The 72,089-nt window shown below is 38.2% G+C and overlaps 2 protein-coding genes across 3 annotated transcripts in view; both read right to left on the bottom strand.

Moving 5' to 3' along the window:
• LOC113800170 (alcohol dehydrogenase class-3) overlaps window positions 1-8,056 on the bottom strand; it is a 16,726-nt gene extending 8,670 nt beyond the window's left edge. The window contains exons 1-4 of the mRNA XM_027350895.2: window positions 8,025-8,056; window positions 6,058-6,298; window positions 4,505-4,606; window positions 4,037-4,178 (exon numbers count right to left, since the gene is read on the bottom strand). Coding sequence (XP_027206696.1) covers window positions 4,037-4,178; window positions 4,505-4,606; window positions 6,058-6,075 — 262 coding nt within the window. The 5' untranslated portion in view covers window positions 6,076-6,298; window positions 8,025-8,056. The remainder of the gene's footprint in view (window positions 1-4,036; window positions 4,179-4,504; window positions 4,607-6,057; window positions 6,299-8,024) is intronic.
• A 31,881-nt stretch (window positions 8,057-39,937) lies between these two features.
• Window positions 39,938-51,656, bottom strand: LOC113800168 (uncharacterized). 2 transcript variants are annotated; one of them, XM_070114494.1, is made up of 3 exons: window positions 45,319-51,656; window positions 44,997-45,215; window positions 39,938-44,837 (listed from the first exon to the last, which is right to left on the bottom strand). In XM_070114494.1, exons 1-3 carry the CDS (start codon window positions 45,325-45,327, stop codon window positions 44,823-44,825), a joined length of 243 nt encoding a protein of 80 aa, XP_069970595.1. In that variant the 5' UTR covers window positions 45,328-51,656; the 3' UTR covers window positions 39,938-44,822. The 2 variants fall into 2 exon arrangements, with proteins under 2 accessions (XP_069970595.1, XP_069970594.1); XM_070114493.1 differs by having other exon boundaries at window positions 44,993-45,215; window positions 45,319-51,636.
• Between the last annotated feature and the right edge of the window lie 20,433 nt (window positions 51,657-72,089).

The following is a 72,089-nucleotide window of genomic DNA, read 5'->3' as shown; positions in this document are numbered from 1 at the left end:
AACACATGAGGCAATGGTCAGTGCACTGAACCAGCATTTTGCACCAAAGGTAAAAAGGCTTTATGAGAGATTTAAATCTGCAAATTGTAAGCCATGGCATGATGAGAAGATAGACTCTTGAGTGACGAGGTTAAGGCAATCAGCTACCTTGTGTGAATTTTCTGACTTAGAAGACAGAATCAATCATATTAATTCTCACGCCATACCGCAAATTTAGAGAAAATTTATTAAAAGCAGGTAATTTAACTCTAGATAAACTGATGAAAATAGCAAGGATAAGAGAAGCCTCAGTCACAGGTAGATTCCTATGAAACAAAAGAATTTGTGAGTAAAGTACAGGAATGAAAGGCTAGAAGGTTACCTGCTTCTGTCCAAAGGAACAGATCAAGTGAGTCACCTCCCAGACACATGCCAAGTACAGCAGATCAGAAATATCCTAGTTCACAGGACTGCCGTAGGTATGGTAGGGAAAACCATAGTGCTAAGGATACTGATAAATGTCCTACTATGGGTAAGAAATGTAATAAAAAAATGGAACCATTTTGCTCAAGTTTGTACAAACAAGCCCAATCAAAGGTCAAGGAATGTCATATATAAAACTGAGGCCACACAAGAGATTATAATGCAGACAAAGATTAGATTTTGTCAACAAGTATATAGATAGTAGAAAAAAAGAAAATACATAGATGTTCTAATAAATGGTAAGCCAGTAGTAATGCAGCCAGATAAAGGGGCAGTTGTTACTATACTGCCTGAGAATATAGCTAAGACAATTTCCAGGTATTTAGATGCAGCCAACAGATAAAGGACTGAAGACACATGGTTTTCATGGGTTGACAGTAAAGGGTATTGAATTGAATAGGCCAAAGGTGTTTGAGAAAGTACCAAAGGTAAACATGAGAAATCTATCATCCATAAATGAGAATACATTTTCTCAGAGGGTGTAGGTACAGTTGCAAACAGGACAGCCTTATTGGTATTGAAATCAGAGGCAGCTCCAAAGTTCATGTCCCCAGGAAAATTCCATATGCATTGAAGCCAGCTGTGGAACAAGAAATTCTCAGATTGGAGGCTGAAGGAACCTGGGAAAGGGTTAATTATTCAAATTGGGGTACACCTTTAGTGCCAATAGCCAAGAGAGATGGTAGTGTAAGACTTTGTGGAGATTATAAAGTAACTGTAAATCCACAATCGCAGGTTGCACAACATCCTCTACCAAATATTCAAGATATGTTAGCTGCTATAGGTGATTACAGAGTATTTTCAAAGATTTGCTTAAGTCTGCATTTTTACAACTAATGTTGGATGATAAATCACAAGAGATTTATACTCAGAGCACTCATTTAGGGTTGTTCAGGCCAAAAAGACTGCCTTTTGGAATAGCATCCAGTCCAGCTATATGGCAGCAAACCATGGACAAACTATTTCATGCTTTACCAGGAGTATTTTGTTTTGTAAATGACATTTTGAAAGCAGGAAAAGCCAAAAAACATCTAGAAAGATTACTAGCTGTTTTAGATAAAATCAGGGAAAATGGAACGAACACAAAAGTAAATGTAATTTCTTTGTAAAATCCCTTGAGTATTTAGGCTTCAGAATTGATGGTGAGGGCTTCCATAAAACTGATGACATAGTTAGGGCAGTTAACTGTGCAAAAGTACCAGAGAATTTAAATGAATCAGTCATTCTTAGGGTTAGTTACATTTTATGGTAAGTTTGTAATGAATCTAGCCACTATTGCTAGCCCATTGTATAATTTGACCACAAAAGTAGTTCCATGGAACTGGTCAGTAAAATGTCAGGAAGCTTTTGACAGGCTGAAGGCTGAAATAACTGATGAAAAATTTCTAGTACATTACAACAAGGATTTGCCTGTAAAATTAGTGTGTGATGCATCGCAAGTAGGGTTAGGTGCAGTATTGGCACACATTATGGAGGATGGTACTGAAAGACCCCTTGCTCTTGCATCGAGATCATTGAATAAGGCAGAATAAAAATAATCTCAGATAGAAAAAGAGGGATTAGCATTGGTATATGGTGTAAAGAAGTTCCACATGTACCAGTATGGTAGAAAGACCTTTACATTAGTAACAGATCACAATCCACTATTGGTTATTTTTTGACCAAAGAAGAGTCTGCCGGAGTTAGTAGCAGCTCGTCTACACAGATGGTCAATAACCCTAGCTGCCTTTATGATATAGAATATAGGTCAATATCCAAGATGGGGAATGCAGATGCTCTATCTAGACTGCCAGTAGATCAGGCTTCGAGGGAGGTAACATCGAGCATTTTGTTAGTAGACGCATGCGAGCTGCCGATTACATCAAAACCAATTGCAAGTCAAACTAAGAGTGATCCTATATTATCAAAGGTTTTACAGTGTTTGACATTAAAGGATAAGGATGTACTGTCTGATCAACAATAGAAATCATTTACAGAGGTGGTTTGAACTGTCGGTTGTACAGGATTATGTAATGAGATAAACCAGAGTAGTAATTTCAGACCACTTGAAGGGTAGGGTTCTTACAGAGTTTCATGCCCATCACCAAGGTATTGTACGCATGAAGGCAATTGCTCGTACTTCTGTGTGGTGGCCTGGTATTGACAATAACATCACGATGTATGTAAGAAATTGTGAGGGCTGTGTATTTCAGCAGAACAACCCAACTCCATGTAAGACACACCCTTGGGAGACACCTAGTACTCCATGGGAGATTATACATTGACTTTGCAGGTCCTTTTCAAGGTCACACTTTCTTGATTGTAGTTGACTTATTTAGTAAGTGGCCTGAAGTTATACCAATGACTTCTACAAGTGCATATAGAGTCCACTACGATTTTGTGTGTGTGTATATGTAAATATGTATGTATGTATGTATGTATGTATGTATGTATGTATGTATGTATGTGTGTGTATATATACATCTTTCTAATGTTATTATTACTTTTACAATTTTGTTTAAGCTTGTATAATATGAAAACTATAAAAATAAGTAATGGGATGAAGGATGTAATCATCCTGAGGGCTGCTGCGAGGCTAGAGGAATTGCCTTGTTCAGCAGTTCCTCTATATAAAAGATGAGCGAGGAAATGGCACCTCCTCCTCACTGTTCAGAATCCCGTGAAGACCATGCCATGTAAAACATTCATTAATAATTAAACCGGTGGAAAGTAAACAGTATTTTACTATCCACTTGTATTCTTACAATCTTCAAATAACATAAGTAATTTCAGAAATATAAACTACAGTATCATAAACTAAAGCGATATATATAGAACAGAGAACTAAAGGTATAAATTTTGGACCAATAACCGAGATTATTAATCATACATAATTGTATACACTGTATGAAAGCAGCAGCGTTATAATATACAGAAATTACAAAATAATCCAACCTTGGGATCCACGAGCAAACACCTTCCTTCCAACGGTGTGATCGGTGTCAAGGTTTCAAAATTTATACTCAAATGTTAGCCCATCACCATCAAAGGTTCATAAAACTAGCCCCTAACCAGTCTCATCAACATCAACAATAGCCCACCATCATACCCATTAACATCAACAGTTCATGACACCAGCTAACCAACAGTCCCATGAACATCAAAGGTTCACGACCCTAGCCATCTCCTGTGCTGGGATTCTAATCTTTTTTTTTTGCAGCAGTTCTAGCCACCTGACAAAGGATAATGTAAAAGATGATGCCAAGAAAAAGTCTGTACGCAGGAGAATCATCCCCAAGGAAAAAGTTAACAAATGACCAGTTACTAGAGGAAGTAGAGAAGAGAAAGATATTCAGAAGAAAACAAAAGGCGGTTGCTCTAGAAAGAAGAAAGTGCCTGAAGAAGATAAACATGATGAGGATGAAGATGCAGGCCTCTTATTCTCAGGAGTATCAGACAGTGAAAGTGAAATAGAGAAGAAAAGGCGAGATAAGAAATTGTATAAAGATGAAAACAAAGGAATTGGGATGGGGGGGTTAATAAATGGATGAACTAGAAAGAAGACCAACAGCAGCATAAGCAACCAGTAACACACCTTCCTTGACGGATGTGACTCCCTCCCCAACACTCTCCACGATGCCTCCTCCTTCGTGCCCAAGGATGACAGGGAAGATTCCTTCAGGATCATGGCCGTCCAGGGTGTAGGCATCTGTGTGACACACGCCAGTCGCCAGGATCTGTAAAATCAAAGGTTATTATATACTCGTGATGCCTAGCTTTGCAAAACGACAAAATCTGCATCTTGGGTGACACTGTTAATCTTCCATTTACTATATTCCATTTACCGTGGCTTAGTGCATCCGTAACAAAGATTAATTAAGTTAGTCTAACAAACTATTACATTTTTTACTTTTAAAAATTTCTTATTATCTTAGTATGCACATTTTAACTCTCTGCAACAATAAACATGAGAATTAGACACCACATCCCAAGACTCTTTAAAAAGGCGATAAAATTCCAGCTTGAAGGAAAATTACTATAGAATAAACTATCAAATTCTTACCTTAATCCTGACTTCTCCCTTCTGTGGAGGAGCGACCTCGACCTCCTCAATGCTCAGCGGCTTCAGCTTCTCCCAGGCAATTGCAGCCTTGCATTTGATCACCTGCACAAGCGGGAAGATTTAAATCAACTGCCAGGAAACATTTAGGAGGTATGAAAAGCAACTGCTAATTGTGATACCGAGAACAACAAACCTTCCACAACTGAAATTCCAAAACCAAGATATCGTGTAAAAGGTGGTATGGATGAGAATGAATTTTTCTGCATCTTTGAAATTCTACCGGCTGACGCGCCAGAATCAAAAAGCTCTACTGGAACCCATCCCACTATTCGGCAAATCTATGGGAATTCAAACGTTCCACCCCCTCGTCATTTAGCAGTAACTATAAGGCCGGTGCATCTTAAACTATACGCTATCCCCTGCTATTTTTTCCGCTCTACAAGATGGCGGTGTCCATTTCCCTCTATCTACGCGTGTCCGTGTCTGTAACCTCTACCTGTTTTACTCTGCAAGGTAAACAAGCTGATGGACTTAGAATTTGAAAGGCAAGCGCACATTATATTTTCCTTATTTAGCAGTGACTGTAAGGCCTCTGCATCATATACTATATCCTATCCCACTATTTCTTCCACTCTATAAGATGGTGGTGTCCATTTCGCTCCATCTACGCGCGTCAGTCTCTTCAACCTCTACCTTTATTTATTCCCTATATAGGTTTTCTTCTATCCATAGCCACAAGTCCAACACAAATTTGACACCTTAACATGACATCATATCTTGTGCGAAAAAAGAGTACTTCTAATCATCATTAGTCAGGAAAAACTATAAGCTCTACCATGCTAAATATTTGCTGGTCTTTACCAGAGCATCAACAGGTGCCTTACTGGCTGTCATTGGTAGCCACACCCAACATTTATAATATATACTAAAGGGCTTCTTACATCAAAAATGCAACCACATTTTAAACCAACTTTCTAGTTACAACAAATAAGCCCTAAATAATCAAAGTAGAGAATATGACGAAAAGATATATTACACATTCAAACTATCATTTGTTCCTTCATCTTATAAATTTCTACAATTACACAGCTGTCAATTTAAAATCATGCATTCATTCAAGACAAACCAGCTGCTAACAATCTAACTCGCAATCAAGACTTCCCAAACCATCATAAAAATTCACACTGTGGTATGTCACACGCAAGCAGAGAAACGTCCTTGAACTTGCATTAAAGATTTTGCAACACAAATGACATCTTTCTTAGAGCCTTTCAGACGAAATAACGATAACTAAACGACTATTTCTCCTTAATTCTAAGCTATTTGAAAAAAAAGGAAAACATCCATGCACAAAACAAACATCAATAAAACAAAATCGTCTTTCAAACACAGCCGGCACATGGCCCTCACAAAAAAATAATAAAAAACACCAATAAGTCTCGTGTCTCTTCCCCAAATCACATCCAACTACACAAACAATCCTTCCCCCAACCTTCCACGTGCTCAAATAACTCTCCAGATCATTCAAAACTCAAAAAAACGGAAAATCATACCTGTCCTTGAGTAGCCATCGCGGGACGTGTGTTCTCTGTGCCTGACGACGGGCGAGTGCGGCGTGGCGGCGCTCGACCTCCCGTTCATGCGCTGTTGCCGGGTGCCGTGTGCAGTCAACTGCCTTTTTTTCTTCTATTTTTTTCTTGGGGAGGGGATGTTGGGTTGGTGTGCTTTGGTTGCAGTTGTTGAGTTATTGTGCTTTGTTGGCTGGGTTGCTGGATGCTGTGTTCAGGCTGTCAGCTGTTTTTTTCTCGGGAGGGAGGGGGGAGTTGTGCTTTGGTTATAGTTGATGAGATATTCTGCTTTAGTTGCTGTGCTTTGGTTGTTATTTTGCTCCAGATGCAATCGTTGGGTTAGTCTCATTGGTCATTGGGTTATTCTGAATTGGTTGTAACTGTAGGAGGGTTTGGGTTGTAATAATAGGCGGTGGGTTACGTTTGTGGGTGGATTTTGGTTGTAATTGTAGGTGGTGGACTACAGTTGTGGTTTGGGTGGTTGTGGGTGATGGATTACGGTTGTATATGCAAGTGGATCATTCCGGTTGTTTTAAATGGAATGTGGCTGTGGTTGTTGGTGTTATTCTAAATGCGTTTATGAGAGTAAGAGACATAAGAAAAGGAGATCCGTGCTTAAATATCAACTATAAACATACAGGTAGACAAAAATGTACTGTACTGTATGCATACAAACAATGATACACCTTGGGCAACACGTAAGTAAATTGCTAATCTGGCTGATATTAGCAAGGACATAGTCATATTTGGACACGAAGACAAGAAATTGATTGTCAACATTCTCAAGGTCACAAATCCTTAATCCTAGGAGCAGTATATCGTAACTCACAGTAGGTTGGGACAGGGCTGCATTTCTACGGAAATTCGTCTGTTAAACGGAAACAAAAGACGACCGATAGATGGTGATGTCACTACGGATTTTTTCCGGCCTTAAAAAAAAAAATTGTGATGCAAATGAAAAAAAAGCAATGATGAAATATTTTCCCTTGTTCAAATAAATCAAACAAAAATTCCATAAACCATTTTGAAATGAACTGATAACATGTGGCAGACCGAACGTCACCACGGCGGAAATTTCATCCGATGACGATTCAGCTGGGAATCACCAAAGGCAGAGACATCCATAGAGTGACTTCAAACCTTCAGCCCTACAATACACACTATAAATAGTACTTTTTTGATAAATCAAGTTTTCAGGTTCAATGTCCCTATTTATTTGGTAATGCATTTTCTATAAAGAGATGCGGGTGCATTTTATGTTGTTGAATAATGTTACATTATTGTCTTAAAATGTATTTGTTATGTTTTGTTTTATGCAGTGCAATGAACAAGAAAGTAACGCAGGCAATCCTGTAATCATCAGTCACTGACCCTAGGCGACTGTAACTACAATCTAATATTCATCCATTTATGATAGTGTATGGTTCAAATGTATTATTTATCTCCGTTTTCTATATCATCTAATGTTCAGAAAACGACAGAAATGCCGCTAGGGATAAGCGGGGCCGGATACTCAAAACAGTCTAATGTTGTATCTCACATTGGAGCCGTTACTCGAAAGAAAAATAGCCGCCATGTTATGACGTCACACATTATAAAGTATCATGTAAAATACAACAGCTCGGAAGCTCTTGTAGAAGTATCAACCCGGATATAGTAACTTTTTATTTCTCGGTTAGATAGTGGGCATTATCTTATATAGCCTTTATTTAACCACACAGTGCCTTTTTATATGTTCAACACACCGGAAATTAATGATATTCAGTATTGACTTGCCTTGTCTGCTGTGATTTGAATATATCATAAGTTAAATGCCAACACGGTTGACAGACGACAAACACAACTTGGAGTTTACGACTGATGTTGAGGTTGGTCTCGTCACGGGACTCGATTGTACCAAGGCACTAAAGTTTACATGGGGCGTCTTCTGTTGCGTCCTTAACTCTTAATACCGTATTTAGTTTAATCCTAATCCACCGTGTCCGTACCAAAGACTATATAAGAAAGATAGGAAAACACGTATTATACCGATTAAAAAAATGTGAGGTCCAAAACTTCACACAGCGCCATCTATTGTTCAGATATGTAACTAAAAAAGGAGGAAGATTATAGGGGGGACTATAAAGTTATATAGTCTATTATTATTATTATTATTATTATTATTATTATTATTATTATTATTATTAGTTTTAAAGGTATAGTTTCAGTTGAAGTTTTGCAATGTTTTAAATGATAGACTTGAAATACATCTATTAAAGAATTACTTTTTATATATATTTATAAATTTACATGAAATTCTATGATTATACTATTCTTTAGTTTATTTATTTTCTTATTAGAGGTTTCTTTACATGCATCAAAATAATGTTTCGCACTGTTTTTTTTTTTTTTTTTTTTTTTAGAATATGGCAATAAAGCATTTATTAATAATCATCTCTTGTGTATGCATATTTCCATATCATAAAATTATTCCATTATTTAAATACTATATAATCATATTCCAGAAAATATCTTTGCTGTTAATACAATGAATATAAACTTAAATTCAACAAATTCTACAATTTATTAATTAAACAAATCTGTTAAATAAACTCCACAATCAAGGATATACAAAGACATTTATGTAAAACATTTCTTTATTTTATTTCAAGACAACATCAAGGAAAGTATTAATAAAAGCAGGCCTACAGTTAAAACAACAGGAAACAGAAAGTATGCAAAAGCAAACAAACCTAAAAAAAAAAAAAAAAAAGCAAGCAATCCCTTTCCTACCGTTTTTGAGCGTGACGTTTCATAATAGTAAACAAACAAACGATACATCGCGTACATAACGCCATCTGTTGTTCAGATATTACACTATCCGCCAACCGCTGGGGCTCACAGGCTTTTGCCATGCTTTCCTATCGAAGACGACACTCTCCGCTGCCAGACGGCGCGACAGTAATGTTCAGTAAAAACTGTCGTACTCACTATTCTATCACCACCGTTATCATGTAAACATGTCGGAGAACGGAAAAATGTCGCACGTGAAATTCGCTCTTTTGGGAGATTTCATTTTTTTTTCTTTCTTTTTGTAAAGTCATGCTTTTGGTAATCATATTTAATAAACTATTTTAGACATCTCTTAGGTTTCAAAATGTCTGTTATATTTATTGTGTATTTCATGAAATTGAGACTCTTACTAACGTTTTCATAATGCTAATTATCTTACGCCTTTTTTTTTTTTTTTTTTTTTTTAAATCTTTGCACTGCTTTGCCTCCTAATTGTTTAAAGTGTTCTGTAAATGATAATATAAACTTCTCAGATGCTTCTGAAAACTACCTTTTCCTTCCCTTCATCCCAGGCGTACCTACATGATTGAAGACAAGGCATTGAAAACTTATTCATATTATTAATCAATTCTTTATGCCTCCCAATGTTCCCAAAATTGAAAACTAAGACTAGCATCATATCAATGTAAGAAAGGTCGTACCTCTATTTTCTGTACAAATTTTTCAAGATTATGTTTCAAATATGATTTGTTTGGAGTCTTAAGTTAATGGACTGTCTCTTTAAATTTCCATCAATTCTTGTGATGTTTCTTGTCTGTGATATAGTGATGGTTCTGTCCTCTGCTGTTGATGTGAAGATCCTGGCCTCGTATTTCCGGGCGTGTGGGAATAGGTTTTGCAAATCTAAAGGGTGGGAGATGAGGTATGTTGTTTTTTTATTGCTGAAAAATCTGTGGTATTTTGAAACATTTCTGTGAAATGTTGCTCTTCACACATAACTGTTGCATGTTGTGTAGGGTAGCGTTTGGAGCAAGTCATGCACTCATACCTGTAAATAAGCAACAAAATCACCCAAAAGATATCTATTCAACATTCACCCTTCATGTCCCTACGCATATGATATAGAAGACAACATTAATAATCTGAACAATAGATGGCGTTGAGTGCGCGATGTTTCGTCTGTTTGTTTACTAGTATGAAACGCCACTTTCTCAAAACGATAGGAAAGGGAATGTTTTTTTTTTTTTTTTTTTTTGGGGGGGGGGTTGTTTGTTTTTGCATGTTTTATGCTTCCTATTGTTTTAATTGTAGGCCTGCTTTTATTAATATTTTCCTTGATGATGTCTTGAAATCAAATAAAGAGATGTTTTACGTAAATGTCTTTGTATATCCTTGATTTAATGACAAAACAAAAATGAATGAAAAACATGAAGACTTTATTAATGCCGAATGATTGTGGAGTTTATTTAACAGATTTGTTTATTTAGTAAATTGTATATTTTGTTGAATTTAAGTTTGTATTCATTGTATTAACGGCAAAGATATTTTCTGGAATATGATTATATAGTATTTAGATAATGGAATAATTTTATGATGTCATGGAAATATGCATACACATGAGATGATTATTAATAAATGTTTTATTGTCATATTCTGAAAAAAAATCAGTGCGAAACATTCTTTTAATGTATGTAAAAAAAAACTCTAATAAGAAAAAAAATATTTAAGAAATAGAATAATTATATAATTTCATGCAAATTTATAAATATATAAAAAGTAATTCTTTAATAGACATATTTCGTCTTTCATTTAAAATATTGCAAAACTTCAACTGAAACTATCATTTAAAACATTGCGAAACCTCAACTGAAATTATACCTTTAAAACTAAAGAAAAAAAAAGACTATAAATTTCTAGTCCCCCCTATAACCGTTTTTCTTTTTTAGTTATTTATCTGAATAATAGATGGCGCTGTATGAAGTTTTGGTCCTCACATTTTTTTTATTCGGTGTAATACGCGCTTTCCTATCTTATATAGTCTATGGACGTAACAGTACATGATTGGTGGGATTAACTTGTCCCTTCTGCGGATGTGCAGGATTAAAAAATGAGCTTAATATTAAGAGGTGCATTAAAAGTTGATCCTTGACGTTGCCAACCCGCATGCGCACTAGAGATCTGGATTAAACTTTAAATTACGGTGCACGAAGGAAAAATGAATTTTGTGCAGATTTTGTACTTCAAGCCAGCATGCCAGACCGTGTCGAAGGCTCACTCCAGGTCCTTGGTCACGGGGACCGTCTTCAGTCGCCTATCTTTGTTGTTAAGACAGTAGTTTGTCAGTAAGTTAAGTGCTCACTTGTCGAGCGGCGAGAGTGAAAGCAAAAATGAAGAAAATGCATCTTTACGGCGAAGCCAGCCATAGCATCAAACGCCGCTCAACGAGACCAACCACTCTGCACCATCTACTGAAGGGCTACAACACTGGGCACCATCGAAATAGGCTCCTATACAGCCTGTAACCACCATTAAACAGATCTGTCGGCAGCAACGGCCACTGCATCTTACCCAACACCTCCACCGTGTGCCTCCATAACACACGCTTGTTGGCACGGCATTCTGACGTATCATGCTCCTCGCGATGATATTCACACCAGGGACTACGATGACTGGTGTTGCGGCGTGGCGGCAATAGGTGACGAGAGTGCCGTCGATTATCTTGAAGCTTAGGAGACCACGCTGCAAATATTGTAACTGTGGTGACGATGATCGCTGGGTGCCTTGTATGGCCCATCACTTTAATACTCTAGTGCGGGCATGGCACCTTCTGGTAGTGGTTCAGCTACTGGTGGGTAGCCCAGGGGCATGGGCATTTCAAAAGGACGTGGCCGATTATGCTGCTGTTTGACGAACTGATCCCTTCCTGGAGCACCAATAAAATTCGGCAGGATGGACTTTTACCCCAACTGTTACGTCCCATATGGCCTGGTACTTTTCTGCCATACGGCATGCTGATGTAAAGTCCAGTAGCAAGAGCTGCCGTCGAAGCTAGGTTGTTAACCTGCAGTGAAGGTCCTTCGAAGCAGGCCCTCCACGTCTCCAATCTCACAACGGTAGTCACGAGCTCCTTGCAATACTATCATGTCGATTGTTTGATAATAGTCCAGCGGCGATTGCCCAGGCGTCATCCAGGTCTGAGGAAGCATGTCAGAGAAGCGTTCTGGTGTACATGTCCTCCGAAATTTGGTCCTTATTTTGGCCTTGAACTCATGCCATGTTGTTATATCTTTAAACACGGGTCCCAAGAGTACCATTTGGCGGTGTTTTGGCGACTACCTATGAAGGTACATTGTGTTTTGTCTGGATTTATCTTTAGGTTATTTGTGTTGTTTACAGAATCACTATGGAGAAATTGTGAATCATCGGCGTATTGAACAAGAAGGCAATTTTGGGCTATGGTTGATAGATTATTTACGTATATTGTGAACAGGATTGGGCCTAACTTAGATACTTTTGGGACACCAAGGGATACACTCTGTATTTCTGATATATTCTTGCGAATTTTGACTGGGTTGTATTATTTAGATAACTTCTGAACCAATATATATCAATTTTGTGATTCATTAGTTTACTAATGAGGATTTCGGGATTGACACTATCAAAGGACTTTGATAAGTCGCACAATGTAAGGAAGTTTATACGGTTGTTGTCTATATTCTCATAAATCTGCAATAATGCTGTTTCAGTAGACAGCTTACTTCTGAAGCAACGTTATGTTCTAGATAGTAGGTCATGTGCCTCTGGAAATGTCAATTGGTTTGCTACAATCTTTTTGAGAACCTTAGACAGTATAGGAAGTATGGTAATAGGGCGATTATTATTAACTTAGTCTGTGTCTTCAGATTTGAAAACTGGTGTTAATATGCCATGTTTCCAGTGATGGGAAGTCACCGATGACCAAAGATGTATTAATAATTACCGTTAAATAATACGCCATAGCAAGTAGGATGTCTCTGATAAAGCGAAGAACGATGCTATCCGCTCCCACGGCATGTTTCACACAGGTGTTTTGTCATGATTACTGTTTCTATTATAACAGGTTGTGGTCTGAAACTATTCACTGAGGGCCTTATCCTACCTGTATATTGTTTAGATATGTAAACATTTGTTTGTTCATATGTGAGATGTCCAATTTTAGCGAAGAACTCATTTGCACTAATTTTGGAGTTAAGATTAATATATTTATGGTGTTTTTTGTTTGGTACATGTTTTTATAATCTTCCATGTTTTAGCAGAATCTTTTTTTTCTCTCTCTTTTTTATTTTTTTTATTTTTATTTATTTTTTTTTTTTTTTTACAATTTGTTAATCTATTTCTAAAATGATCGGCATTGGCTTCTTGTACTAGTGATTTGACATTTCTCTTCCTTTGTTTATAATCAGTCTGGAATGTCATGTCGAATTTGTTATTTTTGAGAGCTTTATGCACATTATTTCTATCTGTTATGGCTCTCTTGATGTCGTCGTTTATTTTATTTTGTAACAAAGGAGGCGATGGCATCTATACTATTATTGATCACTTCCGTGAACACATATACCTGTTTGTCTACGTTATCTTTTGCAAAATTTCTAAGAGTTGATTCTTTAGCTATTATGAGTTGGCATAATGACTGAGAATCATAATTGGCTAATTCACGAAAGCTTTTTGTAATTGGGGGTCGCTTTGATTTCTTTATATAGTGTCACCGTTATGAGTTCGTGATCAGCAATATGGCATGGAATGACCTCTGTGTGGAGAACGATTTCAAGCCTTTGTTATTATTACATCAATTGGTGTCGAAATGTAATTTGTGATTCTTGTAGGTTCAAATTTGTTTTTCCTAATTACTTTAGTTAATTTTGAATTTACCTTGTTTGAATCGTCATTTAGATGGCCAAGTATGAAAAGAGGTTTCTTTTCAATGACATTTATTTAAAAACTTTTCTAAATAATCAAAGGAATCAGAGGAACCATGAGGATGCCTACAGTTCGCGCCTACAGTAAGAGACGGAATCATATTGCTTTGTACATTAACCCAGATATCGTCTACATCTGCACTCTTGGCAATTGTAGCGGATATCTCGTTTGTTTTGAAAGTGTCACATATGTATAAACAAACTCCCCCCCCCCCCATATCCTGCATCGCATCTATAAACAATGAAATTTGGAATGTAAATAAATGCACTTGACACATCTTGGTGAAGCCAAGTTTCACTTATACATAATATATCGAGATCTCTCTCCATTATAAACATTTCTATATCATCAAAATGTCCAAGGAGAGACCGAGTGTTAATGGGGTCTATTTTGACAGTCGGTCTTGCTCAGGGTATTGCCTTGTCAAACCCTCTGATCACGATTGTACTTGTTTCTGTTGAGGAAGACTTTGGCATTCCTTGAGTTTAGAAATGAATCGGGCGTTATTTCTCGGCCTCGTTCAATTACCGTGGAACTGGTGTAATAATTATGTGCCATCACGGCTTTACACTTGATATATTTTCAAAACTGTCCGATAGATGATGTCTTCTTCATTTGTGTCTGGATGACAACTTGTGATATATAGGAACACTGAGTCAGGTCGATCAGCTCCTGCTAAGGGTTTTGGCGCTTGTCGTTCTTCTTTTTTCTTTTGTTTCTTTGATGTTATTGTGACGAAACCTTCGTATTCAGCAACTTGCTCCGCTCTCTCTGCGTGGTTGTTTATTACGACCGTCGGCACTACTGGAGCTGGGGCTGGAGCTTGGGGGGGGGGGGCAGAGGGAGGAGGGATTCTTGGCACCTGGTGATGAGTTGCGTCATCCCACTGGCGATTGGGGTCGAGTTCCTTCTGATTGTTTTTTTTTCTTTTCTTTCTTTCATTCTTTCTTTCTTTTTCTTGTCTTTCTTTCTTTCTTAAAGCTTCGCCTAGGTGTTACTTGAATAGATGCTTCGCTTTTCCTCTTGACTTGCGGGGTGCTCGAGGACTGCTGAGGTGTCCTGGTTCTCGGGGAGGCTGGCGAGTGGGGAAGGGAGCTGGGGGGGTCGCTGGCCACGGGTTCATCAGGCAGGGAGGGTGTGGAGGGGGGGGGTTCTTTGGTAGAGGTAGAGGGCATTCCGATAGGGGGGAGGAGAAGCAAATGGGAAAGATTGGCAGCTGTGGATTGGTCAGGGACAAATCAGGTCATTAAAATACTACTTTAAGAGGAATTAGAAACCAAGATTGACGACGGTAGTCAAATCGAAGCAAAGAATCTGCAAGAAAAAGATGAGGAAGTAACTAAAGTACAGGAAGATCCAAAGCAATTTGTCAAGCAGCCAGGCTCAAATAATAGAAAATTATCAAAGGATGACAGCTGCACATGTCGATGTATCAAAAGCTAAAAGGAATAGTATATGAAACTAAAAAAGATATGATTACAAAGACATATCTTGTGTAGCCGTCAAGATCGCAAAGGAAAACATTAAGACAGTTTGCAGAGACGGTAAAGAAAAAGCATTTTTAAGCATAGCAACATGCAAATATTGCTGATTTGGTTGATGTAAACAAGGACATAGCCATATTGGGACACGAAGGAAAGTTGTGGAGGATGAAGTTGAATGATTCAATGAAGAGAAGAAATTGATTGTAAATATTCGCGGAGCAGAATATCATAGCTCACAGAAGGTTGGGATTATTCGAAAAGGGAAAGAAACGCCTTTTAAAAGTAACATTCATGAATAAGCAAATGGCAACTGATATAATAAAGAAAGCCAACATCCTGGTCACCCATTAAGAATATTAGAAAAGATAGATGTATTGTCTAAATACGATGATATGTTTTCAGATGTGAATTAATGTAAAGTATCAGTATAAAGCAGAAAGTAATTAAGGAATTAAAACAAATGGAGAAAGATAAAGTAATCACTAAAGTAGATGAACCTACTTGATTGGGTAAATAGAATGGTGATAAGCTCTAAGAAGAATAGTGACATAGGAATTTGTCTTGACCGACAAGCATTAAATAAGGCACTGAACAGAGAATTGTATCCATTACCAAATATTGGTGATGTATTACTGAATTTGTCAAAAGCAAGACATTTTCAAAATTTGATCTAAAAAATGGTTACTGGCATTGTGAACTTGATAAAGAATCCAGTTACCTAACTACATTCCAGACTCCTATAGTCAAATATAGGTGGTTGAGCTTACTATATGGTTTTAAACATAGCTGATAAGGTAAAAGACCTTGGGAAAATTGTAAAAAAGGAACCCAAGCCACAATTTGATGTAGTTGAAAAGGTCCATGAAATGCTAAGGCCGATTGCCAACAGGAAGAAGGCATTCGTGTATGTGGACGGATATGTTAAAGATCATTACAGCTCTCATAAGATTTAGTTTTATGCAGTGGTATGGAATCCCCACTTAAAAGAGGACACAAACAAACTGAAGAAGTCTAAAGAGCGGCCACAGGATTGGCACCTGCTCTATGAGATATGGGCTACGGAGATTAGGACTTACCGCTGTGGAAGAATAAAAGGAAAAGAGGGACATGGTCATGCTGTTCAAAATTTTTACAGGAAGAATGAAGTTTGACAAAGATGACTTCCGAATTCTGAACGCAGGAAGGACAAGAGGAAATATTAAAAAAAAAAAAAAAAAAAAAAAAAAAAAAAAAAAAAAAATATATATATATATATATATATATATATATATATATATATATATATATATATATATATATATATATATATATATTGAAAATGAGACGTTTCGAAATTCTCCTGGAAATCATTTTTTAAGTCAGAAGGAAGGGAGAGGAAGGATTATGAGAGAGAGGAGAAGCAACGCGCAGGTAATTGTAGGTAAACAGAAGCGCAGGAATACATAGATAATAAAAATGAATAATTGAGAATGTTCTAAATAAAAAAATATATATTTACAATTCAATTCATTTTGAAAATTTTCTAAAATATAAAATGAAGGCAATAAAATGTAAAATATAAAATTGCAATCAAAATGAAATGATAAAAGAACTTTAAGAAAAGGATTACGACAGTAATATTAAACAAGTATAATGTGCACTCAATTATCGATCATAAATAACTATATCACAAAAATAAATAAAGAAATGGGTGCTCAATAGCTAACAAAAGAAAGGGGGAATTTGCCAACAAATTTTCGTAATTATAAAGTTTAAACAAAATTTATAAAAAGACCGGTCGCCTTATCAACCACTTAAAACTGTAAAAGGTAAAACAGAACTAAAGAAAATGTAAAGACACCAAAATCTTAGATCATATTCAGTAGAAAAATACGAAAAGAACAATTCAGAAGGGCGGCACTTTGGTATAAAAAAAATAAAAAAGAAATAGAAAAATAAATAAAAGGGAAAATTAGATTCTTTTTAAAGATATCTTAATCGTTTGAAGGAACATGATAATTCAAATCATAGTCTGCCTAATACCCAAAGAAAAACACCAAAAGGGCGAGGCATAAGGTAGAGGAAGTGACAGGCGAGTAAGTAAGTAATAACGACAAGAAAATAAATATGCTGGATATCAAAGGTCATATAGCATTATGATCCATACGTCGTGAGCCATTCAGGATCTTCAAATATTTTCTGTGGCAAGAAATGAAACTGAGCGTGGGAGAGGTAAAACGAACAGGAACAAGGATTAAGGCAAAGGAAAGTAAAAAGGAGGAGAGAGAAAGGATAACCCATCACGACATAGGCATGGAGTCCCAACATTGTCATGGAAGGTAAGACAGAGATATAGAATAGGAAAACTGCTATAGAGAGAAAAGAGTAAGATGACATTATGGAATAAGAGGTTAGGAGTAAAGGGAAGATAAAGTAACGTAAAAAAAATAATAATAATAATGTTATTAATGTTAAGCAGAGGCTGGGAAAGGGGAAAGCAGACAGATAGAAGCTGGGAGAAGCTAACACGAAAGACTGCAAAGCTGGTCAAATGCTTTTACCACTCCATAAAGAGCACGGGTGCCCGCAACTTGGACATCCCTACCGCTGCCACCAATGATGCCAGTACGTTTTAAGGTGTCTATGATTGGAGTCCTTCGTCTGTTTTTTTTTCACTTTCCCAATTTCAGTTCTTTGCTCTCGACTTGTCCTTATCAACCGTCCTTCCCATTCCTGGCCACAGAAATGTTTTGGAGATCCTGAGAGACAAGACGAGTGGATCGCCTGTCACTTCCCCTACCTTATGCCTCGCCCTTTTGATGTTTTTCTTTAGGTATTAAGCAGACCATGATTTGGATTATCATGTATTTTAAAGTTATGAAGATGTCTTAAATAACCGTAACCAAGCTTTCATTCATTTCTTTGTTGTCAGGCCATTTAAAAACTTTTTTTTCTTTTTACCAACTTTTTTTTTTCTTTTTTTTTTTTTTACCAAATTGCCACCATTCTTATTTGTTCTTTCAAATGATTTTCTCTGCTAAGTATGATTCCTGTCTTAACATTTTTGTTTGTTCTATTTCTTTAAAGTTTCATGTGGTTGATAAGCTAAGCAAAGGTTTTTTTATCATTTGATTTTGTTTATCCTTTATAATTGCGAAAGTTTATTGGCACAATTCCTCTTTCAAGGGGGAGCTATTGAGCACTCATTTCTTGTTTGATTATATATGTTTTGTGATATTTTCTTTATGATTTTAAATGATTTATTACAGATTTTACTTGTTTGATAATCTTTGGTATTTATTTTTAGATGATTGTTTAAATTTCCTCGTTTAGATTTCTTTGTAACGAGACTTTGTTTTCATTACCTTCAGATTGTATGTTGTATTTCAAAATGTATTGAATTATAAACAATTCTTGCTCCTTGCTCCTTTAATAAGCAAGTATTGTTTCCGTAAATAAGCAAAAATTAAGACCGAACGTGTGTCATTTGCCTTCTGTTGGGGGGGGGGGGGGAAATACCTTTAAGGGAACTTACAGGTTTATGAAAAATAATTCAGTATTACACAACTCTACCTCAGACGCCAGCACTTCCCTGAGGGTAAAGGAATGTAGATCTATATATTTGTTTTTGATATCTTGATTTGGTGGTGGTGGAAAATCGCCCTTTTCTGTTGCATGGAGGGTGCTGCTAAGGTTAGCAAGTGTATACCTGATGCAGGAATACTTAGTGAGGAGGAAAGAGAAATGATAACTGTAGTCATTTGCTGGTTTACATAGCGTAAACATGTAAGCCTCTCTCTTGGATGTGAGCATTTGATTATCACCATAAAGGCAATACCCTACTGTTCTTAAATTATCTGTCCACGCCTCCATAACCCTAACCTTTCTACTCGCCAGCCATAACCGCTTGTCCGACGGAGTAATTTTGAAAACTGACAATGATAGTGAATTAATTGATAACATATGCAAAATACTATATGGACTGCAGTTCAAACAATAGTGCGAAGAAAGTGCTACATAATTTTTATAGTAATGAAGAGAAAAATGCTTTAATTGTGAAATCATGCACTCAATAAAGATTTGAATTGAAATTGTTTTTCTTTTCTTTTCTTTTTTTTATCATAAGCTAAACATGGCCGGCATGTCTGTCCCAAGTGCATATTCCTTCGGCCTGCTCCTAGGGCATCATCACTTTGATTATGCATTTTTGAAGAGCTCCCATCGTAGAAACTCGTACAAAATTTAGATATGCCAACGAGTCAAGAGTAAAGAAAACGGTAAATGAAACGAAAAAAGTGGAAAATCAAGAGGAAAGAAAGCGGCAAATGAAACGAAAAAAAAGTGGAAAAATACATCTAGAACGCAATACCGAGAAAGTAGAAAAAATATATATATATTATGTCTTATATTAGGCAACACGCAAGGAATTTGGCTGATGCAAACAAGGGCATAGTCATATCAGGCCATAAAGAAAGTCTTAGATGGAATCATGGACATAATCACGAACTCTCGGAGCAGGTCATAGCTCACAGGAGGTTGGGAGTATTCGGAAAGGGAAAGAAACGCCCTTTAAAAGTGGATAAAAGAAAATATGATAGAGAATTATTACAGAAAATGGAAGAGGTAAATGAATATATAACTTTTGTCTTGTGTGCTCCAGTTGGTTACGACTGACACGCCTCAGCTGGACACACATCCACCTTTGTAAAGGCAAATAACGGGGCTCAGGCCTTCTATAATGATGATAATCGTAAGAATAATGACAATAATGATGATAATAATAATCATAGAGTCCATTTATAATGAAATAAAGGCTAATACTAATAAAATCCCAAAAGTCGAAAAAACGGCAAAATATCTTCCTTTGGTCTTGTTTCAGATCTTGTTTCCGCTGACCGCTCCGACCCAAGGCATGGGGGGGGGGGGGTTGTTGAGTGTGGTCTGCGATCCGGAGGAGAGGGCGACACACTCTAGTTACAGTCGCGCTTGACCTTTTTTTTTGCGGGGGGGGGGGGGGTCACAACGATTGCCCCTGCACGGGAGTATTTTAGTTACCCCGGTGCCCGTTTTCTATTGCCTCCGCTTTTAATTAACTGATTAATTAAAGTTAACTTTTAATTCATGAATTCATGGATTAAAACTTAATGAGCATCACTGAAGTTGCAAATTCGGTTACTTTGTCTTCCAGATGTATTGACGCCTTGTTTGCCTTTATCACTTTATCACTTATTTATATACATTCACGTCCAGCTATAATAATACATAAGCAAGTAACAATAAAGGACCCGGTACAACCTTGGTTAATTCATGAATTCACGAATTAAAACTTAATGATCATCACTGAAGTTGCAAAATCGGTTACTTTGTCTTCCAAATGTATTGACGCCTTGTTTGCCTTTATCACTGCTTATATACATTCACGTTCCTCGTTCTCTCACTCATTCTCTCCTCGTTCTCTCACTCATTCTCTCCTCGTTCTCTCACTCATTCTCTCCTTGTTCTCTCCTCGTTCTCTCACTCATTCTCTCCTCGTTCTCTCACTCATTCTCTCCTCGTTCTCTCACTCATTCTCTCCTCGTTCTCTCACTCATTCTCTCCTCGTTCTCTCACTCATTCTCTCCTCGTTCTCTCACTCATTCTCTCCTCGTTCTCTCACTCATTCTCTCCTCGTTCTCTCACTCATTCTCTCCTCGTTCTCTCACTCATTCTCTCCTCGTTCTCTCACTCATTCTCTCCTCGTTCTCTCACTCATTCTCTCCTCGTTCTCTCACTCATTCTCTCCTCGTTCTCTCCTCGTTCTCTCACTCATTCTCTCCTCGTTCTCTCACTCATTCTCTCCTCGTTCTCTCACTCATTCTCTCCTCGTTCTCTCACTCATTCTCTCCTCGTTCTCTCACTCATTCTCTCCTCGTTCTCTCACTCATTCTCTCCTCGTTCTCTCACTCATTCTCTCCTCGTTCTCTCACTCATTCTCTCCTCGTTCTCTCACTCATTCTCTCCTCGTTCTCTCACTCATTCTCTCCTCGTTCTCTCACTCATTCTCTCCTCGTTCTCTCACTCATTCTCTCCTCGTTCTCTCACTCATTCTCTCCTCGTTCTCTCACTCATTCTCTCCTCGTTCTCTCACTCATTCTCTCCTCGTTCTCTCACTCATTCTCTCCTCGTTCTCTCACTCATTCTCTCCTCGTTCTCTCACTCATTCTCTCCTCGTTCTCTCACTCATTCTCTCCTCGTTCTCTCACTCACATTCTCTCCTCGTTCTCTCTCATTCTCTCCTCGTTCTCTCACTCATTCTCTCCTCGTTCTCTCACTCATTCTCTCCTCGTTCTCTCACTCATTCTCTCCTCGTTCTCTCACTCATTCTCTCCTCGTTCTCTCACTCATTCTCTCCTCGTTCTCTCTCATTCTCTCCTCGTTCTCTCACTCATTCTCTCCTCGTTCTCTCACTCATTCTCTCCTCGTTCTCTCACTCATTCTCTCCTCGTTCTCTCACTCATTCTCTCCTCGTTCTCTCACTCATTCTCTCCTCGTTCTCTCACTCATTCTCTCCTCGTTCTCTCACTCATTCTCTCCTCGTTCTCTCACTCATTCTCTCCTCGTTCTCTCACTCATTCTCTCCTCGTTCTCTCACTCATTCTCTCCTCGTTCTCTCACTCATTCTCTCCTCGTTCTCTCACTCATTCTCTCCTCGTTCTCTCACTCATTCTCTCCTCGTTCTCTCACTCATTCTCTCCTCGTTCTCTCACTCATTCTCTCCTCGTTCTCTCACTCATTCTCTCCTCGTTCTCTCACTCATTCTCTCCTCGTTCTCTCACTCATTCTCTCCTCGTTCTCTCACTCATTCTCTCCTCGTTCTCTCACTCATTCTCTCCTCGTTCTCTCTCATTCTCTCCTCGTTCTCTCACTCACTCTCTCCTCGTTCTCTCACTCATTCTCTCCTCGTTCTCTCACTCACTCTCTCCTCGTTCTCACTCATTATCTCCTCGTTCTTTCTCTCATCATTTTCTCACTCATTCTCTCGCTCGTTCTCCCTCTCCTACTATTTCTATTGCGGAAGGACTCTAGTGAAGGATGAAGCAACACCCACAATAGGTTTTCTTCAACATATTTTTGTTTATTTTCAAGAGGATTGAACGGGATCACCTATTTCACTTGGTCCCTAAGCCTCTCCTGCCTCACGTGAGATAATTCGGGGTCCTCTGTACAGATTGGCACCTGGCCTAAGCTAGGTGTATACCTTACAATATATATATATATATATATATATATATATATATGTATATATATATATATATATATATATATATATATATATATATATATGATGTATATATATGTATAAACTACATCCGGAAGGTAGCAGTTCACATTTCCACCCTTGCTGAACAAAGGCTACACCTCGCTGTTGCAGACCTGTATCTACAGCACCAGACGAAACAGTTGCCTCGCGCCTACAACACCCGAGATATGTGATAGATATGTGATAGATATATGATATATATATGCATATATATATATATATATATATATATATATATATATGCATATATATATATATATATGCATATATATATATATATATATATATATATATATATATATGAATATATATCGATATATATACGGACTGTACGAGACTGTTATGTGCTCGAACCGAACGGGACTGATTTTATGACAGAGACTGTTTTATGACGCGTAATTTCTCTCTACATCTCTGCTCGGTGCCTGTTACTTACGAGACTCCTGGTCTGTAAGAGACTTTTCTTTTTTATAAGGCGTAAGTGAGGATTTTTTGTTCAATTCTCATTACAGTATACGTGCATCTATGATTATTATTTTTATGAACTTATTCGAGTTTTATTTTGTTAATTTGTCGGTGTTTTATGGGGTTCGTTCTTTTCCTGGTCTACAATAGGTTTGTAATGTTTCCTCAGGTGACAGTTTTATTTTTTCCTTTTAATGAGACGAGAAATTTGGTGGATTTGTATCAATATCCAGCTCTGTTCCACGATGGCTGATGTAGAGGACTTGGGCTCGGAGTCTTCTATAAAGTGCTCTGAACCATCATGCCGAGCGAAAATAGAGGACGACGGTCACACGGGTTGTACATCTCATGTACCCTGTACATCGGAGAGTGTCTTTGCCCCGCCAAAGTGCGAAACATGTTCGCCACGTTTACAGATTGTACTTAATCACACAACAGACCCGCCCAGATCGACTTTGCCTGAATATAAGCTTCTGAAGAAGCGATTTAGTAATGCAATTTTTTTCAGAAGTCGGGGACAGACATTTTGCCGTGTGAGTCTTTGGAGGTGATTAAGATATTAAACCTGAAGCGGTCACGGACAGCTAGATATTCGTTCTCAGACAATGGTTTCGAGTGGGATGAAGACTATCAGCGGCCTGAAGTCCCTGGGCCATGTATTTCCTTTAAGGAAGAGCAAGCTAAGACTTTACAGTCTTCCCTGAAATATCTTTGTACCTCATTCACGGACACGTTTCTTGCTAGGATGTAGAAATCATTGTGTGCCATGGGAAGGACCTCTAACAAGCCCTCCCCTTCAGACAGCTCAGATAAGAAGAGGTCTCGATTATCACGAGACTCGTCCCGTTCTTCTAGGGACCGGTCTTCTTCTAGGGATACTCATTCAAGATCACACTCGCCTACCCTTTCGATATCTAAGCGTCAGAGATCCTTAGGAGATGGAGAGGATCCTCCGATACAGGAGTTGCCCCAGCGGCATTATTCAGAGACAATACTTAATGATCGTCGTCCTCAGTAGCAGGATACTCAACACTTAGACCAAGGTAACACAATATTTCTGCCGAACAACAGCCACATTGTCCTGAGATGGAGGAAATCGACTTGACAGTCCAGGATGAGGATCCGTTAGACCAGGGACCTAATTCCTCTCTTTATCCACCTGAAAGTATGCCCGGAGGTTGGTATTTAATCCATGACCACTGGAAGCTAGACACTGACCAGCTCGGTAATTTAATAGCGTTTCGATACACTGTTATGGACGGCAAGTTAATAACCTCACAGGTACCCAATATTTCTATTCGGATATAGAGTATGGTGTGAGTGCAAGAGAGAGAATGTGTTGCTCATTGGTTCAAGGGAGAATGAGGACAGAAAACAGAGTGGCGAGAATGCGTGAGGAAATGGTGACATCATAAAAGGGGAGGAATTTATCTTTCTGAGAGTGGCGACTGTAGGATGAGGATCAGTCTTGATGATTCTATGCTGCTTGGGTGCATGAATGCATGAACTCCTAAGATATTGTTTTTAATAATTTACCCCTTTAGCATTTAATGATGGGATATATAGATAGATAAATATAAATAGGTAATGTATGTTTATCTTATTTTTCTTTCTTTCTTTCTTTTTTTTTAATACTTGGTCAATATCAAATACTTGGTCAATAAAGTTTTCTTGCAGGGGCAAGTGTTAACGTGTCTTAAGTATAAAAAAAATATAACATAACAAAACTTTCCTACCATTACAGTGTACATATATCTCATATTACATCGATTTTGGTATCCTTGATTTCTTTTCACTGTGCAGTGAAAGATTTTAACTTTACGTGTAAATAACGAGTAATAAGTGAACAATTGTGTAGTGCTGATGTTTAGTGACATTGCTAAAGAATAACAAAGACAATAAAACGCAAGTGAGTTACGAGAGCCGTGTGCCTGACTCTACTTGTTTTTAAGTGGGAATTAGCAAGTTAGGCTTCGAGGGCCGTGTGCCTGGCTGAGACTAGTAATTCCAAGTGAAGTGACACTAAAAAAAATAAAAAGGGAAAGGATCCCTCGAACATTGAAAATAAAACACAGTACTACCAGTTAGTGAAATTGTGTGTGTCCAGGGCAGAGGCTGTCGAATACATGGACAAAGCAAATCAACAAATTACCCTGAGAAGGGAAATCGAGCAACTGGCAACAGAACTGGCGGAAGCTTTTCGGCGGGCTAACCAGCCTACTGCACCAGACGCAGCAGCAGGCAGGGTAAGGATTGCGCCTGTTGGAGTAGGGTCGGGAAGCAGAGATATTCCTATGTTCAAGGGAACAGGAGCCGAGTAGATTGCCCATGTGGAATCCAAGAATGTAAGATTCGCCATCTGTCACATCCACCCTACGGAGGGGAATGCATGGAGGATAGCTCAAGTGATGAGCCTAGGTGGTGACATGTGGGAGGAGTGCCTAAGAGAGGCAGAGCAATATCAGGATGAATCCTTTGAGGAATGCTGGTATAGCAGAAAAGCTATTCCGAATGAATTTTGCTATTATGAACAAATGGCCTTTTCCTAAAAAGAGATCATTCTCCCTGGCCATGAGCTGTATGGCAGAAACTATGGTTGGTTCTGCTTTGGAGAATTACAGAGTTAGAGGTGAATAGGACATAGCCAAGTTGAAAACCACACCTTACTCCCAAATCATGGAAGATTATAAGCGATGGATGGAGGGAAATGGAGCGAATGATACACAATTCCAGTCAAATCTATGTCCCCAAGGCCAAGGAACCCCAGATGAGAGAACCACTCGCTCGGAAGGGGGCAACTAAGTGTTTCTGTGACCTCCATGGATAGAATAATTCACACCCCAAGGACCGATGTTGGAGCTCCAAGAAGAAGGAACTACCAGCAGGTGGAAGGATTAAGATTGTCCAAGGGACTCAATCCCAGCGGATGTTGCCATCAACATCCGCAGGTACTAGGTGCAGATTCAATGTTTCCTATGTGGAAAATACGGACATATGGTCAGAAATTGTCTGCAGAACAAAAATAAAGGCAACTAAGATGTACAGGAAGGAGTAGGATGCTTGATAATCCCTATTTTAGCATCGTCTCTTCCAAGATACATGACGACTAAGGTAAAGGTACCTAATAGTCAAAAGTCTTTTACTGCAGTTTGGGACTCTGGGACGAGCCCAACATTGGTTAAGTATTCTATGTACCGGGCGCGGGAGGAGGTGAAAGAGAATCGCCACAAGGATCCAAGGAACCTTCTCCGCTGGTACCATGTGAACTGCTCGTAAGTGGACTACTTTAGAGAGAACTTGGTAGTGGAACCAGTACTCAATGCACCTGATTTCAGGCAGACTTGGTATCTCAGCACCAGCGCCAGTCAAGGAGCTAACGTAGAGTTAACTGGAATTACGTATCCTTTGCTCCATTTTGCTTGGTTGCATACTACAGCTGACAGCTGAAGGCAGCTGAAAGTCGGTATACCACAAAGGAAAAAGAGGCTCTAGCCGTAATAAACCCTTGGTGTGGGGATTAGAAGTAGTGTTTCTATCAGACGACAGATCACTTCACTGGTTATTCCACAAAGCAAAGGAGGGTAATGCGAGAGTTATGGGCTCTAACTGCGCAATCCTTTGGGGCAAAAATTATGTACCATCCAGAGAAGCTTAATACAGCAGCAGATGCTCTATCCTGGATTGAAGTTCCTGAGGGAATCGACGCCGAGGAAGTGGAACGTACCTCACAAATGATTATCGACGAAGCAGAGAATTGCCAAATTGTTTGCATTCTGGCAGTCGAATCATCAGAGGAGATAACTAAGGAAGAACAGGACGAGGAGTAAGATGGACCGCCCTAGTCGTTAGAGGAAATGATCAGAGATTCAAATTCAAAGACCCGAAAGAATTTTGCTGCATTACTAAATAGCTTCTTCAGAAGCCTATATTTAGGTAAAGTCGATCTAGGCAGACCTATTGTGTGATTAAGTACAATAAAAAGGCTCCGATGTACAGGATGCATGAGATGTACAACCTGTGTGACCGTCGTCCTATATATGGACCTGTAATCCGATATCCCCTGGACAAGACTGAAATCAATTGGAAAGAAGGTGGACCCGAATTTCCAGGTCAAGACTAATGACTTGGCGTGGAATGGATAAAGACATTAGTAGGTATTGTCAACAATGTCTTACATGTCAAAGGTTTAAGAGTAGAGGTCATCCTTTAACTCCTTTAAGAAGGTACCCAGTCCCAAAGGAACCTTTTCACTCTAGCTATGGACCTGATGGGACCATTTCTCCTTACAGAAGGGAGGAATAAATACATACTAGTGGGTACAGATTTCCTCATAGTAGAAGCACTTAGAGTATGATCATCTTCAGATTGAGGCATATCACCCTGCATCAAATGGACTTTGTGAGAGGACCAATAAACAGGTTTCAAGTATCTTACGTGGTCTAGCGTAAGGTAAGGAACACTACTGGGACCAGCATTTAGCTGAAGCACAATTAGCTTTGAATTCAGCCTATCATAGTGCTATCGGAGATACGCTATACTATGTAATGCTTGGTAGGGATGCTAAAACACCAGCGGAATGGTGGACAAGACCCACCACAAGTTACAGACTACCAAGTGAACTTCTATGAATAAGTAAGAGATAATCTGCTAAGGCAATCTGAGTTTTTGTGAAAGCCATTAGAAAGAAAGGCGATACAAAATTATCATCCAAATGGGAAGGACCATACCAAGTTACCAAGGAGGTAAAACCCTATGTCTATCATCTAAGAGACTTACAAACTAGGAAGTTTAGAGAAGTCCATTTGGAGACTATGAAGGTGGCAAACCATACCAAGAGCACAAGCTCCAGGAGCTAGGAGAACGTATCTAGAGATGAGACCAGACGAAGAAGGCAATCCGTAGGAAGAAGACGAACGGGAAATGGAGTACTTTGTGAATTATCCTAGACCAGTTGGCAAAGGAGCCGAAACGGTGCAAAAGCCAGAAGCTCAAACTTCCTTGGAAGAGGATGAGTGACTGATGTAATTGTAGAGGATGAATTCAATGATGAGTCTATTCCAGGAACTGCCAATAATTGTAAGATGAGAATGGATATCACAAATGTTACAGATTCCAACAATGCTTCTGCAAATAACACTGAGGGTGGAAGCAGAATGAATGAAACATTGGAGGAATGTTAGTTCTGAGCATGCGGGTAGAGAACTTATGCATGGGAGACGTACTAGGGGATGTACAGGGGACCATCTATTTTACATAAATATTTTGTTGGAAAGGAGGAGGTGGTGGTTACCAACATGGAACTAAAATGTTATACTTCTTGCAGATACTGAACCATGTTGGGAGGGTTGTGCATTCTGATCCTGGAGGCCTGCCTGTGGATGGTTTGTCAGGTGGAGAGCAGTCCACCTCTTCGGTGAAGGTTCTCACCGAGAATATACACTGGAAGGTTGTGCAATATCAGGATCTACAAACAATTTCCGAGACTCTCAAGACGACACTAGAGGTAATATCTACCATTGTCAAGAGAGAAGAGAACAATTCGGCTCATAGAGAAGCCAGAATGCGTTTAGTCGGGCATAGATTGGAGTTTATGACCAAAGGCTTCAGAGAGGTTTTAACGGGTGTTAAAGAGAGCCAACATTGTAAAAGTCGGGTGAAAAGAAGCCTATTTGACGGGGTTGGAAGACTTCTTCATTCGATGTTTGGACTCTTAGATGACCGTAGTGGGGCTGAGGTTAAACATTTAGGAGCTCAAACTGTGGCTATAAAACATCATTTATCACAGCAGTTTACAGTGTTAAAGGATATGGCCAATACTCTTGACTTAACAACTAAGGAGGTTGCACGGCTCGACTCTCATGTAAGGAAACTTTCACTTGATTTGAATAAGCAAATTGGGGAGGTTATATGGGAGGTTCAGTGGAACGAAAAAATGGATAATTTGGAAGCCATTATCGAGTCGCTAGATAGGGAAGTTCAGCGGGCTTGTGAGGTCATATTAATGGTATTGACAGGTCGCGTGTCTCCTCGGTTGTTAACTTATGCTGTAGTGAACGAGGTTCTACAGGCATTAGGGAATACGTTGGGAGCATGTTTTGGAGATGTATTTAAGGATTTTGCCAAAATGGAATTGGTTAGGTGTGGTTATGAGTTAATCTTTACCATTAAACTCCATATTCCCCAACCAGTCAAGTGGGAGTTGACAGAGGTAATATCAACTCAAATGCAAACAGATAAAGGACTAATTGCATTAAAGGATTTACCAAGTAACATAGCTCAAACAGATTCTGAGGTTATAGAGTTTACCAATGGAATGCTAGATGGGTGCATGAAATCAAAGGAATTCATCTTGTGTCCCGGAACTTTAACATCCCCGATCAGTGTGAGTCGTGTGTATGTATGTTAGAAAGTCTTCCAGGGGGAAGCAAGGGTATCCCTAATGTATGCATGACAGAATGGGTGAAAGGGTTGGCGCCAATCTTTAAGGTCTATAATGATCTAGGTGATCTACTTTATTCTGTTAACAAGACTACACCAGCATTGTTAAAATGTTCAAGCGGTAGTAGGCGTACCATAGAGCTCAAAGGAGCAGGGTATTTGCATTTTCCTGGAGACTGTGCACTTGTTATAAATAAGGGAATAACAGTTTACAGTCGAAGGGAAAGTAAATCCACTGGTTATAACTTTACCTCAGTCCACACTAATTTCTCGGAATATGATTAGGTATTGCAAGATGTAATGGAACCCATCTTGTCCAGAGATCTGAGGGTAGTTCATGATCATTTTAATCAGTCTAAAGCAAATTTGGAAAAGGTTAATGTATCGATAAATGGCCTTCTGAAAGCAATTGCCTCCATAGACCAGGATAATGCTGTTCTGTTTGGTCGGACAGATCATCATTATGTTACTCAGGTTAACTCATGGGTTGGGGTAATCTTGGGACCTATTTTGATTATTATTAGCCTTTGCTTTACCTTATATCTCTGGACGCGGTTGAGGCAGGAGAGAGATGAGGTTATCATTGTCAAGGGTGATTGAGTCATTGGTTGGCCCAGCACTGCAACCTCTCTCCCGCTCACCATATGCACGTAGACCTATGTCAACGGATACTACTTTATAAGTTCTGACAGCATCCTACTAAGACTGATTGGTGGTTTTCTCAGGAAGTCATAGGTCACCCGAGGCCGTGTGATTTCAGTGGGGGAGCATGTCATTGGCCAGCCTTATAGTAGTAGTATTTTAAAGGTAATCCTGACCCAAGGAGACCATTATACACCATGGAAATGGGTTTCTACTGGTTGTATGGTAAATAGAATGGTAGTTCAAGGGAGCTTCACATTCCATTGAAGCTACAGAGTGCGGTGTTGATCCCATGGAGGGGATAGGCCTTTAATGTTTTACAAGGCACTATAGACACTGTCTCGGGAACATAGAGGTGATAATCTACAGGTCACTGGGTCAGCAGGGTCAGGAGAGGCCAGGGCGCCTGTGTGGCACTTGCACCCCAGTTCAGTTTCAACTTTGATCAAGTGTAGATAACGTGACAGTGAATTCAAGGAGAATTACCTTTTTTTGTTATAACTGAATTCCGTGTGACCGGGAGTAACGTGGACAAGGGTCTGCTGTACTTCACTATTCCAAGGGAATCGCACGCTCGTCAGGAGACGAGTATATACAATGTATAAGTAAGTAAATATATTAAAAGTGTAAATTCATTTGTGTTTATTATAACCATTTGGAATTACACTGAAATATAATTGTCATACGTAAAACTTGGAAGTATTATATCACAATAACACTAAGCCCCCTCCGGAGAGAGTGGAATTTAAATCTATTATCCAGTAACCTATCCATAAATATATTTGGAATATATTTCACTTCTTGTCATATGTGCTCACGGGAGCAAAAGAGTGATATATTTGGAATATATTTCACTTCTTGTCATATGTGCTCACGGGAGCAAAAGAGTGATATATTTGGAATATATTTCACTTCTTGTCATATGTGCTCACGGGAGCAAAAGAGTGATATATTTGGAATATATTTCACTTCTTGTCATATGTGCTCACGGGAGCAAAAGAGTGATAAAAAGTAGTATAGCAACCCCTCAGTAGGGGCTTGGTAGTGATATATATAGAACTGAGAACTAAAGGTACAAATTTTGGACTAATAACTGAGATTAGTAATCATAAATAATTGTATACACTGTATGAAAGGAGCAGCGTTATAATATACAGAAATTACAAAATAACCCAACCTTGGGATCCACGAGCAAACGCCTTCCTTCCAACAGTGTGATCGGTGTCAAGGTTTCAAAATTTATACACAAATGCTAGCCCATCACCATTCCCATCAACACCAAAGGTTCACGAAACTAGCCCCTAACCAGTTTTGCAGATGATATCTTGGTAGTTGGAAGGAATGAAAAGGAGCACCAAGACAGATTAATAACAGTACTAAGCCGGACAAGGGAAAACGGGATGAAGATTCATAAGGATAAATGTCTCTTCCAGGTTTCTTCATTGGAATATCTAGGGTTTAGACTAAATAAAGATGGAATCCATAAGACCAATGATAAAGTAAGAGCAGTCAAGGAAGCAAAAGTCCCAAGTAACGTAAAATAGTTAATTTATGGGTCTAGTAACATTTTATGGTAAATTTGTTAAAGATTTCACTACTATTGCAAGACCATTGTATCGACTGACAGCTAAAGATGTCGAGTGTGATTGGACAGAGGAATACCAAGATGCTTTTGATAGAATTAAGCAAGAAATAACCCCGAGTTCATTTTCAACACACTATAATAAGGAGCTACCAGTTAAATTAGTAGGTTTAGGTGCTGTGCTCGCACATGTGATGGAAGATGGTTCTGAGAAACCAACAGCTTATGCTTCAAGACTATTAAGTAAGGCTGAGAGAAATTATTCTCAAATAAGGAAGCTTTAGCATTAGTGTATGGGGTTAAGAAGTTCTATATGTATCTTTATGGCCAGAAACAATTCATTCTAGTAACTGATCATAAGCCATTGCTGAATATCATGGGTCCAAAATGCGGGTTACCTAAGTTAGTAGCAGCTAGATTGCAAAGTTGGTCAGTAGTACTCGCAGCATACAACTACGTCCTAGAGTATAGGTCAACCACGGACATGGGAAATGCAGAAGCATTGTCTCGTTTGCCAGAGGACAAAGCACCCGATGTTCAGGAGGTAGTGTGTGTTATGCTAATTGTCGCTCATCAACTACCTATTACTTCATAACTGTAACGTTATTTTTGTATTCTATGTTCACTTATCAGTTACAGGTATTCATTTGCAGCTTATGCGTTGTCTTACTAGGTTCGCTCGTATGTATCAAGGCGCCCCCGCCGCTCGTACCTTACCGCCGCCTGAGGACACACTCCCCTCAGCGCCGCCCGCGCATTCTGTGACGCCGCCTGAAGATGGGATTCCTTCAGCGCCGCCCGCTCACTACAGTTCCGAAGCCCGAGCATATGCACTCTCGGCATCAGGTAGAAAATAACAAGCGAATCTATTTGATACTGATACACTGCCACAATACCTGCATTCTGTTTTTTTTTTTTTTTTTTCTACGCTGCTTACGGCTTTTACACAATTGTGCCACTGTTTCTTATGTATTTTTCTATTTTTAGCTATATGAATTAAGACGATGTTTGATTATGACGGGGACCATCATTTTAAAACCAGGGAGATATGTAACCAGTTATATCTAATCACTATATGATACATATATATAATTTTACATGTTTGTCACACATATGTATCTTCACACATACATATACATATGCACATACGCCTGACCATTGCTTCCTCTGTTCATTCCTCTCTTCACCAGACATTAGAATGTTGCGTTGTCTATCTCTTCAGAAGAGCTATGTATTGCTGTAACGCTTCCTTGTTCATCACCGTTCGTCACATGCTAACAACGTGACTTGGTGCGATATTTTAACCAGTGTATAGGAGATTAGGCAGACACCCTGCGGGGAGATAAGGAGCAACACCTCGCCCCGAGGAGCTGCCGCACTCCAACACCTTATTCAGTAAAGGAGTCAAAACATCTTGGTTGTGTACCTTAAACCCCTTGCTTGCCACCTACCAACTCTTGTAGGACCCAACATTTGGGCTCTTACAACAACAGATTACATGCCACACTCGGAAAGATCCATTACTGTCAAGGGTATTAGAAGGTCCGATATCTGGCAAGGACACCCTGCTGTCACAAGCTGAGTTCAAGCTTTTTGTGGATGCTTGGAGTGAATTTTCGGTAGAAATGGGATGTATTCTTAGAGGTGCTAGGGTAGTAGTGCCCACTAAACTCCGTAAACAAGTACTTGAGGAATTACACCTAGGCATTGTAAGGACCAAGTCCATAGCCCGTATTTCTGTATGGTGGCCTAATATTGACAGTGACATTGAATTGTAAATAAAATCATGTGAGGGATGCGCATTGCAACAAAGAAATCCTATGCCAGTGAAACACAGTGAAACACAGTTTACCTCAAATGAATTTGTCATTTTGTAGAGCTAATAACATCAAACATAGTTTAAGTGCCACATACCATCCATCTACAAATGGTGAAGCTGAACGCTTTATTCAAACTTTGAAGAATAATATGAAGTATAGCCGAGCCACCAGTTCCACGATTGGTAAATGCATTGATAGGTTTCTATTGGCATATAGGACTACACCGCACGCATCAACAGGATGTGAACCATCATTTTTATTGATGGGAAGGAGGATCAGGTGTAGGCTTGACTTCATGAGACCTGATTTTGCGCAGAGTAAAAGACAGGAAAGGAAGGATGGATGAAGGCGCAAGATTGTAGTAATGTTAGAGAGTTTAAGATGGGAGACAGTGTAATGGGAAGAACATATACTTCCTCAGACACCAAGTGGACAATTGAATATGTTGTAGATAGGCTAGGAAAATTACACTATTATGTCAGAGTGGATGGTAAAACTCTGAAGAGACATAAATCAGCTGAGACCATCATATCTGGACACTCCCGGGAACTCCAATGATTCATCAGATGAAAAGGACATTAGTCTGTCATACATTCCAAATGCTGTAGATCGACCTGAGACTGTGTCAAGACCGGAAAAGGAGACATAGGTACACAATCAAGTTGATACACAAGTACAAGATCAGAATGAGGCACATGTTCAAGATCCTCAATCTGGTAATTCAAATACTCAGAGAACTTCCTCAGAGAACCCAAGGAAAGTTACCTATGTACATTGCGGACCAATATATTCTTGGTAGACTTAAATAATTTCTTTATATTGTACATTATGTTCTCTTTTTATGATCAGTATTGTATTTCCTTTAAGGGAGAAGGAACTGTTATGTATACTTGTATTAGGGTATTACTAACAATATATTTAAGCTAACCCCTACAATACATTTTCTATGTACATGCGCCACCAAACGGCAAGTATGTAAACTACTAATCCCTCTCTCATACAACATCTTAATTAAACAAGCAGCATCTTACAAGACCGCGTATAATTAACCGTATTATTGAAGGTTATAAGAAGAGCCAACATTATACAATTGGCGACGAACATAGGATTACCACAGAGGATTAATTAAAGGAACATATTTACACCTTAAATTTAGTAAATGGAATGTTAATGGAATTATAGTTGTGCGCTAACACAACTCCAACGAATCGCAAAATATTTACAGAAAACTCAATTAATCAATATTTTGTACCAAACAACTTAGAAAAATGTGTATTAAGGGCAAACAAGTACTACAGCAGGTTGGTAGAGAATCTGTGCTCGTAGTGGCTAGATTTTATCTGCAGCCTTAAGAAGAGAGTGGCAGTAGCAGATATCCCGGACGACTAGATGCAGTCGTGGAAGAGGAAGGGCCATCTGTATGCAAGCGAAAACCTAAACGAAGGCGGAATTTCCACTTCCAAACAATTAAGGTATGACAGATCTGACATCTGACGAAGAAGAACCATCAAGAGTACGAAAGAGAACGAATGAAAATACCGTTCAACGCAAGAGGAGAGACGCTCGCCAACTGTCGTGCCCTGTGTTAATGATTCTCCATCGATGTCGGACAACAGAGAAGAGCCCGCGGCAAAACACGAGTTTAAGTCAGGCAGTGCAGCATCTTCCGAACCCCCTGTTAAGAGATACCGCATAATTTCTCTCGGAACAGTCACTTCCAGCTCCAATACCACTGCCACGTCTGTCTTGCAGGATATCCTGCAAGTTAGGCAAGAAAACCAGTATATCAAGTAAGGGATGGAAGGATTAGGTATTACTGTTATTGATTATAATGGAAGAGGAAGGGCTGCCTGTATGCAAGCAAAAACCTTCCAAACAAAGGTGGAATCTCCACTTCCGAACTACTAAGATACGACAGATATACATCTGACAAAGACAATGAAGAAAAACCATCAAGAGTACAAAAGAGAGGTCTTGGAAGGCCCACTAAGAAGAGGAGACGTTCGCCAACTGTCGTGCTTTATGATAACGAACCTTCATCGATATCGGACAACCGGGTAAGAGCCGAAAGCAAAACGCCAATATGCAGGCTTACCCAAATACAAGAACAACAGACTAGATTCTCATCATAGCCGGGAGTGCCCGATCCTATCTTAGACAATCGCGCAACATTGTCATCCCGAAAAACACGCGGGAAATCTGCTATTAGGTTCCCCTTATCAAATGGCCCTACTTTCCGAGGATTAGGGTGGGACACCCCTATGAACCTAGAGGCGTTGGTCAGCCTAGAGGCCAGAGAGGCAGCCTGGGGGCAACATCTGCGGGAGTGACAGTGAGGGGCGTGTTCGTAAGGCGAGATCTATGAAGGGTCAACAAACCAGAATCTTGAAGAAGAGCATTCGAACCTAAGACGACGGCACAACAGTGATTGCACAGACCCCATAACCATCAACGAGGTCATTGCAACTGAAATCGCTGACCCATTATTGGCCCTATGGGAAGCTATGCCCAAAAATGTCAGAGCCCTGTCCCGCACCTTAATGCACTATAGGGCATAGGCAACAGCCTGCTATGACCTCTATCCGTTGGGATGGGAGGCTCCCGTCCACGTGATAAATGTCAACCAAAATCCTGTCGACATAGACAATATCATTCTGACAAATGGGTATAAAAATTACAAAATCCTTGGCTTCAGTACCCATATTGCAGCAGTATACACGTCAGCATCCGAAATGGAGTGTGGCAGACAAGATGGATGCATTGATAAGAGGGACTCAAACGACCATGACAACAATTCACCTGTTCCTGTCGCCGCCGCCGCCGCCGCCACTAACAACAACAACAACAACACTAACAAGAGAAAAGATTGCTTAGAACAAGACACCACCAGCAATTCATCTGCTGCCCCTGCCCCTGTCCCTTCCGCAGCCGCCGTTACTATAGCAACAATACTAATGATTGTACAGACCAAGAAGATACCACAACCACCACCAGTAATTCATCTGCTGATTCCGACACCTCTGGTGCCTCTGCAACCTCCGCCACCATCATTGAGCTTGATGTGGACCAAACATCAATCATTATTCAGCTGCCGCCTCAAGTACCACCATCACCACCTCCCCTACAACCACCACCGCCGCCGCCACCACCGTAAATGAAAATATATATATATTTCTTTTGAAGAAATCAAGAAATCGTTCATATAGAAAGTAAAAGCATAGAGGCAGGTTTTTGTGCTGTTAATTGGTCGTAAATCAAGTAAATGATAAAAAACAATGCTGCCTGACGCGCTAAGAGGTGAGGTGGCTCCAAGCGAATACACCTCGGCGAGGTGGCCAGGCACAGCTGAATCGGCTCCGTCATTAGCTGCTTAAAATAATGAAAAGAGAAATGAAAATCCTATAACGAAAGCCAATCATAAAAAATATATAATAATCATAATCGATAATAATAATGCCTAATCCTTCCATCGCATCTTTGATCTGATCTGATTTTCTTGCCTAACTTAATACAGGATATTCTACAAGACCGACGTGGCAGAGGCACTGGATCTGGAAGTGACTGATCCGAGAGAAGTATGGGAAACAGGTCATGATGGGGTATTTACAGTCGAAGCATTGGCAAAGCTTCGTAACTGTTCAGCCATCACTGGTGGTGGTGTTTTGGTCTAAGCAATCTTTTCTCTTGTTAGTAGGGTTGATGGCGGCAGGGACATGTGAATCGTTGTCATGGTCGTCCGAGTCGCTGTTGTTTTACTCACCTGCACAATCCTCGACGCTCCCATCAATGCATCCATCTTGTCTGCCACACTCCATTTCGGACGCGGACGTGTATACTGCTCCAATGTGGGTACAGAAGCCAGGGATCTTATAATTTTTATACCCATATGTCAGAATGATATTGTCTATGTCGACAGGATTTTGGTTGACATTCATCATGTGGGCGGGAGGCTCGTTGACCTCGTTGATGGTTATGGGGTCCGTGCAATCACTATTCTGCCGTCGTCTTAAGGTTCGAATGCTCTTCTTCAAGATTCTGGTTGGTTGGCCCTTCATAGATCTCGCCTTACGAACACGCCCCTCACTGTCACTCCCGCAGATGTTACTTAGACCTTGAATATGTAATTGTAAAGAAAGATTTCCCGAGCGGTTGTTCCCAGGCAGCCGCTCTGGCGTCTAGGCTGACCAAGGCCTCTAGGTTCATAGGGGTGTCCCACCCTAGTCCTCGGAACGTAGGGCCATTTGATAAGGGGAACCTAATAGCAGATTTCCCGCGTGTTTTTCGGGATGACTGTTGCGCGATTGTCCAAGATAGGATCGGGCACTCCCGCTTGTGATGAGAATCTAGTCTGATGTTCTTGTATTTGGGTAAGCCTGTATATTGGCGTTTTGCCTTCGGCTCTTTCCTGTTGTCCGATATCGATGAAGGTTCGTTATCATAAAGGACGACAGTTGGCGAGCGTCTCCTCTTCTTAGTGAGCCTTCCGAGACTGTCATGAACGGTGTTTTCATTCCTTTTCTTCATTACTCTTGACGGTTCTTCTTCATCTTCATCAGATGTATATCTTTTGTCATATCTTAATAGTTTGGAAGTGGAGATTCTGCCTTCGTTTAGGTTTTTGCTTGCATACAGATGGCCCTTCTGGTCGTCCTGGATATCTGCTCCCGCCACTCACTTTTTGAGGCTGCAGATAATATCTGGCCACTTCGAGGAAAGGTTTTCCACCGACCTGCTGTAGTACTTGCTTGCCCTTAATACACGTTTTTCTAAGTTGTTTGGTACAAAACATTGATTGATTTGATAATTGACATGGCACCCACAGACTTTGGGCCCTTCTCTTCATCTTTTTGATGAACCCAGTGCTGAACTCGGTCATAAATTCAAATCGTTCTCCTGATGAGGAGACACCCCTTGGGGAAGGTGCCCCCCCCCCTTCTTGAAGCGATTGGTGCGGGTGGTCCAGCAGGTGTGAAAAGATCATCTGTGGAGATGATCTCGGCGCCGCCAGCTGCAGGGGTAGGTGTTGTTGGTGTTGTCAACGGAGAAGACCTTATGAGGGCCTGGACGGAAGGAGTGGTAGACGATCCCTCATTTGAAAAGAACACAGCGCCGGCTCCCTTGTCGGCAGTTAGTCTCAAATCAAAGAGGTCATTGAAGCTTTAACAAGAAGAGTTCTAATATACAGGAGGAAGATAATAATTTAGGCCAAAGATCCGGTGAACGGACTGAACCATCTCCATCTTCAAAAAGACATAATGAATCTCCAGACGAATAAGTTTTGTGTGTCATACGAAAGATGAGGTATTTATATGTCTTTGTGTATAGGATGAAAAGTTTGGGGGAAAAAAATTTGCTGGAGTGCAAAATAACAAAAATGGTGAAGGACGTAAAGGCACTCAAAAGAAAGTTTGCCTCTGGGCGGCAATTCGGAAAAGGAAAAGCAAGAGAACGAGGAAGACATAGATTTCAGAAGCGGCCTGTCTATAGGCTGTATCAGTCGTTCTACTTTCGCAACCAGAGGGCAGGACGATTGGGGTTTCCTTACAGGAATATTCCCAGAGACAATCCAATGAAAATGTAAAGTAAATAGATATTAAGGTAGATTCAATTTTACATTTTAAAAATTTAATTTTCAAGGCGGAAGATTTTCAAGGCGGAAGATTATGGAAAGAAAGAAATTTGGAGCTGTGGTCAAGTTTATATATCTGATTTGCATTCCTTGCAAGTACAAAGTGATATCCCACTTCCAATAAAATTTTCTAGGATTAGAACCGGAGCTGTTGGATGAAGCAATCTTTAGAAAAACAGTTATTAAAAATGAGATTTTTAATCCATATTCAAAGTATTATTACTTTTCCCTGATTATAAGAAAGATAGGTCAGTTTGAATAATCTTGAATTTTAAATATTTCCGTTTACATGGCCGATACATTCATTTCAAAATGGATTATTTAAGGGATTTTATGTTTAAGACTGCTTTTCCGTTTCAATTTATTTAAAACACGCATTTTTTTTCTTTTTGATTATTATTACTGATTACAGAAGAGGAACAGTACTGGTTCCGTTTTCTTTAGAAAGGAAAACAAAATTGATTTTGGGTTCTACATCAAGGCAATGCGGGAGGACCTCGGATTTTTACGAAATTGATGCGTCCAGAGTTAAAAAAAATAGAATTTCTGGATTTTGTTCTAGACTTGTCAAAAGAAGGAAAAGATAAAGAAATTTGCTTTATGGATTTTGAGAAGCAATGAAATTTCAATTACGAAAATAGCTGATCATTGCGAATATGGGTGCAAGCTTTCATAGAGTTCCATTTGCAGCAATTGGATACAAGAAACTATATATATATATATATATATATATATATATATATATATATATATATATATATATATATATATATATATTAAGAACAGATGTCTGGGTAAAGCAAATCAGGATTTTGAAGAAGTGATGATATTGAATAAAAGGGATTATCGGAAACAATGGTGGATAGATAATGTAGACTTGAAAGTCAGAAATATCCATATGATTAAAGAACTTTAGCATTAAGATGATTTGTATATCAGTCTACTAGAACTGAAAGTTAGATGTGATAATCGGGTGACTGTTATCTGGATAAATAAGTGTAATTCAAACAATCTTAATCTTTAGATATTTAAGAGAAGATATTTGCTTTTGCACTTAGATATATTTTGATTTCGACATGCCACATTCCTGGTAAGCATAACATTGCAGATAGATTATCCAGGATTAAATACGAAGGTAAAGGACAATCAGTTCAGAAATAAACCATCTCTTACCGAAGCTTGTGGCATATAAACCTTGCAGACAAGCATTTGTTTGCAATGCTTTTGCTTTCGATTGGCAGAGTCCAACAGAAAGTTCAATAGGATGAGGCAGATGCTCTTCCAATTGCGCCAATGTAGCCCTCGCGACCGTTCTTCAAAAAACTTTTTTTTAATGCTAATAGGACAATCCAGGAAACTGCCACACAATGCAGTATGTCACCCGAGGGACAAAGATCATTTACATCCAATGCGGAAAACGTTAACTAGTAGTATGGCCTATTTCAGGCAAAGTTATCAAAACGTTGGCATTCCTAAATATATTGCCGAGTTCATGTCCAGTTGTAGGAGATTAGGAACCAGAAAACAGTATTCCCATATCCACAGAGAATGGACTTTTGTTTTTGTCTGTCAAAATTAATTAATCCCAATTTTCCATCCTTAGATTTATTGACAAAGAGGCCAAACTATTCACCAATTTAACTCGAACAATTAATTAATCCCAATTTCCCACCTTTAGATTTATTGGACAAAGAGGCCAAACTATTCACCAATTTAACTTGGACAGTGTCTTTTATAAAAATGATAAGGTTAATTTTTATAATACAGAGTTGCTCAAAACTTCAAGATTAGGAAATCACTTGACTCGTATTGTTTTTAAGAAATATGAATTGTTTATATCTAATAAAACACGTTGGTCAGTCGACCTATGTTATCTCGATGGACTTTGGAAATTCTTTAAAAATCAGGAATAAATGTCTAGAAATGCCTAGAGGCATACCTCAACAAGTTTACCACAGCATAGACCCTGATAATAAGGTTATGAAATGTGTTGGTTGTACATGAGCATCGACTTTTGCCACGTTCTATAAGAAACCCATTGTTTAATATGTCGATGTGTTCATCTTTGCAGAACGTGGAACGTGGAATATAGTGCATTTGTAAGTAAAATTTGTTGCATTTTTCTTCTGGTATGTTTCCATTGACCTGACCGCTCTGATTCCTTAAACGAACCGTGACACATGTATAGATTATAAAGATTACAATAGATCTGATTTGAGTATATCTTTTCTTCTTTTTTAATACATACGACATAACACCCTGATATTACAACAATAACCTCTCCAGTCGAAACTCGAACCATCGTCATTGCAGGCACTCTAACAAATGAAGTACACGACCCACTTAAAGGTATTTAATCGTATCAATGCAGTAGTGTATTATTCCATCTTTCGTAAATTACAATTCCGATTTCAGATTTGAACTACCGAGTGCCCACTGGGTGTGTGTGTAAAACTTCGCTATTGTAAAGGAATCAAGGATTCCTTGTCTGATATTATATATATAGAATTAAGATCAAGATTTTATTTGATTTAATGTATTAACAAGAGAATAATTATTTAATTTCATTTAGTTTGTAACGTTGGCTACAGTGACGTTAGAGTTGTACGAACGCCCTACAAAAACGCATTGTTGTGAATCCGCGGAGCCCCGCTAGAGAGCCACGTGAGACGCCTTGTGCTGCTTACTTTTAAATTATTCTTGTTTTATGAAGATTTGGGCTACCCACACTGTGTCAACTATTTATACTGTTAATAATGTATTTTTCAGATGTTAGAGCATATGTTAATAAAAAAGTTGTGTCTTTTACGTGATATGTAACTTGAAATTATGTGATATAAGTGCCATTCCTATTGTACTCACATTTTTACCAAGCTTTATTTCAGTTATTTACCAAAGAATAATGTTTTGTTTCCTTTTCATTTAATGAAAGTATCTAGTCTTTAGTTATTGATCTTTTATAAAGTGCCTTAATTAACTCAGGAAATGTCATAAAATACTATAAGGAATAAGAAGTCATTTGTTTGTTTAATGTTTACAGATATGCTAGTCGTGCAGTATTTTTATAATTTTTTATTGATTTATTCTTAATATTTCTATCTCATATTGTATTAATAATATTTTATATTTGAATGATTCATTTACTTTATTTGTGTACAACTTATTATTTCCAAAACTGAAGATTTATTTTCTTACACTTTTCACCTCACAATCACGTGCACGCTCACGTGTATGTGTATATTGTCATCTTGCAAGTTGGATACACTGCTCATACCTACCAGCTTGTGAACATGACCATAAAGGTTTAACTGACTGCTAGTGTTTTACTGGAGGCAGTACAGCTATCCTATCACATATGAGGAAATGGGTAATGTCTCTGAAAGTTAGATACCTCCTAGTTACACACTCCTTCTAGTGGGTCGTGTAACTCATTTAGTAGAACGTCTGTCTTGTAGTTACCTGCCTGCAATGAAGAGGGTTTTCGAGTCCCGATCAGACAGATTATTTATTTATTATATCAATGTGGTAGTGTATTATTCCATCTTTCAACTTTGAATATCCAAACTATAGGCGGACATGTGGCCCTGTGACTCCATCCTGACTTACCAGCCAAATTGTATAAGATTTCAACCCTCAGACAATGGTATTTAAAGACGTATAAGACAAGGCTATCATTCCCAGAGAATAAGTTGGCACAGATACTGAATAAATGTAAGAAAGGTATATTACATATTTAATAGTAAACGCAGCATTGATAACCATAGGCAATATATATTATTAATAAATATAGCTTGGCTACACATAAACTACAATTCTCCCACCCTCCCTCTCTTCTTCACACTGACCCAACGCCTTTTTGAACGATTTCACTTTCTTCTACCAGCTTTCGCCTCCCCCCCCCCCTATTCCCTCTACCCCCACTCCCTAATCAGTAATAAAACCAAATACTTTCAAATATCACTACCAGAGCAATGATTGGAGGAAGCGGACCAAAAAGTCAGTACCAGAGAAATGCGATTTCATAACCAAAGTAATATAACAATTAAGAGGCTAAATTGAAAATATTCCTTTATCCCGAAGTCAATGGAACATATTTCATTCGGAAAAGATATGGTGTATCTATCACACATCTCCATTCTAGGTGATTTTTTTTTCTTTTCTTTTTATTGCAATTATGCTAATAAATTGTTGCACTTAATATGGAGGAAGTAAGAACCGGAAAGAAGATGGTGGTGAAGAGGCTCTAGATGCATGTCACTAAATTATGGTAAGTGCAACAACGTTGCATCATTGCTCCTAGCGAATGAAGTATAGTATCAAGAGATAAATAACACTGAGGATTTTAACTAGCCGATTGTATGATAGAAATACAAATATTAATTATGCTCTTGCATCTGCTAACAAAATATTGTGATGGAAATACAAATATTGATCATACTCTTGCAACTGTTGAAAATAATGCTGCAGCCTTTTTCAAATGTAAGCATGCTGTTCCAAACTGACAAAGGCTATTATTCTACATCGTAATTACGAAAACCTATGTAACTACACACTGAAACCCTGACAGCATAGCAGACGACTTATGACCTGAAAAGGAACTGAAGCTTAAATAGCCTAAGGTGAAACCGTACCATATCAGAAATTACGAAGAGCAGTAGTATCTTCATTGGCGGAACTCAGTCTGCTCTCAACCTGCATCGGTGCTTGTGCATTATCTTTATTTTTATTATTATTATTAACAGGAAATTATCATTAACAGGAAATGACAAGCTCAAAGAAATTAAAGGCGACCCATAAACCTAGATCAAAGGGGCGAGAACAGAGGGAATAAAGAATGTCTTAAAGAAACCATAAAATATGTAAGTCAGCTAAAATCACATCTATTGAAGTATAAATAATGTGCAGACATACTATGGAGACCCACAAAGGAAACTTGTCCAAGACACTGGAATAGCAACAGAAAGAGTAAACCTAAGTCCCAGAATGGTTTAGGTTGTAGTTGTAGTGGACAATGGTGGTTTCCGTACATCTTTCTCCTTATGTAAAAATGTTACTGGGACGATAGTGCTTTTGCCCAAGCCATTTTCCATTCTGTTAATTTTATTCAATACATACTTTCATTGGTAGTTTGCAATGAATCAAGTTTATCACCATCGAATCTATGAAGTAAAATCAGCAATCCTTATTAATGTACAGCACCAAAGATTACCTATTCCTAAAGATATGTTTTACGCCATCAGAAATATTACCCTCAATTCTATTTTTTGCACATTTTGGGTAGTTTATCCAGTTTCTTCAAAATAACATTGCAAATTGGTGTCAGTACTATGGAGCATAATATAGATAAAATGTTCATGGTGCACCTTTGCGACCTTTTTTTCTTTCTTTCTTTCTTCCTTCCTTTTTTTTATCTTTTTCTTTTCTTTTCTTTTTTTTTCTTTTTTTTCTGATAAGGATTGGCCAGCAACATTTTCCATGTTGATCTTTTGGCGAAAGTAGTTTTCCGTAACCAGTATACCACAAGTTAACAATAATGGCTATCTGAATAAGTATATTAACAAAGATTAGATCCTTTTGTGTGATTAGGCAAGAAAAGTTTGGCATAACCTCAATATATTGTTTCGTAGACGCCGTGGAACCATATCCATCACACCTTTCCAGATTATGTGATATTGTGGCTTAATTATGGCAGTGGTGCCTGCAGATAGAAAAGAGCTTCTGTCAGTTTCAAAACATTTATATGCATATAATTTATGGAGTGGCATATGTTGGTTTACACAATACTCGATGTCCCATTATAACCTGTACTAAGTTTCAATTCAATCCTGTAAAAAAAACTTTGCAATACTTTACCTGCCTTAATTAATTCACAGAGAACAGTTTTGGAGGACATTGCTGTCTCTTTGCACCATATCCTAAGGTATATCGGTCCTTTGATGTTATTTTTCTTTCTTGGGCGACTCTGCCATATCCCTTTATCACGCAGATTTCGCCTATTCACCTCTTCCTGGCACATAATGCTTAAGACGACATATAAGTCCTTCACTGATAGTCGGTCAGAGAGCAGGAACGCAATCTGAACAGGTGAACAAAACACTCAAAATTAAGACCATAACTTACGCTAAATATGTCTCATTATCTGCCACGATTTTTAGATTTTCATGTTTCTAAGTACTTACCTGTTTCATCTCATTTCACAGCTCGTATGGAAAGCGTCTTCGGCCTTGTAGGTTTATTTATCGCTTTCTCTCTCTTTCTTTTTTTCTCTCTCTCTCTCTCTCTCTCTTTTTTTTTTTTTTTTTTTTTTTTTTTTTTTTTTTTTTTTTCTTTTTTTTGACGCCGTGGTGCAGCGATAACGCACACAGCTGGGGGTCAGAGGTCGCTAAGCCTATGAGGTCGAAACCAGGCCACGGTCCGAGATTAGGAAGGGCATCCACTTGAGATGAAAGTTGGTGATGACAGATGATCACTTCTTAGTCCTTGCAAGCGAGTCCATGTAATTTCTTATGTCTTCTTGGTCATGCTGGGATCCATTGGCTTCAAGTCGTGGTTCCAAGGTTCTGTTTTTTGTTTTAATTATGCCTTTTTTTCTTTTTCTTTTTCTTCTTTTTTCGTATTCTTTTCATTTTTTCTTCGTTATCTTTTTTTCTTTTTTTTCTCCTTTTTCTTTTATTGTATTCTTTTATTCGTTTTTTCCTTTTTTTCGGATTCTTTTTTCTTTCTTTCTTTTTTCATATTCTTTTTTTTTTTCTTTTTTTCTTTCTTTCCCTTTTTTTCTTTTCTTCCATACACAAAAAGGATTTTCCGCTATAAATCACATATGATGGTGGTAATACTGGACAAGTGCTGATATACATTGAACATGAATGTGATTTTAAAGGTTAGAAGGGGCACCAAATTGTTAAAATGTTACTGGCCAACCTTATATATATCTTTCTGAAGAAAAAAAAAACAGATCCCTTGGCATATTGAACATTTTCTATTATCGTATTTTTCTCTCTTTTCTTTATTAAATGAAGATATCTATGTGTGTGCTTATGAACTGGATAAATTACCCAAGGCAGGACAATTTTCTTTATAGTAATTATAGTGAATATGCTGTGTACAATCAGGCCATTATCAAGACGCCTAAAATCCACTAGAGACAGCTGATCTCAAGCCAAAACGCTGTATGGTGGCAATCAGACAAATTCACTATGGCGTAAAGTTTTGAATTGAATTCTAATTTGTTATAAAGAAGAATTAATAATGCCACAGAGGATAGTTATATTTAGGTGATAGATGGTTTATGTGGAAAATGGTCATTTAGGGCACCTTCTCTTCTCGTGTTTCCATTTTTTAGAAATAACCATCATAAGGAGTTGGTCTCTTATTGAAGGAAAACGAAACCACGATTGCCCGGTGTTTTGGACTGTGATTTACCCTTTCTTGTCACTCTTACTAGAGAAATGTACAGAAAATTACGTGGTCATTTTAATACTATTCTTTAACTTTGTGTTGCGCTATCAATGACAGCCTAATAGATTCAATTAAACAACAAAATATTAAAGAAAGAAACACTCTTGTATCTCAGTAAATTGTCTTAGCCCGATAGTGATATATGAATTGCATTCTACAGCCTTTGTGCAGATGGAAACAGCCTCTGCATAAATCCCTTTTAAACTGATCTTTCGGCTTGCTCAGCCACTCGACTGCGCTGCCCGAGAGAGCTTCCACCGTTGCCAGATACTATTGTCTTCTTGGAAAGCAGACTAACGAGCTTGGAAACACCTGTGATAGTCTTGTTCACTATACCCTGGCCTGACTCTTCCCCATGAGCCACATCATGACATGTGCTTTAGTTCCTGTACTAACCCACCTTTCTGTTTATCATTGGACCTTTAGTTCCTTCCTTATCTACCTCATGTGCCCTTTTTCACTTTACCTCGGTCTTGACACTTCCTCCATTTTTGCATTAGATTCTCACTTCCTCGGTCTTTTCTACTTTTTCCCTTCATCTTCTGCATTTTATTTGATTCATTCCCCCTCTCCTGCATACATATTTGACCTCTTCCCTTTCTCCTGCATTCATGTTTAACCCCTTCCTCACTACCACCTCCTCTCCTATTCATTTTTAACCTTCTTCCGTTCTTGCACTCAAATTTGACATTTTCTTCTCCTGTATTTGTTCCCTACCTCCTCTCCCATAAACGTCTTTGACCACTTCCTCGTCTGCTCCTGCCTTTCATGAAGAGTTCGGCCCTTTCATAATTAATTAAGTTCAAGTGCAAAGCTCCTGTGTTCAAATATGATCCCTTTCTCTTCCTTGTATCCACATTTGTCTTCTCCAGCGAAATTTCATTTGATTCCCTTCATTTCTGACTTTTTCTGTATTCTTACATTCCCCATTGCCGATTTCCCATTTAACCCTGCGTTCACATTTGACCCCCTCTTCAACTGTTTTCTCATTTAATGATTCCTCCTCCTCTCTTGCTGTCACGGTTGTCTCTTTCCTCTCTAACCCCTTCCTTTCTTGCATTTTGTATTTGGTCCCTTTCTCTTTATCCTGCGTATTTGAACCTTTCTCCTCACTTATTTCAAGCACTGACCCCCCTCGTTCTCTCGCGATATCTAACCTCTTCTTTCCTGAGTTCACATTTGATAGCTGTTTATGTTTACAACAAACAGCTAGAAGTCATCGCCATCCCCCATTAGTTCTTAAAATACTATAATAAAAATATTGAATCTATTTGTAACTTATGGGCCTGTCTGATACGGCTGGAAGATTATTAAAAATATAAAAATGCCATAAAATGTACAAAAGCTACCAGTTCTAATATTCTAAATAACAACTTGTACATTTTTAACAGTTTTACCTATTAGTGATGTATATTTTCTATTGCTGCCATTGCTATTGTTTACAGTATGGGGATTGAAACTTATACGATGTTGTAAATCTACTGTCATGGATATACCTTTGTCCATTTTGTTTATTTTTTATTTAAGTCTGTCCTTTAATTCATTTTCTTCATTTACTTTCCTTCGCTCCAAGTAAACACTAATAATTACCACGTTTTTAGTAATAATTTGATGCCTATTTTTGTCGAATGTTATATTAAAATATATATGATTGAAATTAGTAAAGAGAGTTGATGTTCAGATTTTAGTCATTGAAAAGAAATCAACTTTCGTGGATCTGTGGAAAAGGGCTTTGTAGTTGCCCGGCATCGTGGGAGGAAGGCGGTTGTGTGCAATTCCCTTTGGTTTAAAAGCCGGAAATTCAGGTCATGGAGCCTTGTTTGCTTTTAAGTAAGTTCCAGTAAGATTGCTCAGATACTTAAGATGGTTTACATATATAATTAAAGGTTGGTCAAACTGTTTTAGTAAATATAAATGATATAAATGGAAATCCTTGCAACAGGTTGTTGTGGTTCAGTGTTGACGTCGGTAAGCTAGGAACTACGAATATTTGAGTCATATTCTGATATAATTTCTGCATATGTTCTATTTACAATGAAAGAATGTCTCAGTGTTTTCACATAATATTCACCTTAACAGGGTGATATTACAATCCTTCACATTTAATTATATTTTTTTCTACTTTATTGGTGGTGGATGCTATCCTAATTTCCTGTTTTGTTAAGTATATATTCTTTGATGAATGATCAACTTGTTCTTTAATTATTCTCTCATTGACCTCATGAACTACTTCATTTTCTAATCAATGTTGAAGAATAATTTGGTTGCACTACCCCATCTGGGTTTTGAATACATATGATAATAAGAAATACCCTAGATTATAGTCCTGGATGGAAGTGTCACACTACTTTTAAGATTTATATTATCTCTCATTCTTGTTTTAAAATATGCATGTAATTCTATTTGCCGTCAAGATATCTTACTATACATACATGTTCACTATTCCACCTTATCAATATTTGTGTTGATATATCACTATTGTGTCGTCTCTTCTCTATTGCAAGAGCTCTCTTCACCTTTCATTATCAAATGTCAAACAGTATGCATTGCGTCATAAATAGTATGCATTGGCTACGTCCTTCTGTAGCAATACGGAGAAAAATACCGATCATATGATTACGTTTTTTACGAATTCGGGGTTGAGGGGGGGGGGGGTCAACGGAGCGTATGTCCAGCCAGTTGTAAGTGTGAGCATTGAACTCTCGCGCCCTTGAAAATCACTCACATGGGGCACGACCTAGAATGGCTCTGATTAGCTTCGAATTACACGATGGAGAATTAAACCACCTTCGTCCTTTTCCAGATCAAGTGGTTAAACAGATTTACGTTCCACACCAGGCATTATACATGGCTCATCAACCTCTAATGGTAGCTGTATAAGCAATACAGACGACCCTAGAAACTCGCGAAGCCAATACGGCCTTTTCGGGTCGTGAAGAAGATTGGTCCTGTTATCTATGACGTATCGGAGCTGCAGCAACCTCATAGTGTTATGCGTGCCCATGCAAATCAGCTTAGGCCGTTTGTTCCCGCATCAGAGATAGACTTTGTAGAGGAGGGTGACCAGTTACCATATCCACTTGTGAACTTAGAGCGATCGAGTGAAACACTTACAGACAGTGAGAATGGGAACGGTGATGGTGATGAACTTGATATACATTTGTATTACTCCTGCTGTGCGAGAGGTGCGTGTGCATGCGTAATTGTTTATGAAAGTCTATTCATGGTCGTGAAAGTGAGTATATTCCGAAGTTCTTAAATTGATATTATACGAGCATTTATATTTCTTTTATATGAGTACTTTATATCTTGTTTCTCTGCGTGTGTCTTATCTTGCTCACTTCATTTTAAACTCTTACCTCATTTTAGTCTTGTTCATTCAATTTGTTCTTTTAACATAGAAAAATTAATTTGTAAATCGCTCAGGTGGCACAAGTTAAAGTTTTGGCAGTTCTTTCATGCTTGTTTCACCCAGCTCAAAATATGTGAATGTATGCTTATCTGTTGATTTCTATAACAGAACTATGTAATGGCACAACGCTCACAAACCTGAATTAGGCTATTCTCTGTGATTTGTGACACTGATTGCTTGAATCGTTCTGCCTAGCTTGGCGATTCCAGCCCCATGGAGGAATTGTAGTGTACCCTGAGGTCCAGCTGGCTCTGAATTTATATATACAGGAAAAAACTACTTACATGGATATATACGAATACCTCCTGAAATTACCAACTTCCATTCTCTATTAAAAAGTGCAATTCATTTTCTTTTTATATTTAGGGGTGACTTATTTTCTCGCAGTTTTATGTTTCTCTCCATATATATATTTTTTATCAGTTTTCACGCTCACGACTTGTTGGACATACGCTCCCGTTGACCTCCTCCCCCCACACCTGGAATTCCTAAACGTAATCATAAGTATTTTTCTCCGTATTTTGTGGTGGTGTTGGTACATGCACGAAAGAACACCCACAGAATATTTTCCTGTGACACGAGTGATATGTTATGTAATATGATTAATTAATAAATTGTTAATCAGTAATTAAGTATGATAATCCTATGATACAGTACAGCCAGTCAGCCTTTTCTGTAATATAAAGATAATTACCTGCACGGCTAGTAAATTCTATTTATGGTAAAATAAGATGTGCGTCTACATGGACATATTAACCTATATATCGAGTATGAGCAGATACATGAATACATGAATTATTGAGCAGAGAAAAGGATAATGGAAATTTAATTAGATAAATGAAAATGGTAAATTAATGGATCATCTACTGTGATAACATGATCAGTAAATATATTTGATGACAATCAATCGAAAACGTTGAAAAAAAAGGCCAAAAATACTTTCTAGTTTAAATGTACACTTATATTTGCGCATCGAACACACGCGACCAGACGTCGACGCTATAAGGTGTGTGTGTGTGTGTTTGTTTGTTTCGGGTACTCTGAAAAACGTGCCACGTGTCACTGACCAGCTCTTGTAGGCTCCAGTCCCAACAAATCAGCAGTGAGAGAGTAAGTCCTCTACGAGACTACTCTCTGCATGCGGTGACACTAGTTGGAGGACGGTCAGATGTTTAAGGGGCTTGATCAAGCCCGTAAGAAAAGTTGCCCCAGGTCTATCCGAGGCATCATCGTATGCAGGGTCAAAGTGAAATAAGTGACGGTAGAGATGTCTTCCTCGTTAGTTCCTTTCAACAGGTAATGCGAGAGCTGTCTTCCAACCTGCCACAATCAACAGGGCTTCTCGGGTGTCAGTATCAACTCTTTTAGGCGCGGGAAAGCCGACGAAGGCCGATGGGGTGGCCAAATAAGGTGCCCATCCGCTCTCATTGAACACTTAACGATGCTGAGCACCTCGAGATCTGGACAACAATGGGCCAATTCAGAAAAGAAGTGGTGGTCTATGCTCCAGCCCCTTCCAACCTGATAACCGTTAGACCCTTGAGCGTGCAGTGACTAGGGGCCTGATGTAGGTTGGGGACAATTTCACTGCAGACTTCCATCTCCAACAACTCCAGATTTTGAAGAGTGCTTGAAGCTGCATGGAGTGACCCACCTGTTCGGTTGTCCACTTTGACCCTTGGAGCTGGCTTACAAGTGTTTTATTGTGCTATTTTTGTATGTTTTTAGTCTTTAATTCATCCACCAATAAACTATCAATTTCTACCTGTGTTTCCGCTTATCCCTTTCAATGTGATTTACTTGAAAATAGATCTCCAGTCAGCTCCAGCTCCTGGTGGGCTCACCGGTGAACAACCAAACAGGTAGTTCACTCCACGCAGCTTCAAGTGCTCTTCAAATTCTGGAGGTGTTGGAGAAGGAAGATTGCAGTGGAATTGTCCCCAACCTACGATTAGTCTAAATCAGGATTGTGAGCGTTATGCCATTACATAGTTCTGTGGGAGAAATCATTGGGCAAGCTTACATTCACATATTTTGAGCTGGATGAAAGAACTGACAAAACTTTAACTTGTGATTTACAAGCTGATTTTTCAAAGTTAAAGTAACAAATTGAATGAACAATACTAAAATGAGGTATGTGTTTAAAACGAAGCGAGATAAGACATGCAGAGAAACAAGATATAAAATACTCATCTCTGCAAACTGGTGCGCAGTGGTTTGGATGTCTGAGATAAGTATTACGAGTTTTGTCCCGTGTATATGTGCAAATATCCCGAACCACAACACGTCCTGAATTTTGCTGCTTTCATGATGTTTTTCCTAATCCTTTTCACGTTTTTTTTTTCCAAACTATTTCATTGTTTAACTGTATCCTAATCCCCATGCTTTTGATTACTTTTACATTCTGAACTTGTATATACCGATCTGCAGCCCAAGTGTCGCGGATGTGTTAAGCTGCAACATAGCGGATATTACACTGGGGTGAAAGAGGTGCTTTAACTGCGGTAAACCCATCAGTAAATGGTTAACATCCGCTAGTGGACTGGGTTTACCACTGTCAAATAAGCACAGTGATACAAGGTCACGACACTGCACAAGGTTATGAATCTCTCCCCCTTCCTTTTTAATATGGGATCCTTTGTACACGACGTGAAATTTCTGAACAGGACCGAACAACAGGTTCTATGACCCAGTGGGAAGAGAATCCTACTTATTGGGGTACAGGTACGAAAGTCGTCAAAGTAGAAAAGCTACGAAACACTTTTGAGGCATATTTTTCTACCTGTGGGGATTTTGGTGAGTGATGATGTAGTGAGCCACAGCAAGTGGAAGCGAATCCACCACAGAGAAAGAACCTGGGCGTGAATTTACATGGAGAGGTTCAGGCACGCCGCGAGTATATTACATTAATTATTACTGCAGCTAATGGTCTTTTGTGAATAATAAAAAAAAAATCCTGATTATAGTATTTTTCATATATTTCTATTAATTTTCTTGTAATATTCCGGAAAGATGAGCACAGTATCCTTTCTTTTAACCTGTTCACTTTTAGTTTTAAGGCTCCCCAGTTTTTTTTTTCTGTTTCTTAAGTAAGGGGATGTGCTCATTTTTATAGGTCTTTATAGGATTTCTTGTTTAAAGTTTGATTATCTCTCTCTCGTGTTGATTTTTAAATTTCATGTTCGTTTTGTAGTTACTTTTTACGTTCTTTATGTTTAATAAATCTTTCATGGAATAAATGTAACTCCTATGTACTCAACTTTCCTAATGCATAAACTAACGTTTCTAGACAAACAAACAAGGCAGCAAGACTTCCATAACAATGGTCGATGTTTTTTTTTAATGGGTTTTATTTACTTGAATCACTACAACTTTTTTGAATTTGAACACCAACAATTTGTTAATGAATAAAGTGGTCCAACACTGTTTACCGTAAAATACCAGAATTGGAATCCAATCACTGCAAAAGCGAGTCAGATTAGGAAAAATAACAATTTCAAAAGCCTGGTAAAGTAAGCTTTCTAAAGTTAAATAAACGTAAAATTATCTCCTTCGAATATTCGATTATTAGGGTCGAGGGTAGGATAACCTAACCCTGTACAGCCGAGTGCACATCTTTACGACCGAGTGCCTATCTTTTTCAGGAGCATCAATGGTATTTCCTCTCTTGTGTGGAAAGGTATGAATGAGAACGAATATCTTCACAATACGAGATATGTATTTAACCGGTTTCGATTATATCTTCGTCAGAAATACGATTAGGAAGTGAAGACATTCGTTCTCATTCATACCTTTCCACATTTGTCAACATGAATACGGTTTATTTCCTCTCTCTTGGCAGCACCCTTTCTCTTCTTCATATTTTCTACGTTGTCTAATAATGCAGACAGAGACATGTCCACGACAATGGAGAGTGTAATGGCACACATTGTCTTTGGCCTGAAACGATTCATCCCTAATGCCTTAAGATGGCGACAGCTGAAAAGAAACGTGGTTCGATCTCTGAACCAAAGTGTGTGCCTGAGCTCGGTTTGGAGCTTGTGGCTTCTTATATCCCAGATTAATCAGGGGCAAATTGAGGGGAGATCGATGTATCCCCTTTTGGCGTGTAGATCACTCTCTTTCGTATGGTATCCACACCTACAAAGAATTCATTGAAAATTGAATTTTATAACTGAAAGCTCAAAATCAGTTGTTTTTTCCTTATTTGATTATTTGATATAATTGACATATTTCTAACGAAGTTAGAGATATATGTCGGTTACTCACTCGACAATACTACTGCACTTACATCACAATACAACGGTGCGGTAGTCTAAGCCAGAACGTTTTAGTTTTACATGTAGGATGGCAAGCTGTCGAAAAAGGTCAACGGCATTGCACTGGTGCCGACGAACAAGATGAAGATGCATTACGTGGATTTCGACACGGTCGGCGTGAAAAGACTGTGTCGCGACCTGAGGGTCGAGGTAACGACTACACAAGACGACAACGGTACGGAAGAGGACGTCAAACTAAAGAAGGAAGGTCCTTGTTATGAAGTGTTCGATGTCAATAGAGTTAAGAAAATGGGAGGAAGAGGATGGACGTTCGAAAGGTGCATGGCACGGACGAAGTCGCCTGATAGGTAACATGCTGCAGCACGTATTCATGTAAGTATTGATTTGATTCTAGTTCCATATTCGAGATTGTTTGGAATTTCAAGAATTATAAATTCCAAATTTTTTAAACGAGAGAAGTGCGTGAGGCGAGAGCTACAAAGGGTGTGTCCAAGTGGGCAGCGTGGACCAATCAGAGAGCGAGACGTGTGACAAACGAGCAAGAGCGAATGAGCGAGCGCGGAAAGGGTGACGTATTATTACTAGGAGGAGCTCAAGAGTGTGAGCCAGTGAGCGACTGTGTGGAAGAGTGACGTAGAATGTGACGTCAGACTACCCAGTGACTATAGGAGGTTCCCTGTAGACTTTTTCTCTCAGCCAGCCTGAGAACAACTGCCAGTGCCCAGCCCACTGTGAGACATACACATTGGCAATAGATCACCCTGCTACTTGTTTGTTTTCCCCATTGTTGCATGAATATCCTCGCACGATAACTACTTTTATTGTTTTAGATGCTACTAATTACAAGAGATTTTACCCGATGATAACAATAACACAGCGTTCAGAAAAGTATTATTAGAGTAACACATTTATTTTGTGAAACTATTATTTTTACTGTGAATAATTTTACATCATTATTTTCTGATTTATTCTATATTTAGTGTAACTTTTGTGTTTATACGAATATGAATTCATTTCAAGGTGTGAATAATCGACGGGACTTTATCACTAACTCATACGTGAGTAACCGAGTGACCTGACGTGACGCATGACCTTGAACAACGATCCCTTGCGGGACTGACCTTGAACAAGTTTTCAGACAGTGTTGCCATGCAGAGAGATTCTGTTTTGTTTTTCTTTCTCTTACTTTACACATATTCCCATTTCTACATAAACTATTGTGACACGTACATTTCTACAAGACTTTCCACTATAGTTGTTTTCTTGGCTTTGTTTGTTGGCTTCAGCTCTGTATCAGGGTACAGATGAAAATGACATTGTCCCAGTAGCGGAGAATGTTGACATACGGGCTATACTGAAGAGAATCCGGGAACTTGAGGAAAAATGATTACACTATGAGACGAAGAGTGAAGAATTTCCGTTGAAAGAAGAGAAGAGCGTCCGACCCCGTGTGAAGACTGAGGTAGCTACTCCTGATAATGTAGGAATTCCAGAAACTCAAAACAGATCCATGGACACAGAACAGCTGGTGTCAGCCCTCCAGCGTATTGTCCTCAGAGATACAAACGACAGGTATATCCCTGGAGCAGCGGGAGAAGCAAGTGCTCCAGGTATGTGAGTTTCTGAGAATCACTGAAGATCAAGTTCGCTGTTAAACACACCGATGAAAGTCTCCATCAGCATTTCCATGTGATCGAGCCGATGAAATGGAGCTGAAAATATATTCCGGGAATGCCTAATCGGTATTGTGCCACTACGAGGAGAGCGTGATATGACCGGGTATCTCTCCTGGACTTCCTAACCATGCAGATATCGCTCACAGTCATGGAGCGATTTCGCAGCAACAGATGGCTATTTTGAGATAATGAACGAGTTAGTATCAGTGGAAAAGTCGGAAGTGCAACATTGGCACAAAATTTTGCTGTTGCACACTTTAGAGAGAGTCACACCTTCTAGAGCCATCAGGAAGTGGCGTCGAAAGGATAACGCAACAGTTTGGGACGATGCAGAAGTACACAAGATGAACCTGACTGAAATTGTCTTCTCATTTCCATAGTGGGTGAACGACCACCTTGTCGAAGATGAAGACACTGCCTGAAGCACCATGGGCAGAGAAAAGAGCAGGAAACATCAATCTACTGCTGAACCAGACTAGATACTGTGAGTATCATGGCACCTGCCAGCACGATAGCACCGACTGCCAGGTCCTAAAGGACTCAGCAGACCAGAACTTCTGTGACAGACGGACCAGTAATTACAGGTGACATCGCGGCCGCGGTCGAGCACGCCCGAGTAATGAATCTTCCTATTCTTCGGCTACACAGATAAGAGGCCGAGGAGGACACGGTAGAGACTTCAGCAGAGGACGTGGCACTCAGGGAAACCGCGGCCGTGGATGTGGTGCAACTGGAGCATCACGTACTGAAGAGAGTGGTACCAACCCAGAGAGACTTTGTTTTGTTTGTGGGGATCCCAACCATTTTGCTAAAGACTGTACGAGGAGGTTCCAGTCAATCCAAGGAAGAACGGCAGATAAAACTCCGGTAAAAAATGGCGAAGGTTATCCGTCGGGGACACTGTTGAAATAACAGCAGAGACAGAATGCAGTGCGGCATCCGTCTTCTCGACGCTGGATTTAAGAAGTGGATACCGCCAACTACCCATGGACGAAGGCAGTATATAGAAGACCGCATTTTCAACACACAAAGGACACTACGAGTATTTCCCTCCTACCTACACAGCTGGCCCAGGCTTGCTGCAGGGTACAATACACAAGCAAACCTCCCACGTGGCCCACACGAGGCATGTGTCCTTCCTGCAGGAGCCCGCTCCGAGGGGGCGTGACCCATCGCCATCACGCCACTATGAGCGACGTGACTCCCGCTCCTCAGACAGACGCACCAGCCGACCAGACCATGGACGACCAGCACGCCCCCCTAGCCGGTTCAACCCCCGCCCCTCCTACAGCCGCACCACGCACTACCCCGGGAGGCTCTGAAGGAAACCCCTCTTCAGGCGGCGTCCCAGAATGCGAGCGAGCGGGCGGCGCTTGTAGTGAGCTGACACCTCCGCTCCTACTTGCCGCTCTCGCCCCCGTGTATGCACACACCTGACGTCACCAAACCCCCACACCCCCAACTACTCCTGGCGCCAGGCCGTAGCAGGCACAGCAGGCGATCCTGCAGGAGGCGCTGACGAGCGATCGTGGACGCCCTGGACAAGATGCTACGGCCATTAACGAGGAGGAGGATGCTTGTTTCCCTAATTGACGTTTGGCCTGTTGGGCTGGAATGTACGCGGAGGAGCTGGCGACAGACGGGGACAACAAGTGGATGTTCGACGCCAAGCTTTGTTGGCTAGTCGGAGTAATTTTCATTTCTTTTATGTTTTAATTCCTTTATGTGTTTTTATTTTTTCGTTCATTTTATGAAATTGATTTATGTTGTTTTTATTGAATACCTCCTGATTTTATGTTTAAGGAAAATAAGCAATCAATAAGATAACGAAAGAAAGCTGTAACGACCCTATAACGAGTCTTGCTGGGCAGACTCGAGGGGACTGACCTTGGCGCCTGACCTTATGGGTATAAAATGTCGGGTCAGTGCCCTTGAAAATCAGTTAATAATGAACTTTTTTCTTCTTACTCTATGGATATAGCAGAGATTCTTCAATTTTAAGGTATTGTTTATTTGTGTTTTATTTTGATTGCTCTTTCTTTTTCGTGGAGGTTTTTACTGTGTGTCGTTTGGCTTGAAAATAATTATTGTGAACGAGCTGGCTTTTTACTTTTATTTATCATGTTTTATCTCTTATTGAAGTTTGAGAGAACATAATTGCTTACTCTATATACACTAGTAAATTTCACTAAGAGAAATGCGTGGGTTTGCTGCATTTTTACCACGCCGATAAGCAAAGTAATTTGGAGTGAAGCGGTTTTGTTGTGGAATTTCAATGCTTTCTTTTATTTATTCATACCAGTGATCACTTCAGCTAAATACATTTACCTAACGTAACTATTGATTACTGAACTGATAAATGACTCTCGTGCTTGCTTTTCTCATTTTATGAAACATGATTTGTTTGGTGAACTCTCTGAACTTCAGGCTATGAATTGACTAGAAGACATTCCAGTGATTTGTTGTCTTGAGAAGCATTGTTCATTTGAGATGTGTTAATTATTAATGGTGGTTTGCTTGATGCTTGGAAAGGACCTTTAATGACGCCTGACGTCTGGTCGCTTACTTTCATGTTTTCGTTTGTTTCCATTATTTGCCACTTTTCTTGTTCTCGCTTAACGAGAGTCATTATGCAACTCAAGTCTTCGGGCTTTTCCTTCGGTCAGGTTAGATGCCTTACGCTACCACATAACTATTTCTAACCTGCCCATAGTACTCGAACCCTCATTTACTCATTTGTGCCGAAACAGGAAGCACGAGGTTCACTCTCACTCGCTCCTACGGCCCGTCCTGGGACTCCCCCCCCCCCCTACACGCTGAGGGGAAGTGCGTCCTCCGCCGTTCGGACGTACGTTCACTACGGTTCCGAAGCCCGAGAATATCGCACTCTCGTCATCCGTTATCACGAATAACTGGCGAATCTTCTTGATACTGATACACCGCTACAATACCTGCGTCCTGTTTTCTACGTTGCTGACGTCTTTTATACCATTATGCCACTGTTCCTTTTGTACTTTTCTATTATTTTTACCTTTATGAATTTAGATGTTTAATTATGATGGGGACCATCATTTTAAAACCAGGATATGTAACCCAGCTATATCTATATTCAATGACCATATAATACATATTTATATAATCTTACATGTTTGTCACATACATATCTTCCCACATACATATACATATGTATATACGCCTGACGATTGCTATTCTTATAAAAAAAAAATAGTAATCTGGTTAGAGGTAACAGAGCGGTACATCCTACAAGTAAAACTTCTGGCTTAGATTTAATTACCACACCGTTGCATTGTGACATAGGTGTAGTAGTGTGGTCGATTGAGTAATCGGCCGCATATAACTCCATTAGAGATATATATGAAAAACAAGGAAAAAAAATACTCGTAGAGAAGCTTGAATGATAAAAAGGGAACTGAGAAGCCATAAAACTAAAAAGTAAACCGGATAAAACCAAGGATGCTGCCTTCAAATGGATGGAATATGTTCATCTTTGCGGAATATTAAAATAAAACGAATAAAAATATATGAAAAATAATACAATCAGGAATCTTTGATTCACAAAATACTACCAGCTGCAGTAACAATTAATGTAATATATTCCCGGCGTCCTTGAATCTCTCCGCGACCGGGGCACCGTAATATTACGTGTATGACCAGGGATAATGTAAATTCCCGCCCAGGTTCTTTCTTTCGTGGTGGGTTCGCATCCACTTTGCCTGTGGCTCACTGGCAAGTGGATTATCACTAACCAAACTCCCCACGGGCATATTGATAGAAAAATATGCCTCAAAAGTGTTTCATAGCTTTTCTAATTTGACGACTCTTGTTCTTGTACCCCAATAAGTAGGATTCTCTTTCCACTGGGTCTTAGATCCTGTTGTTCGATCCTGTCCAAACCTAAAGAAATTTCACCTCGTGTACAAAGGATCCCATATTAAAAAGGAAGGGGGAGAGATTCATAACCTTGTGCAGTGTTGTGCCCTTGTGTCGCTGTGCTTTTTTGACTGCAGTAAACCCAGTCCACTAGCACATGTTAACCATCTACAGAAGTTACTGATGGGTTTGCCGTAGTTAAAGCACCTCTTTCACCCCAGTGTAATATCCGCTATGCTACAGCTTAACACATCAGCGACACTTGGGCTGCAGAGTCTGGATCTCTGGCGGTTTTGTGATCAGATGAATTACGGTTATATGGGTGAGCACAGAGTACTGGTGAGTAGCGGGAATCTTCTCAGGCTCTGCAGGCTCTGTCCTGCAACCTGAGTACTCAAGCTGGCAAGACCCCACCCCCCCATGCAGAGATGTAGCTTCAAGTGCTCTTCAAAATCTGGAGGTATTGGAGATGGAAGATAAATTTGTCCCCAACCTATGGCAGGCCCTTAGTGTTGAAAGCTAACATACTAAAATACTATGAAAAAAGCATGGAAACGTTTGAGAAAAAAAGATCATGAAAGCAGCAAAATTCAGGAGGTGCATCACGGTTCGGGATATTTGCACATATACACAAATACATAATACTTATCTCAAATATCCAACCGCTGCACACCACTATTTGTAGAGATAAGTATTTTTTATTTTGTTTCTTTGCATGTGTTATCTCACTTCGTTTTAAACAGCTAATTTTAGTCTTGTTCATTCGATTTACAAGCTGAAAAATCAGCAAAATATGTTAATGCATGCTTATCTGTTGATTTCTCAAATAAAACTATATAATGGCACAACGCTCACAAACCTGATATAGACTAATCGTAGGTTGGGGACAATTTCACTGCATGGAATGAACCACCTGTTCGTTTGTTCACCGCTGAGCCCACCTTGAGCTGGGGCTGGCTGGAGACCTATTTTCAAGTAAATCACTTTGAATGGGATAAGCGGAAATACTGGTAGCAATTGATAGTTTACTGGTGTATTAATTAAAGACTAAAAACATACAAAAATAGCACAATGAAATACTTGTAAGACGGCTGAAGGCCACACGTCCAGCCAGCCCCGAGGGTCAAGGTGGACAACAGGTGGGTCACTCCACGCAGCTTCAAGCGCTCTTCAAAATCTGGAGGTGTTGGAGATGGAAGATGGCATTGAAATTGCCCCCAACCTACGTCAGGCCCCTAGTCAAGGCATGCTCCAGGGTGTAAGTTATTAGGTTGGAAGTGCTGGGACACATGCCTCATCAGGTCCAAATATTGCCTATGAGAATTTTACATCTGTTTTCCTTCATTCCTTCGAGAAATTCTACCCAGTAAAGTAAAAAAAAAAAAATAGTAATTCAAAAATCATACCATAAGCCATATATCAATCATGAAATCAAGCAGTTGATTGAAGAGAAAAATCAGATTCAAAAAAAAAAAAGTTTGCTAAATGGTTAATTACACATGGCGAAAATTTTTACTGCCTGCACAACAAAGTAATACGCATTATCCGTGATGCCAAATATAATTATTATGCAAATAAGCTTGATGGATGCGAAAATGACAAAAAAAAAGGAAAATCTTAAATAGCGTTCTAAATCGAAAGAAGGAGCACCAGACAATTAAGATATTAGTTAATAACAAAGAAAGAACTGGCCCAGTACACATTGCCTCAGAATTCAACAATCGTTTTAGTAATATTGGCAACAATTTGGCTGAAATGGTTGCTCATCACAATGGGGATCTCCAGACATTTCTTGAACCTCAGATTCAAAATACTTTTTCGCTTTTGCCAATCACAAGCTGAACTTTCAGAAGTTTGTATAGGCAATGAAAAATTCTGCCCTTGTCCATAATAATATCCTCATGTTTATAGTCAAGCAGATTCTTCCAGCCATACTGATACCTATGAATCATATAAACAGCTCAATGGAAACAGGAATATTTCCAAATAAATTAAAAATAGCCAAAGTTCATATATAAAGCAGGGGAGCGGTTTCAAATGAGCACCTTTCGTCCTGTCTCGGTCCTGGTGGTTTTCAGTAAGATTTTTGAGAAAATTATCAGTTTCAATTAAATGGCTTTTTAAATGAGCACCGAATAATAACTGACCCCGTATCGCTTTGTGAAAAATAAATCTACAGAATCGGCCATTATTCAATTCACAGATGATATTATCAAAGGCTTTGATGAGAGAAAGTTCACTCTAGGGGTATCTCTGGATTTACCCAAAGCTTTTGACATTGTCAGTCGTTATTATGGAATTCGAGGTACAGTTCACAGATGGTTTTCTTCTTAGTTAAGCAACAGGACTCAATATGTATCATTTGGCAACCATTCTTCTTCTTTAAGTACTTTAACATATGGTGTTCCTCAAGGATCAATTTTGGGCCCAACTCTTTTCAATGTGTATATCAATCAAGCGAAGAATAAGAACTACCTTGGGATTGAAAAAAATACGATCATACAAATAACGGCTTCATATTGAAATATAATGATATAAATATTTTTTGTTGCTGCTTGTATGTTTATATATGTATAAATACTCTTGGAAATGATACGTTCACTACCAGAGCAAACGAACGGTACCATACGCGGAATAATAACCTTTTAACTGTCCCATTCATGAGGTCTCAACAGTCAAAAACGAGTGTCTTGTATCATGAGCCTCTATTATGTTAAAATCTTCCAAACAGAGTAAGGGAATGTACAACATTACTCTCCTTTAAAACACACTTAAACAATATATGTTTTCTCAATATGCTCTCTAACCTGCCAATGTATAACTGCTGTGTAATATATTTAATTCATTCTAATTTGTTTAGGAATAAACTGTTCATTTACGATGGTTCTGTAAAATTATGTAAATTGTTTTTTAAGATGACAAGTAATAATGCTAGATGTTCTAGTAATAAATGTATTCTACATTTTGCAGTGCAGTCAGAGCCCGGTCAGAGTACTAGAAGATATACAATCAAAACACACACACATTCTCTCTCTCTCTCTCCCTTCATATCTCTCTCTCTCTCCCTCTCCCTTCATCTCTCTCTCTCCCTTCATCTCTCTATCTACCTCTCTCTCTGTCTCTCTCTCTGTCTCTCTCTCTCTCTCTCTCTCTCTCTCTCTCTCTCTCTCTCTCTCTCTCTCTCTCTCTCTCTCTCTCTCTCTCTCTCTCTCTCTCTCTCTCTCTCTCTTCATATCTCTCTCTCTTATTCATCTCCACCTCTTCTTCGTTTTCCCTTACACTCCTATTTTTATTATATATATATATATATATATATATATATATATATATATATATATATATATATATATATATATATATATATATGTAAAGGTATGTATATGTACATAAAGACGCCATCTGAATATATAAGAATATATTTACCTACTTTCCTTTACCGCTCTACTGTGGTACTTTGTGGACTTTGATACCCCTATAATGTTTATGTGCTTTTTATTCGATGATTTTTCCTTTTATTTTGTTATATTCTCTTTGTTTTTGTTATTTTTGTTTATTTGTCTCTTGGTCCACGCACTTATTATTTCTATTTTACAGTTTGCAAGGTATACAGTCAAAACACACACATACACTCTCTCTCTCTTTCACTCTCTCTCTCTCTCTCTCTCTCTCTCTCTCTCTCTCTCTCTCTCTCTCTCTCTCTCTCTCTCTCTCTCTCTCTCTCTCCCTCTCTCTCTCTCTCTCTCTCTATCTATCTATCCCTCTCCCTCTCTCCCTCTCTCCCTCCCTCCCTCCCTCCCTCCCTCTCTCTCTCTCTCATTCCCCTCCACAAACACGCCCCCATTCCTATACCTCTTCTTCGTTTTCACTTACGCCCTCTTGTTCTTTCTCTATTTTTTTTTTCCTTTTTCTTTTTTTTCTTTTTTCTATATAAAAGTGTGTTTATGTACATAGAGACGCCATCTGAATATAAAATAAAATATTTACCTCCTTTCCTTTACCGCTCTACTGTGGTAAGGACGAAAATTTGAGACTTTGATACTCCTATAATGTTCATGTGTTTCTTATTCGGTGATTTTTCCTTTTATTTTATATTCTCTTTGTTTTTGTTATTTTTGTTTATTTGTCTCTTGGTTCACGCACTTATTATTTCTATTTTACAGTTTGCAAGGTATACAGTCAAAACACACACACACACACACACACACACACACACACACACACACACACACACACACACACACACACACACACACACACACACACACACACACACACACTCACTCACTCACACACACACTCACTCACACACACACACACACACACACACACACACACACACACACACACACACACACACACACACATTTCCCTCCACATACACACCTCTATTCCTATACCTCTTCTTCGTTTTCACTTACACTCCTTTTTTTCTTTTTCTTTATAAAGGTGTATATATGTCTATAAAAACGTCATCTGAATATATAATATATATATGGCACAGGATATCTTGTCTGCGGTCAAGATGTGTCCAGACATTGAGCTTCTCAGCCTAGCAGATGTCAAAGAGTCATTAGAAGACATCATGAAATGTTCGCCACGTCCTTCTAACCTATAATTAAGGGGAATTCATGTTAAAGAGTGTCTGCACTGTTCTTTCAGGTTCCGTTCATTCGCATGCCTAACGGTACTGGATTAAATTTGCTAGACGTGGATCATGATTTTCTGTCTGCCTGTTCTCACGCTTGCTCTTCCCTGCAAGTCTTAAGTCTTATGCACAGCAACATCAGAGCAACTGGAGAACTCAAGAAGACATGAAACGTATCCATATTGACAAATGTAGAAAAGGTATGAATGAGACTGGATATCTTCACAATACAAGAGATGTATTTGACCGGTTTCGATTACGTCTTCATCTTTCTGATGAAGACGTAATCGAAACCGGTCAAATACATCTCTTGTATTGTGAAGATAGAGACTGGATATCTTCACAATACAAGAGATGTATTTGACCGGTTTCGATTACGTCTTCATCTTTCTGATGAAGACGTAATCGAAACCGGTCAAATGCATCTCTTGTATTGTGAAGATATCCAGTCTCATTCATACCTTTTCTTCAAGAAGACATATGAACGAACTACTAATGTTGCTTTCCCATGCCTTAAGAAGCTGGTACTTTCACCGTTAAGTATAGCCTAGCCACCAGGAGGGACTAAATCAGTAGCAACTCGAGGAGGTGTCTTGGCGTCTGTTTTGATGATTGGTCAATGGAATTATAGCCATGGAAATCATTATTTTCCATCCTTTTTGAACACTGAAAAGACCAAAATGATCGACCATATTCACAAAGCATCCGTAACTTCTGTGGCATCATCAAACTAAACTCCATTTGCTTTTTCCAAAAAATTGAATCAGACGCCATGACACCTAGAGTTGCTACGGATCTAGCCTTTCCCTACTCGAAAGTCTGGGAGGTTGGAACAGCACTTCTACGCTATCTTTTATTTTATTTATTTTATCTTTTATTTTTTATTTTTTTTATCTTTTATTTTTATTTATTTTATCTTTTATTTATCAATCTTACACATACATGTGAGGTTTCTTCCACTCGTGCGATTGTATGAAGTGCTGTATGATGATGCACACCCTGAACCTCTCACCCTCGAACTAATATACCCCCTTCTATGATATCTTCGCCTTTCGTTGAGCGTTTGTTTATATATAACTGATGTGTGTGTGTGTGTGTGTGTGTGTGTGTGTGTGTGTGTGTGTGTGTGTGTGTGTGTGTGTGTGTGTGTGTGTGTGTGTGTGTATATATATATATATATATATATATATATATATATATATATATATATATATATATATGCGTGTGTGTGTGTGTGTGTGTGTGTGTGTGTGTGTGTGTGTGGGTGTATTCATGTATTTATGTGTTTATATATACATATATATATATATATATATATATATATATATATATATATATATATATATGCGTGTGTGTGTGTGTGTGTGTGTGTGTGTGTGTGTGTGTGTGTGTGTGTGTGTGTGTGTGTGTGTGTGTGTGTGTGTGTGTGTGTAGTCAAAAATGTTGTCACCAAAAATGAAAAAATTAAGAGATGATCCAAACTGAGATCAGATCTCATCACAAGGCCATGTAGCCGAAATAGAATTGGGACAGATTCTCTTTGGCAAAGAGGACCAACATTTTTGACATCACTTGTGGAAGAATGGCCAATAAATCAAAAGTCTGAAAATCCATTGCCAGACAAGATTGTTGCTGCCGTAAATCTTATAATGAAAAACAAATTTGTAAATATGAGTATAATCAATGTCCAAAAGTTTAATAATTATTTAAGATTAGTGAGACTTCTAGAGTAAGGTCAGTATTTGATGAAAGATCCTTACAAGGCATGTTAAAGGAACCCACAGTAATGGAATTAAAAATAAAATTGTGGATGGGAGATGCAAAAGAATATGCCTGACTGGAATACAAGATTTATAAGATTAGGGACAACAATTTGTGATGGAATAATTGTAGTTAGAGATGCAATACAAAACTCATACAACTTGATCAATCTATTATGGCAAATTTCTAACTTATTCAATAGAATTTTTACACTCGTGAATACTGTCATGTAATAAATTTAAACGGAAAATGATTACAAAAAGTAGAGAGAATGTTCATGGCAATGCTAAATGCGCAAATACATGAAACATAAGGAAATTGTTTAATTTTTAATATAGCAATTTAACATTTACAAACATGAGGCCTGTTTTTCTTTATTCTTATTTTTATAGAAGGTTATAGTTTCTCTCTTTTTTTAGTATTGTTCTTAATACCGAAGTGATTTGAATGAAATATTTCGTGTAGGTATCAAGTACCTTGTAGTTTACAATCATAAATTGTCAGTCAAATAGATTTTTCCCCTTCGTTACCTGTTAGACAGTTACTTAACATATATTTATTCCCACAAATATGTCACTAATATTTAAAGCATCAGTTAAAAATAATGATAATAATTTCATCTAACCATGTATTCCTCACATTTATAAGAATGATCAAATAATGATCAAGTTTCGCCCCTAATTGTAATTAAAAAAGAAAATTGCTTGAAGTCCAATTAAATCAAGGACTTAACCTCAACGTGATGTAATTTTAAAAAATGCTTGGAGTCCAGTTGAATAATGGACTGAATTTCAACGTGTTGTAATATTAACAGTATTGTAGACATGAAATGAAATCACAAATAGATTTACAAGTCTGCCTTAAATTCATTAACGTTTTCTTTGTTTACGTGATCAAGGATTATATATGTAATATTAATATTTTTTACTCAAAGTTTGAGTCAGAATAAAGTTGTAATTTGTGTATTGCAGATCTATTTTGATACATTATTGTTTACATTGTTTTTATGTCACGGAGTAAGGTGTTTTACTGGAAGTATAAAAGTATTTATGCTCGTAGGCCATCTATCTTATCATTTATTTATCATTTATCATTTATTTATCATCGTATTTATTTTTATTTATCATCATTTATTTATCATTTATTTACCATCATTTATCATCGTATTTATATTTATTTATCATCATTTATTTATCATTTATTTACCATCCTTTATCATCGTAGGCCTGCCATCTGCTTGCGGGAGATGTTTTGTTTCGAATTTCTTCTTAAATTGATATTTTGACCCACAAGAAGTGTATGACGCCTAAGATTGTGAGTAATTATTATTATTTAGTGCCCAGAGAGGCTGTTTACATGCTTATTTTTTGGAATATATTATGAAATCGGAATAGAAATTTAGGAGTGTTTTGTTTGTCAATTTCCAGTTCGAACGAGTGGAGAAGTGAACTAGTGTGACCAAGGGAGTTTGTTTATGTTGAAACTGCTCTGATGTACGATCTTGCCCCCAATAAATGTACTCCGTGACGAAATAGGTGTTTTTTTCTTTTTACAAACATCACTATTTTTATTATAATTTCTTATTTTATTTTATTATTTTATTATAGTTATTTTCTTATATTTTCTTGTCGTGAGATGACATATCCGCGACAAACAGCAAGAACAAAATAATTATAATAATAAATAAATGAAAAAAAAACATATCCAATTACCTTACTAGACTCACCCTCAATTTGATATATTACAACAAAAGAAAAAAACGTTAATTTCCACAATTTATTAGAACCTGGCGTTTAAACAAAAACAAGAACAACTTACTTTAATAATTTTATTATTACATCAACGAAATTAATCTCAACATGATATAATTCCTAAAAATATATTTTTTCCTTAAATCATAAAAGTCCAATCATATCAATGGACTAGCCCTTACCATGATATAATTTCTACAGAGAAAGAAAGAAAAGGGAGAAGATACTTGACGTGATGCAATTCCTATATAAAAAAATAATAATAATAAAAAAAAAATATATATATATATATTATATATATATATATATATATATATATATATATATATATATATATATATATATATATATATATATACGTCCAGCTACATCACTAATCTCAACTCCAACTTGATATAATTGTTACAAAAAAACGATAAATTTCCGCAGTTACGTTTTAGAACCCTGGCGTTAAAACAAAAACTGAAACTAAAAAAGAACATACACTAACTTCAATTACATCAACGAAATGAACCTCAACATATTAAAATTCCTACAACGACAACAACAAAAAACATACTCTAAGTATAATTACATCAGTAAATTCAACCTCAGCATGTTATAATTCCTACAAAAACAAAAAAAAAAACATATTCCAATTACACCAACGAAGTGAACCTAACCATAATATGATTCCCACAACAACAACAACAAAAATCGTACATTCCAACGAGAAGGATTTTAGTTGGAATGTACCATGTAGTTTACCATCATAAATTATCAAACAGAATTTTCACCTTCGTTACCTGTTAGCCAGCCACTTAATATGATACATTTATTTCCACAATTATGTCACAAAGATTTAAAGCATCAAATGAAAAATAATAATAATAATAATAATGAGGAAGAGAAGAAACTGTACATTCCTACAACAAAACACAGAACTTAACCAAGAAGTACAGTTGCACTAAGGAAATGAACCGCAAGGTAATATAATTCCTACAACAGTAGCAACAAAACATAGAAATAAGAACATACTCTTAAATCTAATTACATCACGGGAATGAACATCAAGGCAATATCATTCCTACAACAAAGAAAGTCAAGACAATATCATTCCTGTAGTGAGCTGCGGCTCTTACTGCCTCTTCTGACGACCCCCCCCCCCCTCCCTTAAAAAAAAAAAAAAAAAAAAAAAAAAAAAGTCCCCGAGAGGAAAAACGAAATCTTGGCGCTACAGAAGGACGTTGGCAACGCCCTGGTCATTTTTTTTTTTTTTTTTTTTTTTTTGCATTTGAGAGGAGAGATGGCCCAGTATTACGAACTGACGACTGCTCGAGGCCTGCGGAGGATGAGGTCGGGAGGTCGCCCTCGGAAATACGTATTTGTCAAGATGGCGACCAAGACAAGGACGAGGAAAAATCGTCAACGGGCATTTGGCGCCAAACCCCCTCAGCTAGCCCACGGACAGCAATTATATTGTTTATTTAAATTCCTGTATTTATGTTCCTTCCTTTTTATGTTCATGATATTTTATATGTATTTTTCTGTAAAGACCCTCCTTTTATTTTTCGATTAATACGGCAATCATTTAATAAATTCGTATGTTTAATTATTCACACTAGAAGGCAGACGACACTTAACAGTAAAACGAGTCTTGATGCGCGACCATATCCTGGCGGACGACCTTGTTCGCATAACAAGGTCGTGGATGTAGAAAAGGTATGAATGAGACTGGATATCTTCACAATACAAGAGACGTATTTGACCAGTTTCGATTACATGTATTTCTGACGAAGACGTAGTCGAAACCGGTCAAATACATCTCTTGTATTGTGAAGATATCCGCTCTCATTCATACCTTTTCTACATTTGTCAACATGGATACGGTTCAGTTGAGCACAGGCATCGGTGGGGCTATCCCTTAGATAACCGCCGTTTTTTTGTTTTGCTCTTTTTGTTTGTGATTATTTCACGTTTCGCTTTTTATGGATCTTACAGTGAGTCTGCAGTTGTAACAGGTATGGTTTTAACAGTTTTATTTTAGATTGTCCCATTTTTACGTATATTTCTTTAGCTTTTATTGTTTCGGTTTTGCTTATTTTATTTTTTGTGTGTTAACGTTTTTTTTTTATAATAATATTTCAAGCTTTGCTTTTGTTTCGTTTTTCCGAGGATTTATGAGAATAAGTATAGTTCATTATAATCTGAAGATTACTAAAGAGATAAATATATATATAATGAATAACTATCAAAGAGTAACATAGTTTTAACAGTCTTTGAGGGATGAACACTGAATGAATAAAAATTATAAATATAAAAGACGAAGAAAATGTCAACGAACTAATTTCAATAGTTTGGCTTAAGATGAGGGAAATAATTTTAATTTGATAAACTGATATAATTGATAAAGCCTTAGCACACTCATTTGATTTACTAAATTTATGGCAATACTAACTAAGGCAGCCGCACTACATATACCGAGGAAAGTATAATAGAATTATTGACTAGTGTTCGTACATGTCGGGGAAGTTAATAAAATTTTGGGGACCTCAATGGTTGTGCTTGAATTCATTTTATTTATTTATTTTAACTGTTTTATTAAGTCACGTTTCATTTTACTTTGATTATTTTCACTTTACGCTTTATCAGTTATACATATTTATGATTTTCTGCTTTTGTCGAAATTTTTGTTAATGAAAGACGCTACCAAGTATATATCATACCACGAAACAATGGTAATTTCTCTGTGCCGAAACAGGAGGCCGGAGGCTTAGGTCCCATTGGCTCCTACGGCCCGCAAACTAGGGCAAAGGGCATTCCTACAACAACAAAAAAAGAAAACGTAGAGCAATTCCTTAAACAAAAAAAAAAAAACGTAAACAAAAAAAACGTAAACAAAAAAAAAACGTAAAAGGCCAAATCCTACAACGAACAAAAGAACACACTAAAAATCAAATTCCTTCGACGAAAAAAAAAAACTAAAATGCCAAATCCTTCAACATACAAAAAAAAACGTAAAAGGGCAATTCCTTCGACGAAAAAAACGTTAAAAGCCAATTCCTTCAACGAAAAAAAAAACGTTAAAAGCCAATTCCTTCAACGAAAAAAAAACGTTAAAAGCCAATTCCTTCAACGAAAAAAAAAAACGTTAAAAGCCAATTCCTTCAACGAAAAAAAAACGTTAAAAGCCAATTCCTTCAACGAAAAAAAACGTTAAAAGCCAATTCCTTCAGCGAAAAAAAAACGTTAAAAGCCAATTTCTTAATAAAAAAAAAAACGTTAAAAGCCAATTTCTTAATGAAAAAAAAACGTTAAAAGCCAATTCCTTCAACGAAAAAAAAACGTTAAAAGCCAATTCCTTCAACGAAAAAAAACGTTAAAAGCCAATTCCTTTAACGAAAAAAAAACGTTAAAAGCCAATTCCTTCAACGAAAAAAAACGTTAAAAGCCAATTCCTTCAACGAAAAAAAACGTTAAAAGCCAATTCCTTTAACGAAAAAAAAACGTTAAAAGCCAATTCCTTTAACGAAAAAAAAACGTTAAAAGCCAATTCCTTTAACGAAAAAAAAACGTTAAAAGCCAATTCCTTCAACGAAAAAAAAAACGTTAAAAACCAATTTCTTTAACGAAAAAAAACGTTAAAAGCCAATTCCTTTAACGAAAAAAAAATTTAAAAGCCAATTCCTTCAACGAAAAAAACGTTAAAAGCCAATTCCTTCAACGAAAAAAACGTTAAAAGCCAATTCCTTCAACGAAAAAAAACGTTAAAAGCCAATTCCTTCAACGAAAAAAAACGTTAAAAGCCAATTCCTTCAACGAAAAAAAACGTTAAAAGCCAATTCCTTCAACGAAAAAAAAACTTGAAAGCCAATTCCTTCAACGAAAAAAAAACGTTAAAAGCCAATTCCTTCAACGAAAAAAAACGTTAAAAGCCAATTCCTTCAACGAAAAAAAAACGTTAAAAGCCAATTCCTTCAATGAAAAAAAAACGTTAAAAGCCAATTCCTTCAACGAAAAAAAACGTTAAAAGCCAATTCCTTCAACGAAAAAAAAACGTTAAAAGCCAATTCCTTCAACGAAAAAAAACGTTAAAA

Source organism: Penaeus vannamei, chromosome 36, assembly GCF_042767895.1.
Source record: "Penaeus vannamei isolate JL-2024 chromosome 36, ASM4276789v1, whole genome shotgun sequence".
Classification (NCBI taxonomy): domain Eukaryota; kingdom Metazoa; phylum Arthropoda; class Malacostraca; order Decapoda; family Penaeidae; genus Penaeus; species Penaeus vannamei.
Note: the sequence above shows the minus strand (reverse complement) of the source record. Positions and strands in the feature narration are given on the sequence as shown.

Coding starts and splice junctions, on each gene's coding strand:
- LOC113800168 (XM_070114493.1), bottom strand. Junction 44,838..44,992: donor CTGTGAATTAATTAAGGCAG/GTAAAGTATTGC, acceptor TTCTATCTGCAG/GCACCACTGCCATAATTAAG.